Source organism: Chiloscyllium punctatum, chromosome 37 (assembly GCF_047496795.1).
Source record: "Chiloscyllium punctatum isolate Juve2018m chromosome 37, sChiPun1.3, whole genome shotgun sequence".
NCBI classification, from domain to species: domain Eukaryota; kingdom Metazoa; phylum Chordata; class Chondrichthyes; order Orectolobiformes; family Hemiscylliidae; genus Chiloscyllium; species Chiloscyllium punctatum.
In genome coordinates, this window is record NC_092775.1 from 11,957,550 (window position 1) to 12,027,254 (window position 69,705).

General features: G+C 43.1%; 1 protein-coding gene across 1 annotated transcript; it reads right to left on the minus strand.

Annotated features, from left to right (window-relative positions):
* Window positions 1-19,927: 19,927 nt before the first annotated feature.
* Window positions 19,928-53,856, minus strand: slc52a3-1 (solute carrier family 52 member 3-1). The gene is made up of 4 exons (XM_072557004.1): window positions 53,797-53,856; window positions 47,079-48,222; window positions 28,743-28,866; window positions 19,928-20,649 (listed from the first exon to the last, which is right to left on the minus strand). The coding sequence occupies exons 2-4, from the start codon at window positions 48,137-48,139 to the stop codon at window positions 20,437-20,439; spliced, it is 1,398 nt and encodes a 465-aa protein (XP_072413105.1). The 5' UTR covers window positions 48,140-48,222; window positions 53,797-53,856; the 3' UTR covers window positions 19,928-20,436.
* Between the last annotated feature and the right edge of the window lie 15,849 nt (window positions 53,857-69,705).

Genomic DNA, 69,705 nt, shown 5'->3' on the forward strand with positions numbered 1-69,705 from the left:
ATGGAATGGGGACAGGTAGGGAATGGCGTAAGAAAAGGAAGCATAGGAAGGGAAATGTAATGGAGTGACAGGTAAGAATTGGATTGTATGGGGATAATGAAATAAGTGATGAGCTGTTAATGGAAGAAGGGATGAGATGGGAAATAGGATGCAGATGTTATGAAGGAGAATGCCTTGAATTGGGGTTTTAAAGAAGTACTGATGCAATTATGATTACTGATGTCATAGAGTCATACATCATGGAAACGGGCCCTTTGGTCCAACTCGCCCATGCCAACCAAGTTTCCTAAACTAAACTAGTCCCATTTCCCTGTGTTTGGCCCATGTTCCACTAGTTTTTCCTATTTGTGTACCTGTCTAAATGTCTTTTCAATGGCACTGTACCTGCATCTATCACTTCCTCCGGCAGTTCATTCCACACACAAATCACTATCTTTGTGAAAAGGTTTCCCCTCAGATCCCTTTTAAATCTTTCTCCTCTCATCTTAAAACTTTACCCTGTAGTTTTGAACTCCCCTACTTTGGGGAAAAGACCTTTGCTATTCACCTTATCTATGGACCTCATGATTTTATAAACCTGTATAAAGTCACCCCTCAGCCACCTACGGTCCTGTGAAAAAAAGTCCCAGCTTGTCCTGCCTCTCCTTATAACTCAAATCCTCCAGCCCTAGCAACATCCTTGTAAATCTTTTCTAAGCCTTCTTCAATTAAGTAACACCCTTCCTATAACAGGGCAACCAAAACTGGACACAGTATGACAAAAGTGGCCTCACCAATGTCCTATATAACCTCAATATGACATCTCAACTCCTATACTCAACGGTCTGACCAATGAAGACAAGCATGCTAAACGCCTTCTTAACCACCCTGCATATCTACGATGCAACTTTCAAAGAACTATGTACCTCATTGCAAATATTTTGTACATGTCTAACCCCTATAAGATACTGTTCCTACATAACCTAAACCAACTATAATATGTAACACACTAATTTACACTTGTTAACATTTTTAATGGCATCGTAACTGTATTATTATGGATGAGCACATACAGATAAAGGACAATTCATGAAGTACAGGTACACAATCCTTTATCCGAAACCCTCGCGGCTAGCTGGTTTTTAGAATTCCAGAATAAGTGACAGTTTAACGGTGAAATTAAAAAATCTTACCGAACAGCAGACGAACCTGTGAGTACTACAACGCTGAGACAGAATTGACACCTGCCATCAGAGTGACATGGGTCAAGTGGGTGTGGAGTTGGGTTAATCGTTTGCATGCCAAACAACTTTGTTATGGAGAAACAAACTTCAAGAGAAAACCTTCGGATTTCGGAGCTTTTCGGATTTGGGGGTTTCGGATAAAGGATTGCATACCTGTCCCTTGAGCACAAATAACATGAGACCGCTGGAAAACTGGGATCATTTAGGGAGGAGGCTGCATTCTGTACATATATCTGATATTATATAAAAGATGGGTGCCTGGGTTCCTAGATCTGGCTTTGGAATGTGTTCACACCAGGTTCACCAGATCGCAATCTTGTCTTGGCTTATTATGGGGAGAAAGTGAGGACTGCAGATGCTGGAGATCAGAGCTGAAAATGTGTTGCTGGAAAAGCGCAGCAGGTCAGGCAGCATCCAAGGAACAGGAGAATCGACGTTTCGGGCATCAGCCCTGAAGAAGGGCTGATGCCCGAAACGTCGATTCTCCTGTTCCTTGGATGCTGCCTGACCTGCTGCGCTTTTCCAGCAACACATTTTCAGCTTGGTTTATTATGGAACAAGGATTGAGATCGAAACTTTTTACCTAATGTTAAAATGAGTTGTATAACAACTGAATGATTAAGTTATTGAGAGGGGAAAAATGTAATGGGGAGCATGTTTTTTAAGGACATTTTTCTACTGGTACCTAGAGGCTGAAGACTTTTTCAGCATTAACAAAACTGTTATCTTCAGCATTTTACAGGAAGGTGGATAGCAAAGATGTTGGTAGTGGTTGACAGAGATAGGGAAAGAGTGACCTTGGCAATGGGTCAAATATGCTTAGCTTATATATGATCAGAATGCCAAGTCTTCAAGCCTCTGGGCTACTTAGTTAATTGGTAGTTAATTATAAGACCATAAGACATAAGACCATAAGACATAGGAGTGGAAGTAAGGCCATTCGGCCCATCGAGTCCACTCCGCCATTCAATCATGGCTGATGCGCATTTCAGCTCCACTTACCAGCGTTCTCCCCGTAGCCCTTAATTCCTCTAGACAACAAGAATCTATCAATCCCGGCCTCCACTGCACTCCGTGGCAATGAATTCCACAGACCCACCACTCTCTGGCTGAAGAAATGTCTCCGCATTTCTGTTCTGAAATGACCCCCTCTAATTCTAAGGCTGTGTCCACGGGTCCTAGTCTCTTCGTCTAACGGAAACAATTTCCTAGCATCCACCTTTTCCAAGCCATGTATTATTTTGTACGTCTCTATTAAGTCTCCCCTTAATCTTCTAAACTACAACGAATACAATCCCAGTATCTTCAGCCGTTCCTCATATGCTAGACCTGTCATTCCAGGGATCATCCGTGTGAATCTCCGCTGGACACGTTCCAGTGCCAGTATGTCCTTCCTGAGGTGTGGGGACCAAAACTGGACACAGTACTCCAAATGGGGCCTAACCAGAGCTTTATAAAGCTTTATGATAACTGGGCAGCTTGATGAGAACCAACACTAATGAAGTTGAAGTCATGTCTAAGGTGAAGATGCACAGTTATAAGTTTGTATTAATCTGAAGAAGCATGTCCAATTTGATACTGCAACAAAAAGAAACACAAGATTTATAGTAGAGAAGGTTCATCAGGATGTTGCCTGGGCTGGAGACTTTTAGTTATGAAGCGAATTTGGATAGACTGGGGTTGTTTTCCTTGAAGAGGAGACTGAGGAGGAACATGATTGAGATATATAAAATTATGAGTGGCATAGACAGGGTAGACGGTGAAAAAACCATTTTCCCATAGTGGAGGGGGTGAGGAAAACATTTTTTATGCAGAGGGTGGTGGAAATCTGAAAGTCACTGTCTGGAAGGATGGTAGAGGCAGAAATGTGCACTTGTGATGCCCAGGTATACCAGGCTCTAGGCCAAGTGCTGGAAAATAGGATTAGAATAATTAGGTGGTTATTTTTGGCTAGCAAACACTTGATCAGCCAAAGGGCCTTTTTCAATGTTGTACATATCTATGGCTCTATGACTCTTACCAAATACGTTCACCTAAGCCTGAAGCATAGAATTTGTGTGTGGGCTCCTTATATAATGAGAGATATGAAAAGGGTTGAATTGATTCAAAGTTTCTCGATTCTACACTGATCAGTCTAGGCAATCCACCAATGTCACATCTTTGATCAAAGATTTGGAATTCAAATCACTGCAGCAGCCGAGGGAGAAAAACATACGGACCATGTCCTGTTAAAGACGAGGATTGTTTTCACTGGAAAGATGGCGGCAGAGAGGAGACCTGTTGGAGGCCTACAACATTATCAGAGGCATAGATAGGGTGCATGGTCTGAGGCTTTCTCGCAGGGTTGAAGCCTCAATGACGAGGGAACATAGGCTCAAGGTGAGAGGGGAAAAGTTTCACACAGAGAGTGGTAGGAGCCTAAAACGCATTGCCAGAAGAGGTGGTGGAAGCAGGCACATTGGTGACATTTAAGAGGCACCTGGATGGTTAAGTGAATTGGGAGGGAATAGAGGGATATGGACTGAATAAGGGCAGAAGGTTGCTTTTTTCAGTTTAGTTAAGGCATGATGATCGACACAAGCTTGGAGGGGCTGAAGGGCCTGTACCTGTGCTGTACTCCTCTTTTGTTGCTAAATTTGGAACGGACAGATGGGAATTGGTACAAACAGGTACCTGCTGCTCCCAGCAATGACAAAACACAAGACGGCCATCCACACACACTACAATGAGCATTTGTCTCCTGGACAAAGTATTCACAATCTTTCTTCCCAAGGACAATCTCCAGGGGAACAAACGGCCAAAGGAAATGAGCACAGGCCCCACGCGTGAAATCTTCAAGCCCTATCTTTGGATTACATTCAGTGGGATGTTTCCATGGTCACAATGGTCACCTCTGCATCAAATCTGGCTTAGCCAATGCTATCCATTTAAGATCTCTTGGGTCACAGGGAGCCTGAACCAGGAGGTCTGGGTTCAAATCCCACCTTCTCCAAGAGATGTGTCATAACATTTCAATTGAGTAAAATAAATATCCATATAAATCTTGGTAGAACATGGAAATTTGTCTGTGATGCTGATGCAGCTAAACTAGGAGCCAATGAAACTATCTCTGCAGCCTCCTCCAGCCCATAAAACATCCATGGAGCCTCACATCAGTCTGACTCGTGCTCTCTCAGTTCTGTCATTGGTAGGAGACAGTAAAGACTGCAGATGCTGGAAGCCAAAGTCAATAGATGTAGAGCTGGATAAGCACAACAGGTCAGACAGCATTCAAGGAGCAGGAAAATCAGAGATGCGGGCTGAAACCCTTCATCAGTCTGAAACAGTGACTTTCCTGCTCCTCAGATACTGTCTGACCTGCTGTGCTTTTCCAGCCCCACATCTATGGACTCCGTCATAGATAGTTGGCTCTGCCCCAAGATAATGGAATTCCCTCTTGAGGCACCCCTACCTCTCCACTCCCTTCGTCCCTCTCAGATTCTCGACAGAGTCCAAAATCACACAACACCAGGCTATAGTCCAACAGGTTTATTTAGAAGTATTAGCTTTTGGAGCGCTGCACCTTCATCACCCAATGAAAAAGCAGCGTTCTAAAAGCAAGTACTTCCAAAAAGATCTGTTGTTCTATAACCTGGTGTTGTGTGATTTTTAACTTTGTACACCCCAGTCCAACACCGGCACCTCCACATCAAAGATTCCCAATAGAACACTTATCATCATCTGTCCTAATAGTTCTTGCTTTCACTCAGTATTCAGTTTACTCCCTTCAGTCACTGAAGCACTTTATTTTGCTGTTTTACTGTGTTAAATTCTCAGTATAACTCTATGTTACTGTTATTGTTGAACCCATAAAATTAACATTTTAATTCAGAGGATGGAGTACCAACAACTGAATTCAGTTGACTCTGTCGAAAAACCATGTGAGAAGATAGTATGCTAAATTGAAAATATATTCCTGTCACTGTTCTCCTTTAGCCGATTCATAATATGAAGGATGTCAATGAATAAGGGAAAAAGTCATATTTACACCAAATAATCTCAATGATTTATTAGCCACATTCCACCACATTAATCTTTTTTTTCCTCTTGAATTCGATTTCCAATACCCAGGAGTTGCAGTTAAATGAGTCATCTGTTTGGAAAGTCTTAAAGGACTGGCATTTTCTTTTGGCTGTAACAGATTCCATGCTAATTTTACCCAGTGCCAAAAGTCCATTTCAGGAAGTAATTACCGTTCCATGCCTTGGTTTTGCACATTCTGTTGGTGTTGCAATGTATTTTTATCTTAATGCAATCACCTTGATGTGTAGGCTATTTGTCATTATGTTTCACAACCTCCACCTTCATCCTTAACCAGCTGAAGGACATAACAACCCCCTCCCCCTCCCCCACCCCAAACTGGTTACACATTTATCCAGGCATGTAGCTAACAATTCGGAGAAAGTTACGACTGCAGATGCTGGAGGTCAGAGTTGAGAGTGTGGTGCTGGAAAAGCACAGCCGGTCAGACAGAATCCGAGCAGCAGGAGAATCAACGTTTCGGGCATAAGCCCTTCATCAAGATCATATTCCTGATCAAGGGCTTATGCCCGAAACATTGATTCTCCTGCTCCTTGGATGCTGCCTGAGCTGCTGTGCTTTTCTAGTACCACATTCTCAACAACGTAGCTAACAATTAGCTTACTCTAGCTGCTGAGTAACATGGCCTCACTCAGCACTGCCAGTAGCTCAGTTAGCAACAAGTGTCATAAGGTTCTGAGTTCAAGACCCCCTCCCACACTTGGGCTGAAACAAAATGTCCATTGTCATTCCAGCTGCAGTGTTAGAGGTGGTGGTTTTCACGTTAGATCAGGGTTTGCCTACGTAAGGGGGTATGGTCCCCCAGTTGGGGTGGGCTCCTGACATTTTGGCTCCAATACTCCCCCAGGTTCTCGCAACCCCATAATCCCATTCCCTCTGAGGGATCATGGGAAATGGGGCTGCGGTGGGAGAAAGTTTGGGTAGCACTGGATTGGCCATCAAACTGAAGCCTCAAACAACTGTTCAGGAGGTTGTAAAAGATTCCATGGCTGCTATTTTGAAAAGGAGCCCTGGCCAATATTTATCCATTTCCCAACATCCTCTGAGCAGATTATGACATCTGGTTGTGGGATCTTGCTGTGCGCCATTTGGCAGCTACGGTTCCTCCATCACAGCAGTGTCCCCACTCCATTGGCTGTAAAGTACTCCCATAAACAGTCAAGAACAGAGCAAAAGTAAGTCTTTCTTTCTCCCATCTCCACTTCCTTACATTGAGGCACCTACCTTGCTCCCTATCCATGCCCCACCACTCAGTATCAGTCCCATCAACTCTCCTCCAGTGCAGAGGCAGACCCTAGCTGAGGTACGCAGAAAGTCAGCATTGCCTCTTTAAACTCCAAGGAGCAGCATTATTGACTTTCGAAACGTGAAGGAACTCTAGTCTGAGCAAATTAAAGCTGGACTCGGCAATAACTGCGTATTGATTTATCAAGCCGTTTACAATCCTCCCTGGACCAGAAGAGTATTCCTGGCCCCTCATCAATAACCATAACAAGGTTACTGTTTTCCAGTTTATTCACTGGATACTAGTCCATCTGTTGCATTCACAGTCCCTTCTCAAGATACCTGGATTGATGTCCTGTGAGAAGCTCACTAGAAAGAAAAACCTCAGCATCTTTCCTACAGTTTATCAAATTGAGGAGGATGAATGAAACACGATGGGCTTTTCTGCACTGTCAGCTCTACACTCCTCCCTTCAGCTATTGGGCAAGTCAAGTATAAAGGTGAGCACACTCTATTATTTCTTTACACAAGTTACTTCCAGGAGGTTACAACCACTGACCCTAATTACACAAAGTCACTCAAACCAAACAATCTGAAAATAATCAACAAAAAAAGAATAATTTCTGAATCATATCGTTTCTGTGCATTTTATTTCCGACTTTACACTAATGCATGGATCTAATCGGAATATTTACCAGCTCCATCACATTTTGATTTGTTTTTCATGCTTGAAATGAAGATTAAAGGATATGAGCTCTAAGGAGAGGCTGGACAGTTTAGGGTTGTTTTCTCTCGTGTGGCGGAAGCTGAGGGGAGACTTAACTGAAGTCTATAAAATTATGAGATGCATAGATAGGGCTAACGGTCAGAATCTATTTCTCAGAGTTGAAAAGTCTAAAACAAGAGGGTATACATTTAAGGTGAGGAGGAAAGTTCAAAGGAGATGAGAGATTAGATTCCCAACAGTATGGAAACAAATCCTTCAGCCCAACCATTCCACACTAACCCTCCGAAGAGTAACCCACCCAGGCCCATTCCCCTGCCCTATGTTTACCCCTGACTAATGCATCTAACACCATGAGTAATTTAGCATGGCCAATTCACCTCACCTGCACATCTTTGGACTGGGGGAGGAAACCAATGCAGACACTGGGAGAATGTGCAAACTCCACACAAACAGTTACCTAAGGCTGGAATCAAACCCAGGTCCCTGGCGCTATGAGGCAGCAGTGCTAACCACTGAGCCACTGTGCCACCCAGGGGCTGGCTTTGTACACAGAGTGGTAGGAGTCTGGAACATGCTTCTGGATTAGTGGTGCTGGAAGAGCACAGCAGTTCAGGCAGCATCCAACGAGCAGCGAAATCGACGTTTCGGGTAAAAGCCCTACATCAGGAATAAAGGCAGTGAGCCTGAAGCGTGGAGAGATAAGCTAGAGGAGGGTGGGGGTGGGGAGAGAGTAGCATAGAGTACAATGGGTGAGTGGGGGAGGGGATGAAGGTGATAAGTCAGGGAGGGGAGGGTGGAGTGGATAGGTGGAAAAGGAGCTAGGCAGGTCGGACAAGTCCGGACAAGTCAAGGGGACAGTGCTGAACTGGAAGTTTGAAACTAGGATGAGGTGGGGGAAGGGGAAATGAGGAAAATGTTGAAGTCCACATTGATGCCCTGGGGTTGAAGTGTTCCGAAGCAGAAGATGAGGCGTTCTTCCTCCAGGCGTCTGGTGGTGAGGGAGCGGCGGTGAAGGAGGCCCAGGACCTCCATGTCCTCAGCAGAGTGGGAGGGGGAGTTGAAATGTTGGGCCACGGGGCGGTTTGGTTGATTGGTGCGGGTATCTCGGAGATGTTCCCTAAAGCGCTCTGCTAGGAGGCGCCCAGTCTCCCCAATGTAGAGGAGACCACATCGGGAGCAACGGATACAATAAATGATATTAGTGGATGTGCAGGTAAAACTTTGCTGGATGTGGAAGGCTCCTTTAGGGCCTTGGATAGAGGTGAGGGAGGAGGTGTGGGCACAGGTTTTACAGTTCCTGCGGTGGCAGGGGAAAGTGCCAGAATGAGAGGGTGGGTCGTAAGGGGGTGTGGACCTGACCAGGTAGTCACGGAGGGAGCGGTCTTTGCAGAAGGCGGAAAGGGGTGGGGAGGGAAATATATCTCTGGTGGTGGGGTCTTTTTGGAGGTGGCGGAAATGTCGGCGGATGATTTGGTTTATGCGAAGGTTTGTAGGGTGGAAGGTGAGCACCAGGGGCGTTCTGTCCTTGTTACGGTTGGAGGGGTGGGGTCTGGGGGTGGAGGTGCGGGATGTGGACGAGATGTGTTGGAGGGCATCTTTAACCACGTGGGAAAGGAAATTGCGGTCTCTAAAGAAGGAGGCCATATGGTGTGTTCTATGGTGGAACTGTTCCTCCTGGGAGCAGATCCGGCAGAGGCGGAGAAATTGGGAATATGGGATGGCATTTTTGCAAGAGGTAGGATGGGAAGAGGTGTAGTCCAGGTAGCTGTGGGAGTCGGTGGGTTTGTAAAACATGTCAGTGTCAAGTCGGTTGTCACTAATGGTGATGGAGAGGTCCAGGAAGGGGAGGGAGGTGTCAGAGATGGTCCAGGTAAATTTAAGGTCAGGGTGGAATGTGTTGGTGAAGTTGATGAATTTCTCAACCTCCTCGCGGGAGCACGAGGTGGCGCCAATGCAGTCATCAATGTAGCGGAGGAAGAGGTGGGGAGTGGTGCCGGTGTAATTACGGAAGATCAACTGTTCTACGTAGCCAACAAAGAGACAGGCATAGCTGGGGCCCATACTTGTGCCCATGGCTACCCCTTTGGTCTGGAGGAAGTGGGAGGATTCAAAGGAGAAATTGTTAAGGGTGAGGACCAGTTCTGCCAAACGAATGAGAGTGTCAGTGGAAGGGTACTGTTGGGGACGTCTGGAGAGGAAAAAACGGAGGGCTTAGAAGCCCTGGTCATGGCGGATGGAGGTGTAGAGGAATTGGATATCCATGGTAAAGATGAGGCATTGGGGGCCGGGGAAACGGAAGTCTTGGAGGAGGTGGAGGGCGTGGGTGGTGTCTCGAACGTATGTGGGGAGTTCCTGGACTGGGGGGAAAGGACAGTGTCGAGGTAGGTAGAGATGAGTTCAGTGGGGCAGGAGCATGCTGAGACATTGGGTCAGCCAGGGTGGTCAGGCTTGTGGATCTTGGGAAGGAGGTAGAACTGGTCAGTGCGGGGTTCCCGGGCTATGAGGTTGGAAGCTGTGGGTGGGAGATCTCCTGAGGTGATGAAGTTCTGTATGGTCTGGGAGATGATGGTTTGGTGATGGGGGTGGGGTCATGGTCAAGGGGGCAGTAGGAAGAGGTGTCCTCAAGTTGGCGTTTGGCTTCAGCGGTGTAGAGGTCAGTGCGCCAGACTACCACTGCGCCCCCTTTATCCGCTGGCTTAATGGTGAGGTTGGGATTAGAGCAGAGGGATTGGAGGGTGAGAGGTTGGAGTGGGGGAGCCAAGGGTGGCGGTCGTGAAGATATGATTGCGGTATTTAAGGGACTTTTAGATAACCACTTGAATATGCAAGGAATGGAAGAATATGGACCAAGGGCAGGAAGAAGGGATTGATTTAATTTGGCATCATGTTTGGCACAACATTGTGGGCCAAAGGGCCCGTTCCTCTGCTGTACTGTTCAATGTTCTACGTTCCAGGAAACGGGATTTTAACAACCAGGACCTATCCTCAAAACAGCCCACTATCAGTTTACCAGCTGGTTGCTACAATACTGTTGCACCCGCCAAACAGAGGCAGCCATTTTGTAATTCTGAACAATGAGCTTCCAGAATTTTAGTTTGACCAAATTAAATACACTCCATAAGGAGGAATACTAGCTTTTACAGCTACCCTACTGACACGGCGTTGATGGGATGATGAAAGTGTTGGTGCTGGGAGGTGATACGTGTTAACAATGAGGTTTTAAGGCAGTCCTAAGGCTGGGCACTTCAGCTTCATAACAAAATTACTTGTCAGCTCGTCCCTCACTGGAGGAAGCCTCCCATTATGTGGACAGCACTGTCAATTTATTCTTTGACTTTAAGCTCTGGATGTCTGGTCCATGGAGTTATATTTGTGATGACTGATGAAGATTTTTCTCTAACCACTGTTCAGCATCTGAATAACTGGAACTGCTGCACTCGTATCTAATTTAAAGCATGTGTGTCCACTTAGATCGGAACTCTCCAATTAACTTGACCCAATCTTCTGATATTGCCCAGAAATGGCATCTATATGTCATTAACATTTTTTTTATTTCTTAGGGTCTTACATTTTGGGGGGCTTTATCTTTTTGCTTATGCAATATAGGCATATTCTTATCAATCTGTTTGGAGATATTTCTATACATCTGTGAAGCGGGGGAACCTGAGCTTGGGCCTCCTGGCTCAGAGGTAGGGACACCACAAGCTTCTTGCTGCAACATCTTACTTTAAAGTGACTCATCTTCACAAAAGAAAAGGCATTTGGTAGGACAATTTAGTAGAAAGTCAGAATGGTTGATCAACACGCTCTATGCCTCCTCTCTTCCTGCCACAACCAGGCTTTCATTCTTAGGTTTAAAAAATTGCTCAGTCAGCTTTTGTGTCTGCAATTGATTCTGCCTATCACCCCGAATGACTGAATTATTCTCTTCCTAACCTCAGCCTGCCTGCTCCAATGAACGGCTTTTGTTAATACCAAGTCATCCCTCACCTCTAAGACATTCAACAATATTTGATCTAAGACTTTGATTACAATTCGGTCCTTGATTAATTCTTCTTTTAAGCTGCTACATTCCAATTTTCCGACAGCATGCGTGGATTGTTGATAAATAAATGGGTGTTTTCTCCCAGTCACTTGGTGTACTTATTAAATTTCACCTGCTCGGCGATGGTATTTTTCTGGAGACTCAAGCAGGCATTCAACGCTTTTACCTGTTTGTCATATGCAGTCTTTTCCTGGTCAGCACACCCACTGGTTGTGAGCAGATGTGTCCTGTTCAGTTCAGTGAGACTCATTCCATTTCTGATTAGATCCTGCTCTCTGCACAACGTTTCAGATAACAGCAATGGTATTTCCATTCTGATCTGTTCCTTCAATATGTTGTTTGTTCACCCGTTTTCCTTTCACCTGCTGCCACTGTCAGGTTTTCCTTTTTTTTCAGTCACAGGATGTCGGCATCACTGGTTTGGCCCAGTTTTTATTGCCCATCCCTAGTTACCCTTGAGAAGGTGGTGGTGAGCTGCCTTCTTGAACCACTGCAGCCCATGTGCTGTAGGTAAACCCATAATACCCTTAGGGAGGAAATTCCAGGATTTTGACCCAGTGATATTGAAGGAACGGTGATATATTTCTAAGTCAGGATGGCGAGTGTCTTGGAGGGGGACCAGCAGCTATAGGACAATTCTTCGTCTTATTGTGTTGCCAAGGATTAACAACGGAGTCTGCTGAGATAGGCGTAAAAATAATGAACCAAAACAGAAATAGCTGGAGAAACTCAGCAGGTTTGGGAGCATCTATAGAGAGCAAGCAGAGTCAAAGTTTCAAGTTCAGTGACACTTCTTCGGAAGAAGGATCACTGCATCCGAAACGTTGATGTTGCTCTCTCTCCACAGGTGCTGCCAGACCTGCTGAGTTTCTCCAGCAATTTCTGTTTCTGTTTCAGATTTCCAGCAGTTCTTTGCACTTTATTTTTGAATCATGAATTTTTATTTACAAACATCACTAACTGAAACAACATCAAATGAGGAACTCAACTTGTCATAAAGCTGATGGACACTGTGAATATAATTGTGGTGATCATATTGAGGTCAGCTAGGTGGACCTCCTAGAATATGAGTCCCCTGCTTGGGGATGTTAGCTTGGTCCCATCAGGGAGTCCTAGCTGATAGATATTAGCAGGAGTGTCAGGGGTTCTGTTCACTCTGAGAGCTGGCACCATCCTCTTCACCTTCGCCCTCACTTCCATCCATCTATCACTTTCCCAGGTACCTACCCCCCCAACCCCACCCCCTTCCATTTATCTCTCAGCCCCGACCCACTAGCCTCATTCTTGGTGAAGGCCTTATGCCTGAAACATCGATTCTCCTGCTCATTGGATGCTGTCTGACCAGCTATGCTTTTACAGCACTGCACTCTCGACTCTGAGCTAGTTGGGTCAGTGTCATGTACAATACAGGTATAAATAAGGGGTGACTTGGTGACAGGACTCTGTTGAGTTGTCCCAATAATCGTGTCAGGTGTCTTGACACTTATACACTTAATGGTAAGGTCCTAGGGAGTGTTGCTGAACAAAGAGACCTTGGAGTGCAGGATCATAGTTCCTTGAAAGTGGATTCGCAGGTAGATAGGATAGTGAAGAAGGTGTTTGGTATGCTTTCCTTTATTGGTCAGAGTATTGAGTACACGGGTTGGGAGGCCATGTTGCGGCTGTACAGGACATTAGTTAGGCCACTGTTGGAATATTGAGTGCAATTCTGGTCTCCTTCCTATCAGAAAGATGTTGTGAAACTTGAAAGGGTTCAGAAAAGATTTACAAGGATGTTGCCAGGGTTGGAGGATCTGAGCTACAGGGAGAGGCTGAACAGTCTGGGACTGTTTTCTCTGGAGCGTCGGAGGCTGAGGGGTGACCTTATAGAGGTTTACAAAATTATGAGAGGCATGGATAGGATAAATAGACAAAGTCTTTTCCCTGGGGTTGGGGAGTCCAGAACTAAGGGCATAGGTTTAGGGTGAGAGGGGAAAGATATAAAAGAGACCAAAGGGGCAACTTTTTCATGCAGAGGGTGGTACGTGTATGGAATGAACTGCCAGAGGAAGTGGTGGAGGCTGGTGCAATTGCAACATTTAAGAGGCATTTGGATGCGTATATGAATAGGAAGAGTTTGGAGGGATATGGGCCGGGTGCTGGCAGTGGGACTAGATTGGGTTGGGATATCTGGTCGGCATAGACAGGTTGGACCGAAGGGTCTGTTCCCTTGCTGTACATCTCTATGACTCTATGACATACAAGTCTCATTGGGTATATCACACAGAAATTATTTGTACGATAGTATCGCAGAAGAATGAACCCGACTGTATTCATCTCTTCACTTTGACTTTTTCCTGCTACAATTAAACTGCTTCAACAATTACTGCCTGTGGCTCAACTTTAATTTCCACGAATTTCAGACCAACCCGAACAGACCATGTTCAAAGGGTGAAAGAATAAGGTCACACTGAGTTGGGGGCTCCGGAAAGAGAGGTGGGAACATGGGCTGTTGTGAAGACATGATATGGTAACCTTCCCGGGTTATTACATGGTGTTTGTGTGAGCCAGACTATTGGTGGCATTTCCTCATCCCCTCGAGATGGCAAGAGAGGTGGAGAGAAGGAGAATCACTGGATGAGTGTAGAGACAGAGAGTAAATTTTATTTGTCATTTCTGCCATCTACAGCTGACAGAGTAAAAAACAAGACAGCGTTCAACCAGGACCAAGGTCCTACACGGACAGCACAATTAACACAATCATACACAGGGCGACACAAGGGGCATAAGAAGTGCAAAATACACAAATTACTGCGTAACAAAGGAATAATAATTAAAAGACATTGTTCTAGCAGAATTCAAAGTTGTGCAAAGAACTTCAGAGGGGAAAGAGTCCAATCATACAGTGCTAAGGAGCCTGATGTCTTGGGGAAAGAACTGTTGCATAGTCTGGTCATGAGAGACTGAATGCCTTGGCATCTTCCACCGGATGGCAGGTGGGCGAAGAGTTTGAGTGAGGGGTGTGTGGGGTCTTCCACAATGCACTTAGCCTTTCAGATGCTGCATGTGGTGTAAATATCTGTAATGGAGGGAGGAGAGACCCCAATGACCTTCTCAGCTGTCCTCACTATCCATTATAGGATCTTACGATCCGAGACAGTGCAATTCCCAAACCAGGCAGTGATGCAGGATACTCTCAATGAATCCTCTTTAGAATGCAGTGAGGATGAGGAGGTGGGGAGGTGGGCTTTCTTCAGTCTGCCTAGAAGGTAGAGACGCTGCTGGGCTTTTTTGGTTATGGAGCTGGTGTTGAGGGACCAAATGGATGCCAAGAAACCTCCAATTACAGCCCCAAAGTGTCCAGTAGTGGCCCATTAAAAGCCAAGTAACTGCATGCCATTGGCTAATTTCCTGACTGGGAAGCCAATGTGATCTTCCTGCCAGGGTGAAGTTAGGGCATCCAATTGGTCCCAGTCCGGATGCATTTGGAATTATATATAAGGGAGCAAGGAGTGGCCTCTGACCTAGCCCCTGACACACTCTCCCTGCGACCTCTACCCTTCAGATGTACATTCTCGCTGCTGGATTCTCCAAGGAATAGGCCTCAACCTGATGTCTATAGGGTGACCCAGGACGTCAGTGTCAAGTCCTGTCATATTCTTGATTTTCTATGTTTACTACACACCTCAGGTCATTTTATTTCACGAACACCCAATCACCATGTTCCTAATTAAATGAACGATTGTCAAGCATTGCCCACCAGGAGCACTATAACTGTAGTAAATACAAGGACGAGTAGGGATAGAGGGAGAGGGTTAGATCGAAATGGTGAGGGAAATAATGTACCCAGACTCTGAGGCACCTACATCTCTCTAAAGGCTTCAAGGGTGTTGTACGCCCCCATGTGCTCCCTCTAAGGACTCCCAGATGTGAACATAACCTGGAAGAGAGGCTCCTAGTCCTGTAATAAGCTGAGAAACTCACTCACATGCACATGCCAGCTCTTAATAAGCTGATTGGTTTGCGATAGGTGTTATGACCCCAGCAGTTTATGATAATACTGGAAACGTCAGATCTCAAGGTCTCCACTTTAAATTTCCTTGTTCTGTTGACAAGACTATAATTGATTTCTGGAACTTTCTTCTTACTAACTTGTAAACAGTTTCAGAGCAAATACGTTGGGTTTTCATACCTTCAGATTCAAGTAGCATCTGCTTCTATAGTTCTCTTCTCAGGACAACTTACCCAGCTCTGACTTTTTGTAGACTGATATTTCACATCACCTTTTCACTCTGACTGAACCTGAACACTTTGTCTGACCTTCAGATGGCTCTTGCCTTTCTATAATAGTTTCTGGGATCTCTTTGGGAGAACTGCCAATATAGGTAACAGCAGTTTTTCTCCTCTTTTACTCATTTCTTTTCCTAATGCACTGAACTGTTCACCTCAAGTTCTACTCCAAGGCTGTTAACTCTCAGTAAAAATGCACATATCCAAACACTGGAGGCACCCCAGTACCACTCACGGAATAAATCTAAAATGAATCTAGAACTGTGGCTCTCCTTCTTAACACATACAATGTAGAAATACAAGCCAAGCTTTGAACTATACAAGAAGAAAAAATAAAAAAAAACCTAATCTCTTCCTGGTATGCCCACCTTAAAGAAATATTGCTCATCTCTCCCATAATTTCATTCTCTGGGTTATAACTGTGGGGTATCTGGACCTGGAAGGGTTAAAACTGAGTAATTCCTAAAGTCCAATCAACAACAATGAAATCACAGTGGGCAGAAAAGGTTAGAAGCCCTGAGGAAAAAGATCTAACATCCAGGTACTCCTGACACTCTCTATAATGATATCCATTACGTGTATCATAGGAAAATAGGAACAGGAGTATACTATTCAGCTTCTTGGACACTTGTAACTGATTACTGACAGGCAATAAACTACTTCTAGTTCAATACAAGAACCTCTCCTAGTTAGACGATATGATATGGGATCAGGAGTAGGCCATTCAGCCCATCTTGTTCAATGAGATCATGGCTGATCTGATAATCCTCAATTCTACTTTCCTGCCTTTTCCCCAAAACCCTTGATCTCCTTATTGATTAAAATTCAGCCTTGAGTATACTTAATGATCAAGAGTCAACAGCCCTCTGCAATAAATCATTTATTTACCTCAACAAACCTGCCTCCACCCTTTATCCAGACAGCACATTCCATACCTTAAATACTCGCTGTGTGAAAAAGATTTTCCTCTCATTATACTTGCTCCTTTTTCAAATCACTTTAAAGCTGTGTCCTCTGGTTCTTAATTTATTTATGCAAAGGCATAGTTCCCTTCTTAGCCACAGTCTTTCCAAAAGGAACAGTTGTAACGTCTTCACACTATCCTCAGCGCTGAAGTTTCTCATCTCTGGAACTATTCCTGCAAATGCTTCTGAACTCTCTCCAATGTCTTCACATCCTTCCTAAAATGTGGCGCCCAGAACTGTACACAGGTCTGATCATGAGCTTAATGAATGGCAAAGCAGTCTCAAAGAGCTACATGTTCCTTTTCCATCTGTTCACTGTCCAGGCTTACTCATGAATAGTGGTTCTTGGGCAAAGTTCCAGTGGAAGAGGTGGGAGAGGAGAGAAACATTGGGAAGAAAAGAGAAACAGGCACTGAAATTGGTTCTTCACCAGGTTTTGAGTTGGTTTTAATAAGCAACACTGGCCCACGTTGAAATCTATCTTCCAGCAGCGTGTGGGCGCCCTCTTTTGGTTATCCATTCAACTGCAATGCCAGGTCACTGAGTGCAATTTTAGGCCAAGCCAGAGAGGAACAGTATAGTGGGGTGAGAGTAAGTGGTCTTGAATCAGTGCTTAAATCCTCACTCCCTCCACGCCATTGACATATACAATCTACAAGATGCACTTCAGCAAAACTACCTCAGTAGTGCCTTCCAACCTGCAGCCCCTACCACACCAGAACAAAAGGGAACATCACCACTTCCAACCATTTAGTTCTTTAGGTGGAGTTTCATAGAATCATATAATCATACAGTACAGAGAGGCCCTTTGACCCATCAAGTCTGCACTGTTAAAGCTACATGAGATCTATAGTAAGCCCAACTTCCATCACTAGGCCCATAGACTTGAATGTTGCGACATTTCAAGTGTATATCCAAGTATTATTTTAAATGTTGTGAAGTCTCTGGCCTCAACAACCCTCTCCAGCAGTGCATTCCAGACTCCCAGCATTCTCTTGGTGATAAAACCTTTCCTCAAATCTCCTTTAACTCTTTTGCCTTTCCCCTTAAAATTATGCCACCTTGTTATTGGCCATTTAACTAAGAGGAACAGCTCCTGTCCATGCCCCTCATAATCATACACACCTCTATCAGGTCCTTTCCTCAACCTTTTCTGTTCCAAAGAAAACAACCTGAGCTTATCCAGCCTCTCTTCGTCACTAAAGTGCTCCATCCAACAGTTTCTTCCCAATGTACTTTCCAGCTGTATATTTCAATAATTTCTACATTTGTTCTCACCTTTAATTTGAAGAAGTGCATTGATTGGATTCTAAAATATTTCCCCCATAAAAGCCTGAATATTTTGTATCTGGAAGTTTACTCCCCACTGCTGTAAGCCACCAACCCTCCAGGATTGCCTTGGACTCTCCAGTAAGTCAAGCGTCCTGCCCAGAGCACGTGGTGTAAGATCAATGTTGGCCAGAAATGTGTTGCACAAGTGAAGACTGAAGGGATTCAAAAACAGACAGCCTTTGGCAGACATGGAGATTTATGATGTTATGAGGGACAGAGTACTCAGTCATGTTGTGGAGAGAGTCATAGAGCCATTCCACATGGAAACAGACTCTTTGGTCCAGGTCATCCACGTGGACCATGTTTTCAAAACTAAACTAGTCTCGCTTGACTGTGTTTGGCCCATATCCCTCTAAACCTTTCCTATTCACACACATCTGTTCTATAGAAATTCATAGAATCCTTACAGTGTTGAAGCAGCCTATCATGTCCACACTGATCCTCCAAAGAGCATCCCACCCAATCCCTGTAACCCACATTCCCCATGGTTAATCCACATAGCCCGCACATCCATGGACTCTATGGACAATTTAGCATGGCCCGTCCATCTAACCTGCACATCTTTAGACTGTGTTTGAATTTTGATTTAGGAAATGGAATATGAGAGATTTATTCATAATAAATTAACAAAAACATTTTATTCATAGATTTCAAGATAAAAGATTTAATAATATGCACGATTGGTAATTTTTCTACCTTACCTACTTAGAAAAGAAAAACAAATAAAACTTCAACACAAGTATTGAAGGCCTGACTGCGTCACCAAATAAAGGAATTAGTGAGAATGAAAAATAAGCCCTGAAAACCAAAAAGTAGCCACCAAAGTTAAAAGTCAAAAATAAAAGCCCTTCGAAAAGAAATCTCAGAATAAACCCTGTAAAAAACAACTTTATCTTGAATAAAAACCAAAATGAAAATTAGAAACAGAGACAGAAATTGCTGGAAAAGCTCAGCAAGTCTGGCGGCATCTGTTGAGGGAAATCGGAGTTTACATTTCAGGTCCAGTGACCCTTCCTCACAACCTCATTCTGAATCTTGATCAAGTGTCAGAATAGTCAGCTGACATATCCCAAATGATGAAAAGCAAGTGTGTCTGAAGAAGTTATACCAGACCCAAAATCTGTTTCTCTGATGGGGACCATGACACTATTATTATTTTTCATAAAAACCCATCTGCTTCATGAATGTCCTTCAGGGAAGGAAATCCTCTGTCCTTACCTGGTCTAGCCTACATGTGACTCCACAGTAACATGGTTGATGATAAATTGCTCTCTGAGATGGCTGAGTTATGCCAATCAGTTCAAGGGCAATTAGGAATGGGGTGAAAATCATAGAATCCCCACAGAGTGAAAAAAGGACATTTGGTCCAGTAAGTGCACACTAACTCTCCCAAAGAGTATCCCACCTAGATCCACCTAACTCCCCAAACCTACATAACTCTGGACAAGCCACCTAACCTGCATAGCTTTGGATAGGAAGCAAAAACACCAACTCTCCCAAAGAGCATCCCACCGCTAACCTACATATCTCTGGACTGTGGGAGGAAACCAGAGCACCTCCACACAGATAGTCACCCAAGGATGGGATTGAACCCAGGTCCCTGGTAGTGTGAATCAGCAGTGCTAACCAATGAGCCACTATACCACCCTATACTAGCTTTGCCACTAATTCTCAAATCCCATGAAAAAAGTTTTAAAAAGTGGAAGAAAAATAATCATTCTCACTATTTAATGGTCAAGTAAATGTTAATGCTTGTTCCGTTTAATTGTCATTTTACTGTTTGTGTCAAAGTAACTGACAGATGTGTTATCCTGGGCTCACTCCCTCATTCACAGGAAATTTGTTCACAACAGATATTCCCAGAACCAAAGACACAGACAAAATATCCAAATAAATTCTTAAGTTCTTAACAGAATTGTAGGGCTGAATAAGTGAAAGATCTTGCAGGCTTTTCTAATATTAAACAGTCAGTTCTATGGTTGAGTTATAATTGTTTTTAATGTGTTACATTACATTATGTTATAAATGTTATCTTTGTGTGCAAATATCTAACCAACCCCGTAGCACTTCCTAATTTCAATCAATCACCTCTTTCATCTATTTCTTTTTTCTCTTAAATGTCAACATGATCTCAATGTCTATCAGTATCTTTGGGAGTGCAGTAACACCGTCACAACTGTCTGTAGGAAAATATATCTGCTGGTCTCAAGCCTAAATCGCTTGCATTTAATCTTATCTTTATTTACATATACCAGATCAGTGTCAAGTCATAGAGTCATTGAGAGGTATACTGGAAACAGCCTATTTCTAGGCAGAACTCAGCAAATTGTATGCATTAAACAGGGAAATACACTTAAAAGGGGGAAACCCTCAAGACTTAATCCAAAATGTTAAAAAGTTACAGATTTAAATCTACGTTTTTGTGATCAGAATTAACATGTGAATTGATGCTTGGAAACTGTGCAATGATACAGTAAGGATGAGATTGGTCATTCAGTATAAAGTGTGGTATTACTTTGCTTCCTTGTTGCCTTTTTTTAAATTCCCATCTTAATTTCTTTTGGGGAGGGTTTAGAGGGGGCAATTCATGTTACAGCTGTCCCCTGCAGTGAAAATGTCATACACGTTTACAAGTGGGAACATACTCAATGCTCCAATCATTGATCCTAGTTGCACTGCTGCTCCACACCACACCAAGGCGCTGTGACTCTCATCACGAAAAATGACTCCAATCATCACCTTGACATATGACAAGGTGCCAGAAAACAAAATCCACGAAAGAACCTGCATGATTAGGAAAGAAACAAGTTGTCAAATAAAGGCACAATAGTTCAAACAGCTTAATAAGATGATGGCCATATTTATTCATTCAACAACATGACGTTGACTTGGTACCCAAAACAGGAATTGTATTTATGTAGCACCTTTCACAACGATGGAATTTCCCAAAGTGCTTTGCAACCACTGAAACAGAGGTGGAGGTGCCACAATCACAGTCTCTCAGGGAGACAGCCATAGGATCATTAGACGTAGGAGCAGAATTAGACCATTTAGAGTCATAGAGTCATAGAGATGTACAGCACGGAAACAGATCCTTTGGTCCAACTTGTCTATGCCAACCAAGTATCCTAAACTAATCTAGTCCCATTTGCCAGCACTTGGCCCATGTCCCTCTAAACCATTCCTCATCATACACCCATCCAAATGCCTTTTAAATATTGTAATTGTACCAGCCTCCACCACTTCCTCTGGCTGCTCATTCCGTACACGTACCACTCTCTGCATGAAAGAGTTGCTCCCTAGGTCCCTTTTAAATTTTTCCCCTCTCACACTGAACCTATGGCCTCTAGTTCTGGACAACCCCACCCCAGGGAAAAGACCTTGTCTATTTATCCTATCCATGCCCCCCATGATTTTATAAACCTCTATAAGGTCACCCTTCAGCCTCCGACACTCCAGGGAAAACAGTCCCAGCCTATTCAGCCTCTCCCTGTAGATCAAACTCTCCAACTCTGGCAACATCCTTGTAAATCTTTTCTGAACCCTTTCAAGTTTCACAACATCCTTCCTATAACAGGGAGACCAGAATTGCACACAGTATTTCAAAAGTGTCCTAACCATAGAGTCTGCTCCAACATTCAATCTTGGCTGATATATTTCTCAATCCCATTCTCCTGCTTTCTTCCCATAACCCTTGATCTGCTTACCAATCAAGAACTGCAATATTCACTTTCTCCAAGACCCTATCTATAGCTGTCTTAAAATACCTCAATGAGTTGGCCTCCCCAGCCCTCTGCAGTAATGAGTTCCCCAAATTTCTCACTCTCTGGCTGAAGAAATTCCTCCTCATCTCAGTTTGAAAGGGTTGTCCCTTCACTCTGAGGCTGAGTTCACATGGGTTCTCATCTCTCCTAATAATGGAGACATCTTCTCCATGTCCAGGCCTCTCAGTATTCTATAAGTTTCAATCAGATTCCCCCAAATCTTTCTAAACTCCATTGAGTACAGACCCAGAGTCTTCAACTACTCCTCATAGGACAAGCCTTTTATTCCCGGGATCATTCTTGTAAACTTCCTTTGGACCCCCTTCAATGCCAGCACTTCTTTCTGTAGATGTGGGTCCCAAAGCTGCTCACAATCCTCTATCCATGCCATTATCTTGCCCCTAACGCCATGGGCTCTTATGCCTTTCTTAGAGCTTTGTTTTATGATTTTTTTTAATTGTCATGTTTGACAGAGCATAGCCATAAATTCTGATGGTGCAGCAGCACTCCCTCACTGTTATATTGGAGTGTCAGCCTGGATTTGGCACTCAGATCTCTGGAATGGGACATGAACCTGTGACGTTCTGCCTCTAACAGCTCATTGTGTTGGGGCATTTCCCACTTTGATCTTTACAGCAGTTGTTGGAGTGAGCAAGGTATAAATGATGATTCAGGAGCTGATTTCGGTGGGTGGGTTGAGCCTGCGGCAAGGGGCAAAGTTGAGAACCTTCATGGTGACCTTAGCAAGTGCCGGAACCGAGGCTGTACTCTTGGTGTCACAGGGCATTGCAAACCAGCTATCCAGCCAACTGAGCTAACTGACCTCCAGTTCCTTGAGTACCGTTGAAGTTAGGGATTGCTGAAAAACAGGAAATGCAGTGGGCAATTTCCACATAGCAGGCTCCCAAAGACAGTAACATGATAGCGATCAGGTGATCTGTTATGAGTAATGTTAGCATAACCAAAGTTGTATTTCACTGATATCAATGAAATTTTCTGAAATTGCTCAACTCTCATCTGGGTGGCACAGTGGCACAGTGCACTGCTGCCTCGCAGCGCCAGAGACCCGGGTTCAAGTCCCGCCTCAGGCGACTGACTGTGTGGAGTTTGCACATTCTCCCTGTGTCTGCGTGGGTTTCCTCCCACAGTCCAAAAATGTGCAGGTCGGGCGAATTGGCCATGCTAAATTGCCCATAGTGTTAGGAGAAGCGATAAATGTAGGGGAATGGGTCTGGGTGGGTTGCGCTTCGGAGGGTCAGTGTGGACTTGTTGGGCCGAAGGGCCTGTTTCCACACTGTAAGTAATCTAATCTGGTCACCTCGTCTCTTCCATATATAGATCCCCTCCAAAGGGGCCAAATCCAATATGTTGGCAGCCAGAGTTGGAGGCCCATACGTTGCTCCATTCCACCAGTTTATGTGATGCCCTTTGACATGCATCATTATTATACTTTGCTCACTCCATCAACAGCTCCAAGTATCAAGGTGAGAAGTGCCCCAACCCAGTGCGCTGTTTATTGTAGGTTCATCTCCCATTCAAGATCCAGGCTGACACTCCAGTATATCAGTGAGGGAGTGCTGCACTGTCAGAACTGATGGCTAGGAGGCCAGCTGCCCTGTCAATCATTGCAATGAAACAAAAAATTCATAAAACAAAGCTCTAAGAAAGCCATAAGAGAATTTTTGCATCAAATGGGAAAATTAGAAGACAGTGGCTGGCTTGAAGAAATTTAACTCATATTAAAAAATGAATATTAAAAAATTAACCTGTACACAACATAGACTCATGAAAATTATGATTATATAATTAGTATTTTATGGCCAGAAGTAATAACTCTTCAAACCACAAAAGTGCTGATGTATAAATGCATTAAGTGAAGACTAATTGGAATAACGTTTTTAAATTGAACAATTGTGGCCACAGGGGACCAGGCTAGTTCTCAACTTCAGAGTGTGTTGATTTAAAAGCTTATTAATCTTGGAAGGCTTGTAACATGGCATCAGGCAATTTTTTTTTATATATAAAAAGGGAGTGAGAATAGTATTCTCCCAGCACCTCCACTTAAAGAAGCATTAACTGATTAAGCACAAAAGCATTTCAACTCACTGTATCTATGTTGGCCATTTGCAAGATCCACCAGCTAGTTCCATTTGTTTCACCTCTCCCATCAGGCCTACAATTTTCCTGTTTTTAAATATTTATCAAATTCCCTTTTGAAAGTTAAGATTGAATCTGCTGCTCGGATCCTTTTAGGCGGCTCATTCCAGATCGTCACAACTTGCTGTGTCTAAACTTTCTCCCATTCCACCCTCCCCCCAAACCCACAACTCTATTCTTTAGGAAGTAACCTTAAACCTCTCTCACCTTCCACATCTTTTCAGATATTCGACCAAAGCTTCATGATTGTGAACGACTTTGTTAAATCTTACGTTCATCTTCTCTGCTCTAGGAAGATTTGTGCACATCAAAGTCTCCTTCCACCTTCAGGAACACAGGACCAGGAGTATCTAAGTACGAAAGTGAAGACTCCAGATGCTGGAGATCAGATTCAAGATTAGAGTGGTGCTGGAAAGGCACAGCAGGTCAGGCAGCATCCGAGGAGCAGGAGAATCAACATTTCAGGCAGGAGCTCTTCATCAGGAATCATCCTGATGAAGGACACCTGCTCAAAACATTGATTTTCCTGCTCCTTGGATGCTGCCTGACCTGCTGTACTTTTCCAGCACCACTCTAATCTTGACCCAGGAGTATCTAAGTCAGCTCCCAAGTCTGTTCTGCCATTTAATAAGAAATTAGATGATGTGCAACTTGCCTAACCTTCTCCATCCCATTAATATCCTTGACACTCAAAATTTTTCTTAACAGTGCTTCTCCTGCTTCTTACAGGACAACATGCCAATCGTCAATCTTTGCTTGAAGAAGTGGTTCCTCACTGACTCCTCCATGGCCTGGCTCTACATTAAGGTTATGTCTCCTTGTCCTTGTCATCTCCACTAGACAGAAACATTTCTTTCTGTCTGTCCTGTCAATTCCTTCCATAAAAAACACAAAAGAAATTTCAGAGAACCTTGCCTGAAACATTAGTGAACCAGACGGATTTTTGTGATAACAACTGGTGGTTATATAGCCATCACGAGACCAACTTTTTAATAAAAGTCAAGTATGCCTCAGTGGGATTTGAACCCAAGTCCTCAAAACATCCATGTTGGGTTTACTGGATTGCGAGATACCACTTTTGCTACAGCATCCCCAGTTCCACTTAATCACTCCTCTAAACTCTAGAGTCTATAGACTCAGTCCCCTCAATCTACCTCATACATCAATCCTGTCATCCCAAGGATCAGTCCACTGTGCCTTCATTGCACTCCATCGCTAGCAAATATTTTCTTCCTTCAGTAAGGAGATCAAAACTGTACCCAGTACTCCAGATGCTGTCTAACCAAGGTGTCTTATAATTGCAGCAAGATGTCCTTATGCCTGTTTTCAAATCGTCTTTTGGTAAAAGCCAACATGTTGTTTGCCATAACTGTACACAATGCTCCAGGTGCTTTTAAGCAAGACATCTTTTACTCCATTTGAGATAAAGGCCAATGTACCACTTGCCTCCCAAATGACTTGCCACACCTGATGTTAGCCTTTAGTGACTCATAAACAAGAACACTCAGATCCTTTTGGAGAGCATCAGTTCCTCACATCTCATCATTTAGAGTATGTCCTGCATTTCTGTACTTCTGACCAATTGACATTTCCATGAGCTTTAATTTTCACCGACAGTCATTTATCTGGAACCATATCTGAAAGTCCACATAAACTGCATCCATAAACAATCCTTGGTCCACCACTTTAGTTACATGGTCAAAAGAATCAAGCCTTGAATCTATTTGCCTGGATTGTCAGGGATATTCTGCCTCGACGTCAAGTATTTGTTCAATGCTGCCATTTCTTTACTTCCATATGAGCCAGATCTATCTCAAAGGTCCCTTTAAATTCTATTTATTAACACTGTAATGGTAGAACTTTGTGTACGTCTTGACACCCCACAAACATTTCTTTCCATCTTCCCTTTTATAAAATCTATGCCTCCAAGGGATGTGGACATTGCTGGCTGGGTCAATAACTGTTACCAATCCCGAACCCTAAATAGATTCAAAGCTTGATTCTTTTGAGAGTGTAACTAAAGTTTATGGATGCAGTTTATGTGGACTTTCAGATATGGTTCCAGATAAATGACTACCAGCGAAAAACCACCTCAACCTTGAACATATACAATTATCCGGCCTGCACTACTCTCTGTGGGAGAGAATTCAAAATGGAGAGAAGAAATTCCTCCTCATTTCTGTCTTAAATGGGAGATTCCTTATTTTGGCCCTGCATCCATAGTGTTAGATTCCCCCACAAGAGGTGACATCCTCTGCCCTGTCCAAAAACCCTCAGAATCTTATATGCTTCATTACAATCTCCTATTATTCTAAATACTTAACCTACTTAACCCACTTTTCTCATAAGATGAGCCCCTTCATCCTCGGGTTCATGTTGGTGAATCTTTTCTGAACTGCTTCCAATGCACTTAAGTCCCTCATCTTCATGTGGCCAATATTAATACTTCACCTTTTGCAAAAAAAGGCTGCCTCATTTCCTGTATTGAAACAATAACACATCAAGGAATCCTTCATTGATTGTATAGTACTTTGGACTGTCCTGAGATCTTGGGGGAGGCTTTATGAATGCAAATTAGTTACTTTTGTTCTTCTGCAGCTGGACCTACATTTGACCACAGTCCTGAAAGAAATGAATGCATTACAGTATTTGAACAGTAAATAAATAGTTAGCTGTGCTGACTAGGCTCATTATGCTGATGCACATATTTGCCAGTAATGCTCAGAGAGATTCCAAAACAATTAATTCACAATGTAAATACAGGTCAAATCTCTCAACCTACAGCCCACAGGAATTTAGCAAACAGTGGGAGCTTTTAGGTTTCTCGTAGTCACCTGACAATGCACAGGAATTATGAGTGAGTAGGAGAGAACAGAAACAGAGCAGGGATTTAATGGGAAGGAAGGACTCTGAAAAATTGTTAGCATGCGGCAGCAATTAAAAATATTTGTTAGATTTGGATCCCCCACAGGGATTAATTCATACACGTATTGGGTTGAAGCTCCACCCAGTGATTAGGAAACCAGTGAGAAGCCCATATCATTTCCATTGGATCAAATAGTCTTTATTAATCCCCCAAAAACATAACAAATGTAACATTTTGGAAAGTTAAACCAAGGTAGGAGTTTCATGGTGAATGGTAGGGCCATAAGGAGTGTAGTGGAACAGAGGGACCTTGGAGTTCAGGTGCACGGTTCTCTGAAAGTGGAGTCCCACGTAGACAGGGCAGTGACGAAGGCTTTTGGCACACTGGCCTTCATCAGTCAGGGCACTGAGTGTAGAAGTTGGAAAGATATGTTGCAAAGATATATCTTTGGGGCGGCACGGTGGCACAGTGGTTAGCACTTCTGCCTCACAGCGCCAGAGACCGGGGTTCAATTCCCACCTCAGGTGACTGACTGTGTGGAGTTTGCACATTCTCCCTGTGTCTGCGTGGGTTTCCTCCGGGTGCTCCGGTTTCCTCCCACAGTCCAAAGATGTGCCGGTCAGGTGAATTGGCCATGCTAAATTGCCCATAGTGTTAGGTAAGGGGTAAATGTAGAGGTATGGGTGGGTTGCACCTCGGCAGGGCGGTGTGGACTTGTTGGGCCGAAGGGCCTGTTTCCACACTGTAAGTAATCTAATCTAGTAGTATAGGACATTGGTGAGGCCGCACATGGAGTATTGTGTTTAGATTTGGTCATCTTGTTGCAGGAGGATGCTATTAAACTGGAAAGAGTGCATGAGAAATTTACAAGAATGTTGCCAGGACTTAACAGTCTGACTTATAGGGAGAGGTTGGACAAGCTAGGACTTTTTTCTTTAGAGTGTAGGAGACTGAGGGGAGTTCTTGTGGAAGTGTATCAGATCATGAGAAGCATGGAGAGGGTGAATGTGCTCAGTCCTTTTCCCAGGGTTGGGGAATCAAGGAATAGAGGGCATCAATATAAGGTTAGAGGGGAAAGAATAAACAGGAACCTGAGGGGCAACATTTTTACACAGATGGTGGTACGCATATGGAATGAGCTGCCAGCGGAAGTGGTTGAGGCGAGTACATTAACAACATTTAAAAGGCATTTGGACAAATACATGAATAGGAAACATTTAGAAGGATATGGGCGAAGTGCAGGGAAGTGGGGTTAATGTTGATGGATATTTTGGTTGGCATGGACCAGTTTGGGCCAAAGGGCCTGTCTCTGTGCTTTAACACTCTGACTCTATGCAGCTAAAACATTCGACACTCAGTCACAAAATTCCACTGTAAACGTTTTTACGTAGTCAGCAGGAAAGCGGCTCTACAAAGAGAGGGTTAAATGAAATAGTTGCCTTAGCTCCGTATTTTAAAACTGAATGAGGACAAGACCATTGTACAAGTTAAAGGAAATGGAACTAGGAGGAAAATGCTAAGGTGAGTGATTAAGTTGGGGTTAGTTTAGATGGCTGGGTTGTAATGCAAAGTGACACCAATGGAACAGATTCAATTCCTAACCTGGCTGAGGTCACCATGAAGATCCTGCCTTCTCAGCGTTGTCCCTCACTAGAGGCACAGTGACCCTGAGGTTCAACTCATCACCAGTCATCGCTCTCTCATGAGCAAGCCATTTTCTGGGGCTATGACATCCCTACCTCAGAACTCTTTCTTGCCTTGACTAGTATTATTTTGAAATAAGATTATAGGCTCCTTTGAGAAAACCCTTAAGTTCACAACGTTATTTCCAAATGCCTCCAAGTTGCCTGAGGGGGAATACAGAAATCCAATTGAGATATTCCTGAGAGTCAACACTTGGAAGTTTTCCATTTGCCAACAATGACATCTTTTGCTCTGATAAAGAAAAATTTGCTAAACAATCTATTGAATTAAGGAGACATGCATGGTAACATAGTTATGCTGCCATTGGGAATTGTGAAGGTAACTCTAACGATGAGAATCACATGACCTAATATTCCATTTTCTGACAGCACGTATTCTGTACTCACAATCAAGATGGCTCCAACCTCAGAGTGTTGTAACAGAGGACATGGGCTCAGAGCAGCCATTGCCATGTTATAGGCACCAAACACTGTGCCGACCAGAGACAGGAATCCCAGCAGCAGCAAGGATCTGAAACATTATTGGGAGGAAAAAAATTTAATCAGCTTGAAGTTTATCCACTTTTCATTCCCCAACCAAATGCTGCTTCAAATCTAATAATTGCACACGGCAGACTACTTTGGAAAATTATTGCTCAAGGTGTCACTGGCAAAGCCAGAACATTTTACTCATCATTAATTGCCCTGAGATGAAGAGAAATCCTTTTGAGGTACTGCAGTCTATCTGCTGGGGATGCACATGTTGCCGTTGAGTTGAAAATTCCAGAATTTTGACCCATCCATAAGTCATGTTCTGACTTATAGTTCTGATTGGATATGAATCTCGAACTTTCTTAGGTATCTGGACCACATGGACTGCAGCAGTTCACAAAGGCATCTCACCACCATCCCTTGCTATGCCAGGAACACCCACATCCCATGAATGAACTTTTTTAAAGAATGACTCAACCTTTGGATGTACAAGTTACATTTGATGAATGAAACATGTTTATTTTGTATGTATGTTACAGAGTTGTAGAGTCATATAGCATGGAAACAGACCATTCAGTCCAACTCATCCATGCCGATCAGGTATCTTAAAGTGAACTGGTCCCATTCGCCTGCATTTGGCTCATATCCCTCCAAACCTTTCCTATTCATATACCTGTCCAAATGTCTTTTAAATGTTGTAATTGTGCCTGCCTCCTCTGGCAGCTCATTCCGCACCCACACCACCCTCTTTATTTTGTCATTTCAATATTATCTGACCATGGAATTTAATGGTCATCCCCAGGGTCAAGCTGGGCGATGATGTGCATATGCCAACATTGGGGCATGGGGGCAGCCTGCCCAACTTTGAGCCACTTAAGACATGGTGGACAATTAGTGGCTGCGTGATAAATTCAGCAGATGAAACCTGTGGATGGGATTCCTTCTTGTCTGGGCATCCAATAGAGATCCTCCCCATGGTTCACTATTCCCTTCCCCAAGTTCCTCTGTATCTTTTCCCAATCAGGGTCATGATCACTCCTGTTGTAATTTACAACAAAAAGATTGAATATACAACTAGGAATGTCTTGCTACAGTCGTATACAGCATTAGTGAGATGGCATCTAGATGCTGGGTACAGTTTTGGGCAGTTTATTTGAGAACAGATATTATTTTAGAAAAGTTCAGTGAAGGTTCATTCAGCTGAAATCTGAGTGGACAGAGCATTGTCTTAAGAGGAAATATTGGGCAGGTTGAACCTGTGTCAAATGGAGGTTAGAAGAATGAGAGGTGACCTTATTGAAACTGATAAGACCCTGAGGGGACTTGACAGAGTGGATGCTTAAAGGATGTTTCCTCTTGGAGAAGATACAAGAACTAGAGGACATAAATTTAAGGTGAAGGGTGGAAGGTATAGGGGAGATGTCAGGGGTGGGTTCTTTACCCAGAGAGTGGTGGGGGCATGGAATGCGCTGCCCATGGGAGTGGTAGAGTCAGAATCATTGGCGACCTTTAAGCGGCATTTGGATAGGTACATGGATGGGTGCTTAATCTAGGTTAGAAGTTCGGCACAACATCATGGGCCGAAGGGCCTGTTCTGTGCTGTATTGTTCTATGTTCTATGTTCTATGTTCTAGAGGACACAGTTTAAAAACAACGGGTGTCTCTTTGAAGATGGAGATGAGGAACGCTCTCAGGGTGGAACTCCCTTCCCACAACAGCAATGGAGTCAGTGTTATTGAATATTTCTAATACAGACGTAGACAGGTTCATGACTAACAAGGGAATTAAAGGGCATCGGGTCTCGAGAAAAGTGGAGTTGAGGTCACAATCAGATCAGCAACGATCCTGTCAAATAGAGCAACAGGCTTGAGCAACCAATTGGCTCACTCTTGTTCCTACTTCATGTTTGCACATTCAAAAGTAAACCATTGCCCAATGATCTGGATGTCCAATATTTTGTCAAACATTAGCGTGAGGCATTAATCATACCCAAGATGAAGAACTGAAAAACAACTCGTAAGACAAGTTGTAAACCTCCCAGCAATTTTTCACATAGAATATTTGAATCAATACAATATTGTTTCATTGTAAGGTCTATTTTTTTTTTCCTTGCCTTTCTCATACAATGAGAATGAGAGATAACTTTTCCAGCTAGAACCCATATAAAAACCAACTGTCCCTGGTCTATTTTGACTGATTATTACATTTTGTTAAATAAATTCAGCTTCACTCCCCTAGTCTCAGAGTTCCCTAGGAGAAAGGGAGACGGAGATCAAAAAGAAAGGAAGAGAGAAAGAATAAAAAGGCAGATGGGGAAAGAGAGACAGAGAAAGAGAGAAAAAATGAAGGTTCTGATGCTCCCTTCTCTCTATGTACTGAGATTTGGTCGACTGAGCTTTGAATCAAAGTTAATATCCTGAATGTAAAAAAAAAGTCCCTTGGCATGAAAGCCTAAGGCACCTATTTCTGCTTCTGTGTGCATAGAAGGCTTGGGGTATGATGACCTTCCATAATAAACACTCCTTCTGCCAAGCTCAACATGTTGTTTATCACACATTTCTCATTAGGATTGTTTGTTGGCACACCAGCCAAGAAAGTTCTATAGAGAGTATCGATTGCAAATTCTTTTGGTACAGTAGCCATTGTAGATAGACATGTATATGCCCAGCAGACAATCTATTCACTAAACTTGATTCAGCTCCCTTAGTAGTATCACCAATTGGCTCAGTCTCTGGCTTGATCACTTGAGAGGTTCAGAGAGAAATTTTGCAGAGTTCCAGTTTCCCTTCTAGCCTCTAGTTTTTCTTTTCTCTCTTTTTTTCTTTTGCTCTTCCGCAAAGCAGTGCATTGGGTGGAGGGAGCATGAAGTAATTAAGAATTTAGATGTAACACAGAAGGGTGGCCTATTAAGGTATTTACAAATGTGAAAAGATATAATAGGACAGATGCAAAGAAGATATTTCCACTCGTCTATCTAGTGGCATGTAATTTTGTGGTTGCGTAACAGTGAGGTCACTGGCCAAGAAGCCCAGAACCTCAGGTTAATGTTAGAGACATGGTTTCACCGCAGCAAATGGTGAAATTACAATTAAGCAAAACATTGAAATTACAAACCAGTCTAAAGGCATCCATGTAACTACTATCCGTTCTTGTCTAAACTCATCTGGTTAACTAATGCTCTTAAGGGAAGTAAATCTGCCATCCTTACCCAGTCCGGCCTACATGTGATTTTTTTTAATATAAATTGGTTCAGAGAGTGTAGGCAGCACTGGCCAGCATTTATTACCCATTCCTAAATTCCCAAAAGGCAACCACATTGTCATGGGTGTGGAGACCTAACCAGGTAAGGATGGCAGATTCCTTCCCTAAAGGACATTAGTGAACCAAATGAGTTTTTGCAACAATCAATAATGATTACATGGTCTTCAGTATTCAAATTCACCACCTGCTATATTGGGATTCAGAAACACATCCACAGAATATTAACCTGGAATTACTTGCCCAGTGATATTAGCACTAACATCCACTGAAGTCAGACTCTCTGGGCAATTAGAAATGGAAAGTTAAAAAAAGGGCCTAACCAGCAATGCCTACATCCCATAAATATATAGAGGAAAAAAAACTACCAGGCTTGCTGCCCATCAGTGTCATTTGTACCTAAGATGACTGGGACATTCCAGATCCTTCTATGAAAGCATTCCTGCCATTGACCAGCCTAATAGTTAACAAGCTAGAGGAGGGTGGGGGTGGGGATTCTCCCCACCCCCACCCTCCTCTAGCTTATCTCTCCTCACTTCAGGCTCACTGCCTTTTGCCCGAAACGTCGATTTCGCTGCTCGTTGGATGCTGCCTGAACTACTGTGCTCTTCCAGCACCACTAATCCAGTATTTGGTTTCCAGCATCTGCAGTCATTGTTTTTACCTAATAGTTAACAACCCTGCTCATTCAGAGTGGACAATTTACTTTTACAACTTTTATCTGCTGCATTCATGCAGCCACCTTTCTGACTTTATTTGACTCCTCCACACAACCTGCAACCACCACAAGAGGTAAGCCACTATGCTGGTAGAGAGCACCATGAATGGGTGTCAGCAGATGCATCCCTTATTCAGATGTTTGTACGGACAGGGTGAAGATAATTGAATTAGGGATGCCGAACTAAGAAGAAGCAGTATATCATTTGCCCCTTCAAAGCTGCTCCACCATTCAATAAGTTCATAACTGATCAGGTTGTGGTCTCAGCTCAATTTTAACTGGGAAATAGTTTTAAGGGAGCATGGGAAACGTGAGGCTTCTGACATAGAAACACCCCCATGTCCAGTAATCAGTCAAAGCAGTAGTTCATCGAGGTGGACTCCATCTTAATGTAATTCAACCAGGAACTGCCTCAAGATCTTTTAATATGTTAAATGTGCTACATAAATACAAGTTGTTGTTGCTTGTTCTGAAGAAAGGTCACTGGACCTGAAACATTAATTCTGCTTTCTCTCCATAGATACTGCCAGACCTGCTGAGTTTCTCAAGCAATTTTTGTTGGGGTTTTTTTCTCTCTCATTGCTAGTGGTTGTTAATTGAACTTTTTAAACCTCTTTCACCCTGTGATAACGGATTTTCCCACCAGGGTTAGGGCCTGGCTCTAGGATGTATGTATTCAAAAGAGTAAAAGCAAATGAAAAGTGGAATTGACACCGAGAAGGCAATGGAAAAGCAAGCAAGAGAGATTAAACTAATAGACCGAAGGTGACACAAGGAAATTCTTTCAACAAACTTGTATTAACTGTTTGCATGATTCCTGATTTCATGCAGACTTGGACACTGAATGTTCTGGGGACATGGTTGTGAATCCTGATGTAGCAGATAGTGAAAGTTGAATTCAATAAAAAGCTAACCTAATGGTGAACATGAAATCATTATATCACACTATGTACCAGTCAATCGCCACAATCTTCCACAAGTTCTGAACTGCTGGTTATGCATTGCTATTTTCAAATAATATCAATAAGCAGAAATGTATTTAGTTCTCTGCTTGATTTTAATTTGAGTTTTCATTCTTAAATTTAAACTGGCATTTGTGTTGGAAAAATGAAACTCTGGTCTCAGAGTTGCTACACTGTCCATGCTGCTGACTTGACACTAGTTTCTGATTCCCAACAGGATAAGGGAAGCAGATGGCCATTACCCAGTAATGTTCAGTAATAGAAGGGTTGTATCTTTCAAAAGTTCTTGCTATGCTTCATTTTCTTTGTGCCTTTTCCAATCTAGGAATGCACAGATGTAATGTGCAGCAGGTGTACAAGCTTATGCCAACACAGTAAAAAGTATGCAAACTGTGCCATGATTTCAGAAGATATTTCTGCCTCTCTGTTAAACACTATGACATCCACATTGACATTGATAAGAGCTTCACAAGTAGCAATTCTCATCCATTACTCATAAGTGCACAGTTCTCTCAGTCATAAATCAAAGAATAAGATGAATATATCATTGGCAGGATTCCACAAGCCTAATGTCCTTTGTTGCTACCAAGGTTACCATGATATAGATTTGGCAACTTGTGTAAATTATATCAGGCGGAATAATCTCGTTTTTAAAATCCATTTCTAGAATGTGAGTGTCACTGGCAAGACCAAGGTTTGTAGCCCAACCCTAATTATTTTTGAGAAGATGTGGAGGTGCAGGTGTTGGACTGGGGTGAACAAAGTTAAAAATCACACAACACCAGGTGAATAGTGACCTGATGAAGGAGCAGCACTCTGAAAGCTGGTCCTTCCAAAAAACCCTGTTGGACTATAACCTGGTGTTGTGTGATTTTTAACTTTGAGATGAGCCACCTTTTCGAACGGCTGCAATCAGTGGGGTGGCCTATCTCCCATCTTCACTTTCACCTCAACTCATTGCTAATGAAGGCCTTACCCGTGGTTTTGTTACCTCTAGCCTCAGCTATTCCACTGCACTGTTGGTTAACCTCCCAGTTTCCATGGTGAATAAGCGGCAACTCTAGGGCACTCTACCAAAACTCTGACCCACAAACCTGAACTCGTGCCAAGTGCTGTTCATCTATTGACCATACCTTTACTGACCTACATTTGTACTTGGTCTAAACATGCATCCATTTTAAAATTCTCAAGTCATTCTGTGGTCTCACCCAACCTTCTCCAGGCCTGCAGGACTCCAGGATTTCAGCATTCCTCCAATTCTGTTAACACTGTGACCTAACATTTGCAGACTACCTTCAGTAATCCAAACCCTCAGTTGCCCCAAAATCTATTGTTATGATCTTTTACCTCTTCTTTACACTGTTCTTAAAGCTTTCTCTTCCATGCAACTCCAATTACTTGTTCCAGTATCACTGTACTTGGCTTGATTTCAGTTCTTGCCTGATCTTGCCTCTTTGAAATGCATTGGAATATTCTTCCATTTTAAAAGTTCTATCAATTGCAAGTTTTTGGAGAAACAGTCCATTTGACCACAATTTAAATTAGATTTCAGTTTCTACACAATGCATTATGTCTTATCTCTTCTCTGCACTTTTAACATTTCAATGCTGAAGAGGAAACAAAATTCTTTTGTTGCTTATTTTGAAAATCAATAAACAAATAAAGAGCAAACTTGTGACCTTTATTTGTCTCGAAGCCAAAGCATAAATTCCAACTATTTTGAGTCTGGCTCAATTTATAGAACATAGAACATTACAGCACAGTACAGGCCCTTTGGCCCTCGATGTTGCGCCGCCCTGTCATACTAATCTGAAGCCCATCCCACCTACACTATTCCATGTACGTCCATATGCCTGTCCAACTTAAACTTGGCGAATCTACTACCATTGCAGGCATTACCCTTACTACTCTCTGAGTAAAGAAACTACCTCTGACATCTGTCTTATACTTATCTCCCCTCCTTTAAAGTTGTGTCCCCTTGTGTTTGCCGTTCCCGTACTTGGAAAAGGGCTGTCCCTTTCCACCCTATCTAACCCTCTGATTATCTTGTATGTCTCTATTAAGTCACCTCTCAACCTTCTTCTCTCTAACGAGAACAGCCTCAAGGCCCTCAGCCTTTTCTCATAAGACATTCTTTTCATACCAGGCAACATCCTAGTAAGTCTCCCCTGCACCCTTTCCAAAGCTTCCACATCCTTCTTATAATGCGGTGACCAGAACTGTACACAATACTCCAAGTGTGGCCGTACCAGAGCTTTGTACAGCTGCAGCATAACCTCCTGGTTCCGGAACTCAATCCCTCTATTAATAAAGGCCAAAACACTGTATGCCTTCTTAACAATCCTGTCAATCTGGGTGGCAATTTTCAGGGATCTGTGTACATGGACACCGAGATCTCTCTGCTCATCTGCACTCCCAAGAATCTTACCATTAGCCCAGTACTTTGCATTCCGATTACTCCGTCCGAAGTGTATCACCTCACACTTGTCCACATTAAACTCCATTTGCCACATCTCAGCCCAGCTCTGCATCCTATCTATGTCTCTCTGCAACCTACTACATCCTTCGTCACTACCCACAACTCCACAACTCCACCGACCTTAGTGTTATCCGCAAATTTACTAACCCACCCTTCTAAGCCATTATCCAGGTCATTTATAAAAATGACGAACAGCAGTGGATCCAGCACCGACCCTTGTGGTACGCCGCTAGTAACTGGACACCAAGATGAACATGATCCATCAACTACAACCCTCTGTTTTCTTTCAGCAAGCCACTTACTGATCCAAACTGCTATGTCTCCCACAATCCTATTCCTCCACATTTTGTATAATAGCCTACTGTGGGGAACCTTATTGAACACCTTGCTGAAATCCATATACACCACATCAACTGGTTTACTCTCATCTACCTGTTTGGTCACTTTGTCAAAAAACTCAGTAAAATTCGTTAGGCACAACCTACCCTTCACAAAACCGTGCTGACTGTCCGTGATCAGATTATTCTTTTCTAGATGGTTATAAACCCCATTTCTTATAACCTTTTCCAACACTTTTCCAACAACTGAAGTGAGACTCACTGGTCTGTAATTACCAGGGTTGTCTCTACTACCCTTTTTGAACAAGGGAACCACATTTGCCATCCTCCAGTCCTCAGGCACTATTCCTGTAGACAATGATGATTTGAAGATCAATGCCAAAGGCTCGGCAATCTCTTCCCTTGCTTCCCAGAGGATCCTAGGATAGATCCCATCTGGCCCAGGGGACTTGTCTATTTTCACACTCTGCAGTATTTCTTCCTTGTGAACCTCAATCTCTTCCAGTCTTGGTGCAAGTATCTCAGTATCTTCCTTGCCAACATTTTAATTTTCTATAGTGAACACTGTTGAAAAATATTTATTTAGTGCTTCCCTTATCTCCTCTGACTCCACACACAACCTCCCACTATTATCCTTGATTGACCCTAATTTAACTCTCGTCATTCTTTCATTCCTGACATACCTATGGAAAGCCTTAGGGTTAACCCTGATCCTATCCGCCAACAACTTCTCATGTCTCCTCCTGGCTCTCCTGAGCTCTCTTTTTAGGTCTTTCCTGACTTCCTTGTAACCCTCAAGCGCCCTAACTGAGTTTTCACATTTTGTCCTAACATAAGCCTTCTTCTTCTTCTTGACCAGGGATTCCACTCCCTTAGTAAACCACAGCTCATGCGTTGTATATCTTCCTCCCTGCCTGACAGGTACATACTTATCTAGGACACACAGGAGCTTTCCCAGGGAAAGCCACAAATGTAATATTTGAGTGAAACCAGGAGTGTGATGGAATATTATCCACTAGCTTGTTACTCTAGATTCTTGTGTATAGTTTGGTGCTGGCTCAGTGATGGAGAGAGAGCAAATGTTTAACATGCTTGGATGGGTGCAGTTCCATCAACAATGAGAAGCTTGACACTATCTTGGACAAAGCAGCACATTTGATCAGTGTCCTAACCATCACCTTCAGCATTCACTCCCTCCACCATAATCACACAATCGCAGCAGTATGCACTATTCACAGCATGCACTATCCAACTGAGGGGTACCCTCCAAGCCATACAACATGCTGATTTGAAACTATGTTACCATCCATTCATCATTGTTGGGTCATAGTCCATGGAGTCTCTTCCTAATCACACTGAGTGCACCCTTGCACCAATACAACTAGCAGGAACACATCTCGCACACAGAGAAGCACCCAGCTCACAAATTGGGCCAAACCGATCATGAGGGCTTAAGATTAGAGTGGTGCTGGAAATGCACAGCAGGTCAGGCAGCATCCGACGAGCAGGAAAATCGACGTTTTGGGCAGGAGCCCTTCATCAGGATTCCTTCACCATTCCTGATGAAGTGCTCCTGCCCGAAACATCGATTTTCCTGCTCCTCAGATGCTGCCTGACCTGCTGTGCATTTCCAGCACCACTCTAATCTTGACTCTAATCTCCAGCATCTGCAGTCCTCACTTTCACCTGATCATGAGGTGTCGGCAGATGTCAGATGTCAGAATGTCCATGGACATGGTGTCCGTGAATCATGCACTGGGCTTGAGTTTGGTCGCACACAACATGGATGTCTTTCAGAAGAAGTGGCGAACAGAATCAGCCAGTACCCACTCTGGGCATGCCTACACCAGAAGGACTGCAGAGGGTCAAGATGGCTACTCACCAGTATCTTCTCAAGGGCAATTAGGGACAAGCAACAAATGCTGGCCCACCCAGTGATGGCCTTATCTCAAGAACAAATTATAAAAACAGTTGGATCTGACATTTCAAATGGTTCAGCAGTACGAACCCATCAAATTATATGGAATATTTGATTAGATTTGTCTATTATTACTAATAAAGCCTCCAATTATATTCCCAAGCAGATATGCATTGATCCATAAACTACACTGCATGGTACCCTAAGGATTCAACAAAGGCAAGTCAGCACTTCTCTTTCAGAATAACGGGTCAATTATTAAACTTCCTGCAAAGCAGAACAATTTATTCTGATTAAAAATGTGCATTTTGCTAGCAGGCAAATTCCATTGCTTGATATTTCTGGCTGACCTAATAGATTATCAAATAAAATTTAAATGTCTGTGTTCAGTGGATATGTTCCACCACATTGTGTTCAACTGTTCAGAATAGAAATGAAGAATGTAGGAACAGGTGGAGGCCATTCAGCCCTTCGAAACTGCTCTGATCAGTTAGGCCATGAGTTAGTTCTATATTCCTTGATACACATATCTGACAAAACTCTGTCTTGAAAACTACAAACATCCCACTAACCATTCATTGATCTTTGACAAAAGAATTACACCTTCTATGGAAAAGGTGCTTCCTGTGTCATGGGCGGCACGGTGGCACAGTGGTTAGCACTGCTGCCTCACAGCGCCAGAGACCCGGGTTCAATTCCCGCCTCAGGCGACTGACTGCATGGAGTTTGCACGTTCGCCCCGTGTCTGCGTGGGTTTCCTCCGGGTGCTCTGGTTTCCTCCCACAGTCCAAAGATGTGCAGGTCAGGTGAATTGGCCATGCTAAATTGCCCGTAGTGTTAGGTAAGGGGTAAATGTCGGGGTATGGGTGGGTTGCGCTTCGGCGGGGTGGTGTGGACTTGTTGGGCTGAAGGGCCTGTTTCCACACTGTAAGTAATCTAATCCCAACAGTATGGAAGCAGGTCATTCAGCCCATCGAATCCACATGAACCCTCTGAAGAGCATCCCACCCAGACTCACCCTCTATTTCCCATGGCTAATCCACCTATCCTGCATATCCCTGGACACTATGGGCAATTTAGCATGGCCAATTCAGCTAACCAGCATATCTTTGGAAACCTGGGCAGACATGGAGTGAATGTGCAAACTCCACACAGACAATCACCCAAGGGTGGAATCGAGTCTGGGTCCCTGCCGCTGTGAGGCAGCAGTGCTAACCACTGAGTCACCTGCTGCCCAAGCTGTATGGTTCAGCTCTACTTTTACGGTAGTGTCTCCTCACTAATTCTTCCACTGATTCTCTGAGTTCTTGCAAGGCAAAACTGTCCTCAACCAAAAGAGTGAATGCTGCAAGGCATTATCAGGAGCCACATGATCATCTGATGAAGGTTGAATTTCCTGCGTTGATTGGCAAAGCATTTCCAAGATGTTTTTTCCCAACTCATTCTAGAATGTTGTCATTTTCTTGTCTTTTCGGCAGATCACATCCTTGGGGAAAGGCTGAGGATCATGCACATTGTAAGCCTCCAGGCTGTCCCATTGTGTGGGACATGCTCATTCGAGTAGAGAGTTTTTATTTGTCTGTCATTGTTTGTAGGATTGTATGGAACTTGTCCATGTAACGTAAACCTTTAAACCTCTATAGCCAGGGTGAGAAGACAGAAAATAAACATGGAGAAATAGATAATACTAAAGTCAGAGAGTCATAGAGATGTACAGCACAGAAACAGACCCTTTGATCTGACTCGTCCATGCTGACCAGATATCCTAAATAAATCTAGTCTCACTTGCCAACATTTGGCCCGTATCCCTTGAAACCGTTCCTATTCATATACCCATCCCAATACCTGTTAAATGTTGTAATTTGCACTGGCCTCCAACACTTCATCAGGCAGTTCATTCCATAGAGGCACCACCATCTGCATGAAAACATTGCCCCTTAGATCCCTTTTAAATCTTTCCCCTCTCACCCTTAACCTATGCTCTCTAGCTTTAGATTCCCCACCCTGAGGAAAAGACCTTGTCTATTTACCCTATCCATGCTCCTCATAATTTTATAAACCACTATAACGTCACCCTTCAGTCTCCGACGCCCCAGGGAGAACAGCCCCGGCCTGTTCAACCTCTCCTTATAGCGCAAACCCTCCAACCCTGGCAACATCTCTGTAAATCTTTTCTGAACCCTTTCCTGTTTCACAACATCCTTCCTATAGGAGGGGGACCAGAATTGTACGCAGTATTCCAAGTCAGATCTGTTCCATGAACTCCACACACATTCTGTACTCAGGGGTGAAATATTGTTTTGGTTTTGTTGCAAGTGAGTAAGACATGCATTTTTTACTGCCATGGAATTACTTGCACTAATTCTAATGCACAGAAAACAGACCTGGTTCATATCCTCATTGTGCTCCTCTCAAGCCTTCTCCTCACTTCACCATGTGATCTTAACAGCACATCTCTCAAAGGGAAGGCTGGTAGGTATTGGGAATGCTGGATGACTAAAGTAATTGAGGTAAAAACAATAACTGCAGATGCTGAAAACCAAATACTGGATTAGTGGTGCTGGAAGAGCACAGCAGCTCAGGCAGCATCCAAGGAGCAGCGAAATCGACGTTTCGGGCGGGCTTTTGCCCGAAACGTTGATTTCGCTGCTCGTTGGATGCAGCCTGAACTGCTGTGCTCTTCCAGCACCACTAATCCAGTATTTGATTTTCAGCATCTGCAGTCATTGTTTTTACCCTAAAGTAATTGAGGGTTTGGTTGAGAAAAAGAAGGAAGCATATGTCAGGTATAGACAGGATAGATCGAGTGAATCCTTAGAAGAGTATAAAGGAAGTAGGAATATACTTAAGAGGGAAATCAGGGGGGCAAAAAGGGGACATGAAATAGCTTTGGCAAATAGAATTAAGGAGAATTAACATGCAAATATATTAAGGACAAAAGGGTAACTAGGGAGAGAATAGGGCCCCTCAAAGATCAGCAAGGTGGCCTGTGTGTGGAGCCACAGAAAATGGGGGAGATACTAAATGAATATTTTGCTTCAGTATTTACTGTGGAAAAGCTTATGGAGGATATAGACTGTAGGGAAATAGATGGTGACATCTTGCAAAGTGTCCAGATTACAGAGGAGGAAGTGCTGGATGTCTTGGAATGGGTAAAGGTGGATAAATCCCCAGGACCTGATCAGGTGTACCCAAGAACTCTGTGGGAAGCTAGAGAAGTGATTGCTGGGCCTCTTACTGAGATATTTGTATCATCAACAGTCACAGGTGAGGTGCCGGAAGACTGGAGGTTGCAAACGTGGTGCCACTGTTTAAGAAGGGGGTAAAGACAAGCCAGGGAACTATAGACCAGTGAGCTTGACCTCGGTGGTGGGCAAGTTGTTGGAGGGAATCCTGAGGAACAGGATGTACATGTATTTGGAAAGACAAGGACTGATTAGGGATAGTCAACATGGCTTTGTGCGTGGGAAATCATGTCTCATAAACTTGATTGAGTTTTTTGAAGAAGCAACAAAGAAGATTGATGAGGGCAGAATGGTAGATGTGATCTATATGGACTTCAATAAGGCGTTTGACAAGGTTCCCTTGGGAGACTGATGAGCAAGGTTAGATCTCATGCAATACAGGGAGAACTAGCCATTTAGATACAGAACTGGCTCAAAGGTAGAAGACAGAGGGTGGTGGTGGAGGGCTGTTTTTCAGACTGGAGGCCCGTGACCAGTGGAGTGCCACAAGGATCGGTGCTGGGCCCTCTACTTTTTGTCATTTACATAAATGATTTGGATGCGAGCATAAGAGGTACAGTTAGTAAGTTTGCAGATGACACCAAAATTGGAGGTGTAGTGGACAGCAAAGAGGGTTACCTCAGATTACAACAGGATCTGGATCAGTTGGGCCAATGGGCTGAGAAGTGGCAGATGGAGTTTAATTCAGATAAATGCAAGGTGCTGCATTTTGGGAAAGCAAATCTTAGCAGGATTTATACACTTAATGGTAAGTTCCTAGGGATTGTTGCTGAACAAAGAGACCTTGGAGTGCAGATTCATAGCTCCTTGAAAGTGGAGTCACAGGTAGATAGGACAGTGAAGAAGGCGTTTTGTATGTTTTCATTTATTGGTCAGAGTATTGAGTACAGGAGTTGGGAGGTCATGTTGCGGCTTGTACAGGACATTGGTTAGGCCACTGTTGGAATATTGCATGCAATTCTGGAGTCCTTCCTATCGGAAAGATGTTGTGAAACTTGAAAGGGTTCAGAAAAGATTTACAAGGATGTTGCCAGGGTTGGAGGATTTGAGCTATAGGGAGAGGCTGAATAGGCTGGAGTTGTTTTCCCTGGAGTGCCAGAGACTGAGGACCATATAGAGATTTACAAAATTATGATGTGCATGGATAGGATAAATAGACAAAGTCTTTTCCCTGGGTTCGGGGAGTCCAGAACTAGAGGGCATAGGTTTAGGGTGAGAGGGGAAAGATATAAAAGAGACCAAAGGGGCAACTTTTTCACGCAGAGGGTGGTACGTGTATGGAATGAGCTGCCAGAGGAAGTGGTGGAGGCTGGTACAATTGCAACATTTAAGAGGCATTTGGATGGGTATATGAATAGGAAGGGTTTGGAGGGATACGGGCCGGGTGCTGGCAGGTGGCACTAGATTAGGTTGGGATATCTGGTCAGCATGGATGGGTTGGACCGAAGGGTCTGTTTCCATGCTGTACATCTCTATGACTCTATGACTCTCTATCCTTTTGTCCCTAACTAGCTGCTCCATAAGTATATCTTCCATACTCACCTCAATGATTCCTTATGGTCACGAGGTTCATTGCGTTACACCTCACAGCAGATGGTTGGTATACCATTAAGGAACACGCTCATGATGGCATGTGATCAGTAAGCTGTGCACAGTCAGGAAGGAGAGATCCCATCCATTGTGAGACATAGCCCAAGTGAATCTGTAGTTTACGGACTTTGGGGGCAGTGTGGGAGTTCAGTGCTGAGGGGCAGAAGAGCTTTGTGCTTACTTTTGTTTTTCTCATAGTTTGTAAGGTCTTTTTTTTTTAACAGGGTAAATTAAAGCCCAGAACGCAGCGTCCAGCACAAAACACTGACACCACAGGTAAACCATAAGATCACTGGTTGGTAATAGCTACTAATTGTAGGTTACTTTCAGATTGAACGTTAATGGGGAAATATTTACAGGCAACAAACTAAAAGTCCAGTATGAAATTTGTAAAAATCAAATTAACAAATAGGTAATTAAAATAGAGATGCCAGCCCAAATGATGTGTCATAATGACATCGTGGGAGCTGGTGGACCCCATTGTGGTTCATAGTGTTTCATATCTGTAGCAAGTGTTGGTTGCTTGAGGAACTCTGGTTCTGAGTTGAGAAGGAATAGAGGCAGAAGACAGGAAATAATAGGCCAATTAGCTTAACCTTGGTCATTGGTAAGATTTTAGCATCTGAATAGGCTGGGGCTATTTCCCTGGAGCATTGGAAGGGTGACCTTATAGAGGTTTATAAAATCATGAGGGGCATGGATAGGATAAATAGTCAAAGTCTTTTTCCTGGGTTGGGGGAGTCCAGAACGAGAGAACATAAATTTAGGGTGAGAGGCGAAGATTTAAAAAGGACCTAAGGGGCAACTTTTTCACGCAAAGGATAATGTGTGTATGGAATGAGCTGTCAGAGGAAGTGGTGGAGGCTGGTACAATGACAACATTTAAAAGATATCTGGATGAATACATGAATAGGAAGAGCTTTGAGGGATATGGGCCAAGTGCTGGCAAATGGCATAAGATTAATTTAGGATATCTGGTCAGCATGGAAAAGTTGGACCGAAGGGTCTGTTTCCATGCTGTACATCTCTATGACTGTATTATTAAGGATGAGATTGTGGAGTACTTGAAAGTGCATGGTAAAATAGGGCTGAGTCAGCATCGTCAACAAGGGCATCGTGCCTGACAAATCTGTTAGATTCCTTTGAGGAAGTAACAATCAAGTTAGAAAAAGGAGAGCCAGGCATGATTAATTTGGATTTCCAGACAGCCTTTGACAAGGTGCCACACAGGAGGCACAAAATTAGATAAGAGCCCATGGTGTCAGGGGCAGGGTAGTTGAATGGATAAAGGATTGACTGACTGGCAGAAGGCAGAGAGCAGGAATAAAGGGATCTTTCTCAGGAAGGCAATGGTGAGTAGTAGAGTTCTGCAGGGGCCACTGTTGGAACCACAACAACTTATGTAATACATTAATGCTCTGGATGAAGAAACTGAGGGCAGACTATTTTCTACATGGGGAAAGGCTTCAGAAATCTGAAGCATAAAGAGATTTGGGAGCCCTAGTTCAGGATTCTCTTCAGGCTAACATGCAGGTTCACTTAGAAGTCAGGAAGGCAAATGCAATGTTGGCAGTCATTTCAAGAGGGCTTGAATACAAGCATAGGGATGTACTGGCAAGGCTGCATAAGGCCCTAAGCAGACTGTATTTGGAACATGGTGAGCAGTTTTGGGCCCTAAGGAAGGATGTGCTATCAATGGAGGAACTAGACAAGAATTACCCCAGGAATGATGGGCTTGTCATATATGGAACAGTTGAGGACTCTGGGTCTGTTCTCAATGGAGTTTAAAAAGCTGAAGGGATTATCTGTGAACCTTACAGAATACTGATGGGCCTGCATTGAGCAGACATTTCCATTAGTATGGAGAGACTAGGACCTGAGGGCACAGCCTCAGAGTGAAGGGATGACCTTTTAGGAATGAGGTGAGGGAGTTTCTTCAGACAGAGGGTGGTGGATACGTGGAACTCATTACCACAGAAGGCTGTGAAGGCCAAGTCATTAAGTGTATTTGAGACAGAGGTAGATAGGTTCATAATTGGTTAGATTGGATTAGATTCTCTACAGTATGGAAACAGGCCATTTGGCCCAACACATCCACACTGACCCTCTGAAGAGTAGCCCATCCAGACCCATTCCCCTACCCTATATTTCCCTCTGACTAATGCACCTAAACACTTTGGGCAATTTAGCATGACCAATTCACCTGACCTGCATATTTCTGGACTGTGGGAGGAAACCAGAGCACTTGGAGGAAACCCACACAGTCACAGGGAGAATGTGTGAACTCCACACAGAGAGTGGCTCGAGGCTGGAATCAAACTCGGGTCCCTGGCACTGTAAGGCAGCAGTGCTAACCACTGAGCCTCTGTGCTGCATCATGCTGATTGGTAGGTGGATCAAGGGTTACAGGGAGAATGCAGGAGAATGAGGTTGAGAAATATATCAGCCATGATCAAATAGAGGAGAAGAAATGATGGACTGAATGGCCTAAGTTTGCTCCTATCTTCTTATGTTATAAAGCACCTGTCTCCATCTTACTGAGTTTTGTCCCCTTGGAGCATGGCATGCCACAGGAAGCTTGCTGCAATATATCCAAGCTGCTCAGCTTCATCTGAGACTCACAAGTACCATTGATTGTGGAGTAACGTGGAGGTACCAAGAGCTGGAATAAGATTCATTGAATTCTTGTGTATTAGGTACCTATGTCTCATCCGCATGTTACAGTTGCTAACAGAAGTATTCACAGCATGATGGTGGTTGGTCATTAGCATATGCCACCTCACATCACCATGGTTTTTATATCAAGATCTACACCCACAATGATGCAGCACTCTATAGAGGTTTGTCATGTTTTTATTTTTAAAAATGTACTTTTTCAATGACAGCTTGTCAGGACCTTGGTGACAACTCCAGGTAACAATTTAAGGTACACTTACAATTGCTTCTCAGTCATTGCTGACCCAACTGACCACGTGGAACTCAATCTCCTGTTTTCCTGGTTCACTACTTGATTCCTGATGCAGTGCTTGCTTCTTCTAACTGGGCTTGAATGCAGGTTCACCATCTCAATTAACGATGCTCTGCCTGCCTACACCTGACTGCATACCCACCCAATTACCAAACCCCCTTCTGTGAAAATCAATATGCGTTGCATCCATTTGTCAGGCAAGAAATGGACACAAATCCCATCAATTTAGTACTGGGACAGTCTGAGCTAATCTTTATAGATGTCAGAAGAATCTGAATCTGTGGGGAACATTAACAATGCTGCAAACAAGAACAGTGATAATGGCTTTGGTTTAACATAGCAACCAGCAATGACCAATATAACGGGCTGAATGCTTCCCTTACATGCTACAAAGTTTTCTAGTTCTATAGCTGCCATTGAGTTGCTTTTTGTGATGATACTGTGACTTTAAGTGGTTATTTTGCCCTGTTTTGTTTCTAAAAGAGATGTTGAACAAAAAGGATAGAGCTGTCTGTAAGAAACTGCTCATATCTTTGATTTGTTAAAGCACCAAAATTTACACTTATGTGGAGTTTTTTACTTCCCCAGGAATGCTAGGTATTGGCTCCTACACAAAGTCATTTCCCAGCAAGTTTTTGCCAATTACACCAAGTGGGCATCACATCACAATTCATGGTTTGATCAAGCTCATTCTGTTATATTTAAGAAGACATTAGAATGGACCCACTAGGACAGTCTGACCACATCCAAATTCCACAACGTTTGGCATTGCCTACCTTTTGGGTACAAACAGAGCAATAATGCAGGCACCAGGATTGGCCATGGAACCCAGAGCAGCAGACAAGTGGTAAGCAAGGTTTCCATAGGGTAGGCATGAATACGTCTGCACTGATGGTAGGAAACCGTTTGTCAATGAATTCACCCAGACAACAAGAAGATAAATGAAGAGAAGCTGCTGCTTGGAATACTTAGAGAATGTACTGACCAACACACTTTGTGTTTCGGCCGCAAGCTTAGCTTTGTCCATTGCCTTCCTCGGATCGTGAAGACTGAAGCTCTGTGTATCTGTTGGTTGCTCAGGGATGTATTTATTCAGTTCTAGTTCAGTGGTTGAGACATGCAGCACTTCATTAGACACTTGCACTTCATGAAGCATCTTGTGAGGAACCCGTGTGAGGAAAATGAAGGCCAGCAAGCAGAAAATCATCATAACTGTGAGGAAAGCCAGGAATGTCTCTGTGGAGAAGTTGGCAGACAAGTAATGAGTTTCAATCTGGTGAACAATTGCCCCCTCTGTGAAGTTACCAGTGGTCACGTTGACTGGCTTTGAAGCGTTCACACACTTGATCATCCCAGAACCTTGACCCAGTGCCACAAGGCCAGGAATGAAGCCACTCAGACCCTCTCCAATGAAGTAGGTGGTCATGTACTTGGTTGGGAGTCTCATCATGAAGGGAAGGAAGGTCACGGAGGATGTGCAGTCCACTAGTGACAAGAAGAAGGTGAGTGTCAGAAAGGCTGTACTGTGAGGTGTGCCCACCAGCAACGTAGTTCCCTTCCAGAAGAACACCATCAGCAAGCTGGCCAAGATCCCGATGCTGATAATAACATAGATAGCAACAATCTCCTTCATCTTCCCTGGAGCAAACTTGTGCATGAGAGTGACAAACAGGGGTCCTACGTTAGCTAGTTGAATGATGACAGTGAGATAAGAGGGCAAGTCCCATCCTTCAGGCAAAACATTCACAATAAGCGGAAGCTCCACCCAAAGACCATTGATGGCAACCCATGAGCCTGTGCCGAATACACAAGCCAGTATGTGGATGGCAAGGGACATGGTGCTATGGTACAGGCCCGTCTATGTTACGTTGCTCATTTGTTCATAGGCAGTAGAACACTGGTAGGCATTAGCGTCGAGTCCTGAAATACAAAGCAACAATCAAATAATCTTGTGTTTAATCAAATACCATGCTCCCAAATCAGTGTGTATCCGGTACAATTTGGGTAAAAGCATATCCTATTCCCAGAATGCAGAATTTAGGTTTACAAAAGAAATCAATCGTTCAGTTGATCTGTGTTTGATTATGCGACACTATTTATTATTGGTGTTCGCTTGGGTTGATTGGTTAGGCCTGACTAAAGATTCAAAGGAAAGTCATTGGGCTCACATCTTTAATAATTGAACAATACACTCTCGCCTGATGAAAATAGGACAGTGGTATTTAAATCAATTCCTGAACTGGTTCTCGTCATGATCTGACTGAGTTTGTGGCTCAGTGTTTAGCCCTCTGCCTCACAGCCTCGGGCGACAATCTATGTGGAGTTTGTACATTCTCCCCATGACTGCGTGGGTTTCCTCCAAGTGCTCTGGTTTCCTCCCACAGTCCAAAGGTGTGCAGGTCAGGTGAATTGTCCATAGTGTTAGATGCATTAGTCAGAGGGAAATGGGTCTGGGCGGATTACTCTTTGGAGGGTTGGTGTGGACTTGTTGGGCCAAAGGGCCTGTTTCCACTCTGTAGGGGAATCTAATCTGAACAAACTGCAGGTGGTACTCACAGCCCCTGCAATTGGACAAGGTACAAATTACAAATTGAAGGCCTCATTTAATTCAGGAGGGATCCTGAGAGGTCCCTGTGAACCTCACAAAGAGACTCCACTGCCTCTGGCTTCTCTCCTTCTCTCAGCCACAGTCACAGTCACTGCTGGACTTCCATCCCACTTTAGTCCATTCAACAGGGTCCATTCTATCCACCCAAAATGCAACTCCCATTGGTCAGCCACAAATTGGGTCCAAGCAGGAGTATGAGCCTTCTCAATATGATGATGCCAAGGAGGTAGAGTTCTGCTAAAATATATGCAACATTGCCACTCTTTGTTAATGTGTTTCACCTTCCCTCCTCCACACATTAATCCAGCTTTTTCTTAAAATCCACCCCTTATTCCAATCAGCTCTTTCTTCTCCTCCCACCTTCTGCTTTGTAACCCATCCCTTTCTGACAATGTGCTACACTAAAGGATCCATATTATCCAAGTTGTTCATACATTTTACTGGCTCCAACTTTCACTCATAGAAACATTCTAACTTCAATGCCAAATGAGAGTAGCTTTTCCATTATTACGCTGAGTTGATGAATGATTTACAAGGGCTCTCTCGGAGTGTGTTAAGTGTGTTTGTTTTTATACTGTTTGAGAAAGAGGAGAAATCACAAAGGATTTGCCCCAAGATCCAAACTTAACATTTACAGGAACTATCTGCAAAGTTTCTTTCTCCTATAATGACTCATTTCTAGGAAAAAAAATCCTTTCTGATTACTTTTACTGAAGCAATGAAGTTCTTTACAAGAATAGGTCATTAACCTGTTCCACTATTCCATGAGATTTATACTTGACAGATTGTGCTGTGTCTCCATGGCAACAGAGCCTTGCCAAGGGGCCAGTAGTCACGTCAGTGGAATATTTGATGGAGGGGGCAGGACCATTACAGTTAAATCCAATCCTGTTTTTGTGCATCATCCATACACTTACACTTTCTAACAGGTCATTGTATAGGGGTGGCTCAGTGGTTAGCACTGCTTCGTCACAGTGCCAAGGAGCCAGGTTTGATTCCAGCCTCAGGTGACTGTGTTTGCATGTCTGTGCGGGTTTCCTCCAGGTGCTCTGATTTCTTCCACAGTCCAAAGATGTGCAGGTTAGGTGAATTGGCCATGCTAAATTGCTCATACTGTTCAGGGATATGTAGGTTAGGTGCACTAGTCAGGGGTGGTGTAGGGGAATGGGTCTGAGTGGGATACTCTTTGGAGGGGTTGGTGTGGACCTGTTGGGCCAAATGGCCTGTTTCCACACTGTGTAGGGATTCTATAGCAATTGAAAACAAGGAACCTGGTTGGCATTTTGCCCTTTGTTTTTCTGGGGTTGCGGCGTGGAGTGCAACAAAGTCCTGTAGAGGTACTGCCATCCTGACTGGGCCCTCAACATGAGGAGCTGAATGAAGACAGGCTTCTGCTTTTAGATATAACAGGGACCAGGACTTCAATGGAGCCGCCGGGGTTGGGGGTGGGGGGTGCGGTGGGGGGTGGGGGGAGTTAAACATGGGTGGGAAGATGGTGGCAGTGATTCCTCCCAGCAGAAGAGAAGATGATGGGGTGTGGGGGAAGAGTTGGTGAGGAGCTCACCACCCCCCTCAGCCCATTAAGTCCCGTAACTGACCAATTAGAACCGTAAAATCTCAGCCCAGTGGTGAGACCTTCATTGAACATAGGAAGAGGAGGAGGCCATTCAGCCCCAGAAGCCTGTTCCATTCCACCATTTCATTCCTTCATAACTGACCTGCATCTCTGCTCCTTCTATTCACTTTGATTCCACATCAGAGTTTTGAACATTTTAGTTGACCCCATATGCAGCTTTTTGAGGGACAGCATTCCAGAATTCCACATCCCTTTGTGTGAAGTGAGGGAGGAATGGCCTAACTCTAATTTTAATGTTATCACAACATCATAGAATTGCAGGAAGAGGCCATTCAGCCCATCATGCCTGCCCTGGCTCTCTGAATGAGCATTATGAGCATTCGATTGTCTTCTCCCCCTAACCCAGCAGAATGTCTCCATTCAAATAAACATCCAATGTCTTGACTGAACGTGGCTCCACCACATTTCCAGCCAACATATTCCAGACCCTAACTACTTACTGAGTGACAAAGGTTTCTTTTTAAACATCGTATTCACTTCTTTTGTAAGTTACTTTAAATATATGCCTTTTCATTCTTGATCTTTTTACACATGGGAGCAGCTTCTCCTTACCTAATCTGTCCTGTCCCTTCATGATTTCTACCAAATCTCTTTCTCCTTTATAAGGGAAACAGCTCAATATTCTCCAATGTATCTTCACAATTGAAGTATATCATCCCAGAACCATTCTCATAGAGTGGCATGGTGGCTCAGTGGTTAGCACTGCTGCCTCACAGCACCAGGGATCTGGGTTCAATTCTCAGCCTTGGGCAGAACTCTGTTTGCACATTCTCCCTGTGGGTTTCCTCCCACAGTCCAAAGTTGTGCAGGTGAGGTGAATTGGCTGTGCTAAATTGTCCGCAGTGTTCGGTGATGAATAGGTTAGGTGCATCAGTCTGGGGAAATGTAGGGTAATGAGTTTGGGTGGGATACTCTTTGGAGAGGTGGTGTGAGCTTGTTGGGCTGAAGGGCCTGTTTCCACATTTGGAATTCTAATTCAAAAACGCTTTCTCTAATGCAGTTGCATCTTTTCTAATGTATTGTTGAAAATATGCCAGACACTATTAGACTAACTAATGTCTTATACAAGTTCAGTATAACCTCCTTTCTCCTGTAATCCATGTCTTTATGAATTAAGCTGAGGATACTGAATACTTTATTGACTGCTCTCTCTACCTATCCTATCACCTTTAATAACATATGCGCTGTGCATCCAGGTCTCCTAGCTCTTGCACTCCTGTTAGAGTGTCAGTATCCTTGACGTTATCGGCTCAAAATTTCTACCAAAATGTATCACCTCATACTTCTCCACATTGAATTTAATCTGCTGCCTGTCTTGCCTGCTCCACCAGCTTGTCACTGTCCTTTTTATAGTCCTCACTGTTTGCAATATTTCCAAGTTTTATACCATTTGAAACTGTCTCCTGCACACCAAATCAAGATCATTACTATACATCAGGAAATGCACCTCTTAACTGCCCTCTGGGCAAGTAACGATGGGTAAAAAATGTGGGCCTAGCCAGAAATACCCACATTTCATGAGCTAATAAAATAAAACTCCCTCATCAGAGCAAATATCTTTCTCTCTCTGTACCTAACTCCATCCACTGAATAATTTCAAACCACCTCATTGGTTAAACTAGCTGCTGTGGAACCAACCACTCTGTACCCATTTTCCTCTAGTTTTCATGTGCATATTTATCCCATTTCCTTGCCGTGTTTCCCAATTTACTCTCAAATATTTAGATTTTTTTTCCCTAATTCACTGAAGGGAGGTGAGGGTTGCTGCCTGGCCAGCATTTATTGCCCTTCCCTAGCTGCCCTGCAGATGAGCTAGGCTTTTTCAGAGGGCAGTTGAGAGACTGGAGAGTTGGGTCTGGAGTCACATGTAGACCAGACCAGGTAAGGATGGCAGATTTCCTTCCCTAATGAACAGGTGGACTTTTCCAACAATTGACAATGGGTTCGCAATCATCATTCGATTTTTAATTCTAGATTTTTTAAAAGTCAAATTCAAATTCTGCCATCTTTCATGGCAAGATTCAAACCCTGGTCTCCTGAACATTAGCTGAGTTTCTGGATTAATAGTCTAGCAATAATACTATTAGGCTGTCACCTTCCCCCTAAATATCTCTTTACTGAGGTACAGTGCCCTGAACTGATCCATTTTCAGAAAAAGGTTAGTCTTTAAATAAAGAGACAGTGAATGACATTGTTCTGATAGGACAATCCTGTAATTGCACCTCCCTTTTTCAAGGAGTTAAATACCCTTCGAGCACCTTTTCACTCATGACCTGATTTCCTAAGTGCAAACATAGGTTGTGATTTTAAACCCTCCATTATTGCTAACTTTACTTTCAGGTTCTTAGATCTCTGGAATGTGCTTCTAGAACATTTCTATCTCCCTAACCCTCTGTCCACTTCAAACACATTCCTTAAAGCCATCTTTTTGGCCAGGTTAAAAACTGAAAGAACTGCAGATGCTGTAAATCAGAAACAAAAATAGAAGTTGCCAGAAAAGCCCGGCAGGTCTGGCAGCATCTGTGAAGAGAAATCAGAGTTAACAGTGACCCGTCTGGTGACCCTTCCTCAGAAATGTTAATAGAATCCATGCGGTGTGAAAACAGGCCTTGCAGACATGCGAGGCTTCAACCCAACAAGTCCACACTGACCCTCCGAAGAGTAATTCACCCAGACCTAGTTGTCTACTTTTACCCCTGACTAATGCGCCTAACCTACTCATCCCTGAACACTGCGGGCAAATTAGCAAGGCCAGTTCACCTAACCTGCTCATCTTTGGATCAGGGGTGGAAACCCACACAGACACGAGGAGAATGTGCAAACTCCACATAGACAGTCACCCATGGCAGGGGTCAAACCCAGGTCCCTGGCACTGTGAGGCAGCAGTGCTAATCACTGAGCCACCATGTTCCCCAAACTCTTGATTTCTCTTTACAGATGCTGTCAGACCTTCTGAGCTTTTCCAGCAACTTGTTTTCATTTTTGGTCATTTGCTGTAACACCTCCTTATGTGGTTCTATGAGCAATTTGTTTTACAGCACTCTTGCAAGATTCTTTGGGATGTTTAACCACATTAAAGGTGCCATAGAAATGAAAGTTCTTTTGCCACTGAAAGGCTTTGCTACTCGTCATGCAGTTGCAACGGTTTAACCAATGTGAAGCAGTATCCCGAAAATATAAAAGTAGAGAGAGAACCCAAACATTCAGAGCTCTTTTCCTAAGAAAGAAAAATTCTGAGAGAGCTTCTTACCTGCAGAAAGAATAGGGCAAGTTCCTGTAATCTTAGTTTGAAGGATAACGCCAATGGGACTGTACACTGTTTAGAAATCAGCTCGCAAGGGCACAGTTCCAAAATACAGCTCCCACAATTGCTTTGGCCAATAGCACTACCCTCCAACATTACTTTGTACCTTGGCTACATTCCAACAGATATCTGTATCTGGTATGATTAAGGTGTGTTTTATGAGTTGGACACAATAGAATGAATCATTTTAATCTCCGTGTCTCATTTGCCTAGGTTAAAAAACTTCCATAAAGTTAACATTTTTTTCTTTTTTTTGTGAAAGCAGTTGTGACAAAATGTAGACCAGCCTAATCCACAGACAAATCAATCCACATAAACTACTGCTTTGGAGATGCTGGTATTGGACTGGGGTGTACAAAGTTAAAAATCACACAACACCAGGTTATAGTCCAATAGGTTTAATTGGAAGCACTAGCTTTTGAACCACCGAATGAAGGAACAGCGCTCCGAAAGCTAGTGCTTCCAATTAAACCTGTTGGACTATAACCTGGTGTTGTGTGATTTTTAACTTTGCATAAACTAAAATGCTTCTTAGTTCAAAATTCCTGTTCGAAAGGAATGGGGGAGGGGATCATCTAATAACTTGAATGAGATAGTGCAAAAAATAGCTGTAATTTAAGTTCAACGCATTTGCATTATGAGATCATTGGAAATAAGTAGCTTTAAGTGAGAGTTTGAATGGATTCTGCAGATTTTTCTTCAGTTTCAATTGAAAGCAGCACTGCCCTCCTGTGATCATAGACAGTCACTACAATATAATTCACAAGGTCAGGTCAATCAGGAGTTTATTCGCAAATGAAAGATGTACTTTTATGATATTTCACGACCTTACAATGCCTCACAACCGAATGAGTTGCAGGCATTGTTGTAATGCAACAAATACGGCTGCCAACTTGCACATTGCGCGTTCCCAGAAGCAGCAATATTATATGTTTTTTCTTTGTGATGATTAACAGTCAATTTTGGCCAAGGCATGGAGATTAACTTGTCTGCTTTCATTCAAAACAGCACCATGGCAGATTTTATGCCCCCCCCCCCCCCCCCCACCTCAGAGGGCCTCAAGTAAATGGCTCACCTGAAAGGTGCATCATTAACAATAAAGCAGTCACACAGACCCCCAATGGATGGATGGCCCAGATTTTGAGATAAAAATTTGAGGCAGGAGATGAACCCACACACTTTGACCTGAAAACTTACGGTGCTGCAAACTGAACTACGGCTGTGCTATTTGTAACATATTACCAATGTATTGCATATCATTACATTTTGTTCATTAAAGGTTGCCTACGGGAGACTGGTTAGCAAAGGTTAGATCTCACGGAATAAAGGTAGAACTAGCCATTTGGATACAGAACTGGCTCAAAGGTAGAAGACAGAGGGTGGTGGTGGAGGGCTGTTTTTCAGACTGGAGGCCTGTGACCAGTGGAGTGCCACAAGGATCAGTGCTGGGTCCTCGACTGTTTGTCATTTACATAAATGATTTGGATGCGAGCATAAAAGGTACACTTAGTAAGTTTGCAGATGACACCAAATTTGGAGGTGTAGTAGACAGCGAAGAAGGTTACCTTAGATTACAACAGGATCTTGACCAGATGGGCCAATAGGCCAAGAGGTGGCAGATGGAGTTTAATTCAGATAAATGCGAGGTGCTGCATTTTGGGAAAGCAAATCTTAGCAGGACTTATACACTTAATGGTAAGGTCCTCGGGAGTGTTGCTGAACAAAGAGACCTTGGAGTGCAGGTTCATAGCTCCTTGAAAGTGGAGTCGCAGATAGATAGGATAGTGAAGAAGGCATTTGGTATGTTTTCCTTTATTGTTCAGAGTATTGAGTACAGGAGTTGGGAGGTCATGTTGTGGTTGTACAGGACATTGGTTAGGCCACTGTTGGAATATTGCGTACAATTCTGGTCTCCTTCCTATCAGAAAGATGTTGTGAAACTTGAGAGGGTTCACAAAAGATTTACAAGGATGTTGCCAGGGTTGGAGGACTTGAGCTATAGGGAGAAGCTGAACAGGCTGGGGCTGTTTTCCCTGGAGCGTCAGAGGCTGAGGAGTAACCTTATTGAGGTTTATAAAATCATGAGGTGCATGATTAGGATAAATAGACAAAGTCTTTTCCCTGCGGTGGGGGAGGCCAGAACTAGAGGGCATAGGTTTAGGGTGAGAGGGGAAGATATAAAAGGAACCTAAGGGGCAATGTTTTCACGCCCAGGGTGGTACGTGTATGAAATGAGCTGTCAGAGGATGTGGTGGACGCTGATACCATTGCAACATTTAAAAGTCATCTGGATGGTAAATGAATAGGAAGGGTTTGGAGGGACATAGGCCTGGTGCTGGCAGGTGGGACTAGATCAGGTTGGGATATCTGGTTGGCATGGACGGTTTGGAAGTCTGTTTCCATGCTGTACATCTCTATGACTCTATAATTTTTACGCAAGTTCAGATAAATTTCATTATTTGAATGAATTAATGAATGAGCTGAATTAGCTTTATTGTACACAAGTACTCAAATGATAACAGTGAAAGGTTTACAGTTGCTGCATTGTAATGCCACCTTAGTTACAAAGGTACAGATACTTCAGATCAAATTCTTAGGAAACAAAAAAATGTTAGAAAAATAGAGAAATAAGTAGTCCTGCATTACAGGTCATCGGAATATATAATAAAAATAAAGAAGTAAAAAGTTCAGAATATCACTCCGACCCAGTGCATGCCAGCACTTATCCTCAAAGGAGACGTCCAGGTCCTCACCCTCACCTATACCAGACCCACCAACATAGGAGTCACCCCACTTTAGGCACCATCTTTTCACCGCTGGGCCCCTTGCACTGATGCCGCTGAACCCCTATTCACCCCACAACTAAGAGTCCCTGGTTCTTCTGCCCAGCCACCACTGAGTCACGAGTCATGCTTAACCTGCAGATGTCGCCTTACCAGTGCCGCCATCTTGAAGAGTTCACTGCTGCCGGCGCAGCTATCCCCGATTGTCGGAGTTGCTTTGCGGCTGCTGCCACCAGCCCCAATGCTGGGAGAACACACTCACTGCTAAAGGCCCAGTGTAGAGGGAGAACGACCTTGCTGGCGCTGGTCTCTGATCACCCGGAGAAGCCGTGTCCCTTGTGGCCCACTCTCGCTTCTGCATTGGTGCTGATGACCAACCCACTACAAAAAAGAAGGAAAAAAGACAACAAGGAAGGAAAATAAAGCAAAAGAAAAGAGCAGAAGCAAGAGGCAAACAAACGAGGAAAACAAATAGGAGCAAATACAGCCTGGGCAACAGCCTGCATACAGCCTTGTACTCTGCCACCATCTTGCACTGGATGCTCAGCCTCATCATTAACTCACCCTCACTTTAATTATGCTCAAACTGGGTGGGGGAACAGGGTCAGTTAGCTCAATTGGCTGGACAGCTGGTTTGTAATGTGCAGTGATGCCAACAGTATGGGATCATATCCTATACCTATTGAGGTTACCATAAATGTCCCACTTCCTCAACCTTGCCCCTGCCTGAGGCATGACGAAACCACCACCAGTTATTTCTCTCTAGTGAGAGAGCATCCAATGGTCTGCTAAGACTCAATTTACCTTCATGTGCAAACTCTGGTGCTATCAAAATGATCTTTCAAGCAATTAGAGATGCAATGTTGCCTGATAAAGCACTTCTCCCAAGATCAGATATGAATCAAGGGAGTATGGAAGAAGTCAAACCAAACCAAGATGGTTCTTTGTAATGACATAGGAAAAAGGAACAAAAGTAAGTTATTCAAGTCTACCCTGCCATTCAACTAGATTATGACTGATCTTCTATCTCAATGTCATTTTCCAGCACTATCCCCACATCCCTTGCTTTAAATATCTAGAAATCCATTAATCTCCATGTACAACATGCTCTCTTGTTAAATTTTAAATTGAATTTACTGGATTAAAATGCTTGCTACAGCTCAGGTGATGTGCAAGTTTGCTCTGGAGCCATGTAGCTATGAAAAGAGATTGGATATGCTCATGCTGTTTTCTTTGGAGCAGAGAGTTCTAAGAGGGAGTGGATAGGTTCCCCGTATTCACAGTTACAATCGAGAATAATCTGTCTGAGTATTGATGGTAGAGGACACATTTTGTGGAAGCATTTCATTTTGCATTCATCAGGACAATTTGCAAGAATAACAATGCAAAGGGGGGAGAAATGGCAATGCCTGTTCCAAACAGAGTCTACTTACCAACCAATCAGCACTCTTCTTATACAGCTTTAATTGCTTTCCCCCAATGTTGGTCATTCTTGCAAAGTGTTCTGTTGAGTGCAAGAATGAAAAGCCACACAAAATTTGTCTCTTTCCAGCAAATTGTTGTGTGGTGGCAGTGTTACAGGACTAGTGATCCAAAGAATATTCACTGCCACAAGGTAGTCTCATAACTTGAACCCAACCTCCATGAAACATAAAAATTGGTATCACCAAAAGTAAACATGAAACTGTCAGATTTTCACAAAGTTCAAACTATTCACTCCTTTCCTTGACTGTCACTCTTAATCAGTCTGGAACGAGGGGTGACTCCAATCCAATATTTACTTTTAACTGAAGTTCCAGAGCAATAGTTGTGTCAAAGCTGTCAGTACAGCAACTCAAGTTGCTTCTCATGGGAGTTGGTGATTGGCAATACAATGTTCGTCTGGCCAGCAATGGACACTCCCCAGAAATGTAAAAAGAAAGTTAAAGGGAATCAGAGATGAATTAGAGAGTGCGCAATGTGGAAGAAAGGAGTGAAGAGAGGATATGAAATGAGAATGAGGGGTGTTACCTTTACACCACACAGAATACGTTGTCAATCATTCCCTTGGCCAGCTGCTACCTGTAACTCACTGTGGAAATTAACATGACAATGATGAATAAGGACATTTTTGTCTTTATTTCATACAGTTTTTAAAAATGGCTTAGGCATCAATATTCAAATGGAGGAATTCAAATAATAACCTTAACTTAGTGTCAAAATTGCTGATCTGGCAATTAGCTCATTAAATTGTACTAGTTTAAGTGATTATCCCCCAATACCTTCTGAAGTGGAGGGAGGTTTTTTATTTAATTCATTTGGCCCGTCAACAGTGATGGAATGACAATATAGCTCTAATTCAGGATGGAACAAAGGACAACTAAGAACAAAGAAAACTCCAGTACAGTAACAGGCCTTCGGCCCATCAAGCCTATTCTGATTCCAAATCTTTCTTGAAAGCCACTACTCATTGCCCATATGCTGTTTCTAGCTTTATGTTCACCTTCCATTCATGCATCTATGAAGATATACTTTAACCGTTGTCAACATGCCTGCTTCTACCACCTCCACTGGCAAAATGTTCCAGGCACCTACCACCCTGAAACCGTTTTTCCTATACTCCGCCCTAAGCATTCCCCTTTTCACCTTGAACCTGTGCCCTCTTGCAGATGACCTTTCCACCTTGTGAAAAAAGCAACTGACTTTCCAACTTATCTATGAAGACCTCTATCAGGTCACCCATCAGCTTCCAGCCTTCCAGTGAAAACAATCTGAGTTTATCCAACCTCTCCTCATATCTAAAACCTCCAGATCAGGCAACATCCTGGTAAACCTTCTCTGCACCCTCTCCAAAGCAACCACATCCTTCTAGTAGTGTGGTGACCAGAACTGCATGCAATATTCCAAATTTGGCCAAACTAATGTTTTAACAGCTGTAACTGCCAACTTTGATATTTGTTACCCAAGCCAATGTAGGCAAGCATGCTGTACGCCTTCTTGACCACATTATCTACCCGTGTTGGCATTTTCAGGGATCTGTGGACCTAAATACCCAGCTCCCTCTAAGGGGTTCTGACATTTATTATATAGTTCACCCCTGAATTCAATATTCCAAAATGCATCTTAGTGCATTCACCTGGAGTAAATTCCATTTCTAAACTAATCTCCATGCTCCGAGATCTAGGTCTTGGCTCCACACTGTGCAAATCAGCTTCCTGTCTCACAATTAGTGAAGATAGACAACAGCTTCTCCACAATAATCCTCAACAACAGCGCCCCACAAGGATGTGCACTCAGCCCTCAACTGTACTCCCTGTCCACTCATGACTGTGTGGCCAAATGTTGTCCAAACATCATCTACAAGTTTGCTGATGACACCACCCTGTAGGCCGGATATTGAACAATGATGAGTCAGAATACAGGAAGGAGATAGAATGCTTGGTGTCATGGTGCAAAGATAACAATTTCTTCCTTAATGTCCTTAAAGAGCTGATCATCAACTTCAGGAGGAAAGGAGGGGGACATGCCTCTATCTACATCAACGGAGCTGAGGTGGACAGAGTTGAGAATTTCAAATTCCTAGGAGTGGCAATATCCAACAACCTGTCCTGACTCTCCCACGTAGATGTGATGATCAAGAAGGCACAACAATGCCTCTTCTTCCTCAGAAAGCTAAGGAAATTCAGCATGTCCATAAGGACTCTCACCAACTTCTACAGATGTGCCATAGAAAGCATTCTATTTGGGTGCATTACGGCCTGCTAAGGCAACTGATCTGTCCAGGGCCGTGAGAAACTACAGAGTTATGAACACAGCCCAGACCATTACACAAACCAACCTCCCATCCATGGACTCCATCTACACTTCCCGTTGCTGCAGAAAGGCAGCCAACATCATCAAAGATCCCTTCCACCCTGGTATTACTTTCTTCCAACCTCTTCTGTAAGATAGAAGACACAAAAACATAAACACATGTGCCAACAGGTTCAAGAACAGCTTCTTCCCTGCTGCTACCAGACTGCTGAATGCACCTCTCTAATTTCAAATCTAATCTTGCTTTTGTGCACCTTCTCTGTAGCTGTAACCTTATATGCCTCACTGTTTGAATACCCTATGGTCTGTATGTCCTTGTATGTTATGAGCTGCCTGTACTGTTTGCAAAACAAAACTTTTCACTGTGGTACATGTGGTAACAATAAATTAAATCAAATCAACTCTGTCATTTCACTGCCCAAACCTATAATTATCAATATACCGTTGTATCCTTTGACAGTCCACCACACTATCTGAAACTCCACCAATGTTGGTGTCATCCACAAACTTACTAATCACACCACCAATATTTTCCTCCATATTATTTATATATACACACAAACAACAAAGGTCCCTGTGGAATACCACTAGTTAGTGATCTCCAATCTGAAAAACATCTTTCAAATGCTATGCGGTGAGAGGAACTTGCAGGAGTGGTGTACCTGAGCAGTAGCTGTCTTTTCTCATCTAGGTGGGTTTGGAAGCTGCTGCTGACAGAGGCTTAGTGAGTTTCTGAAATGTATTTTGTGGTACATATCATATGAGCATTCAATGCCAAACACTGCCAGTTTATGGTTGGATAGACAGCTTCCTGCCACCAGCTTCATTTTCAGGGTGGGTCTACTTGGTTTAAAGTGGCAGTGAAAAACTACTAGGTAGTCAAATGAGAAGAGGCTATTGCCCTGAATAAGATGTGGTTTATTGCATGATGCAATCAGATACAAGTTATATTCGTAAAGATAGCCATAGTAACAATGTCAATTTGGAGATGTAGGAAAGTAATTTTGAGATCTCAAAGTGGTCTGTCTTTGCCCCACCCAAGTTCTTATAGCATGATCAGATTAGGAAGACCTTATTTTACACATTAACATTTCAGAGGGCCCTATGTGGTGCAGTAGTAGTGTCCCTACCACTGACTTCACAGATCATAGGTTTTTGGATTGAGATCTGCTGACCTGGATTCTATTCTTGACCACAGGTGATCTGTAAATTATTGTCCACATCATCCTCATTGGGGTCATCCAAGTAATTATTGGTGGATGGTTGATTGGTAAGGAGACAAGGTTCCTGTGGTTCCTTTGTTCAATTCCCTCAGCTATGAACAACATAAAATTGCTGATGATCTATCACTTCTTGAACTATCATACCTTTCTTCTTAAGGTCGCAAATCCATACCTGTCCAAATGTTTTAACCACTGTTCATAATATATCTACTCTCTTTCATTTTATGTATCAATTGACATTTTTTTATTTCTTGCCAATTTAGTTTCATAAGCAATTTCTTTCTCATAAGCTTTTTAGTCATCTGCTCCTGGTTCCCCCAAAATTCAGAGTCTTCTTGCCTATAACTAGTTTTCACCACATCGTATGGCTTAGTGTTTGATTGGAAAGTCCCCTTGACTGTGTTTGTTAACTGTGAGTTTTTGATTGGATACTCTTCTTGATTGTGTTTGTTAGCAGTGAATGGCTCGATCTTCCTATTGAATTCTTCTTTTTGACTGGAATAAGGTTTTGCTGAATGTCATGAAGTATCTTCTCCATTGTCTGCCACTGCTTATCTACTGACTTCCCAGGCTACTCTGGACAACTCTTTCTCCATACTTCTGTAATTGCCCTTACGTTTGAGGACACTGGTTTGAGACCTAAGCTGCTCCCCCTCAAGTTGAATTTGAAAATCTACCCTAATATGATGCTAACTGCTAAAGGATCCTTAAATATGAGATCTCTCAGTAAGAAAGTGGTATTACACAGTACTGGATCAAAAGAGGAGACAATGGCCAAGTAGTATTATTGATAATCTAGAGACTGAGGTAATGTCCGACCATGTATAGCATCGAGGAGCTCTTGTAAAACAGGAATCAAATGGGGGACAAACTCTGAAACAGTTGCTGAAAAGTTTTTCAAATATTTATTCATGGGATATGGATGTCACTGGGTAGACCATCACTTATTGCCTATCCCAAACTCCAACAAAATAATAATGAGATAGGCAGAAAATGCCTCAATAATTTTGAGAGAGGGGTATGGATGTGCATTGCCACAATAAAAGTCAATGAAAATGGTCAAGTGACATTCCTTTGAACTTTCCCTCTTTCTGTCTTAACTGTCGAAAACAGAAGGCCAAGCAATAAGCACAGGTGAAGATCATTTAGTTTACTGTATCACATCCATTTATAATGAACCATAAGATTCATCATTACATTATTCAACAATTTTTAAATGATAATTTGCTGTTCCTCCCTACAATGCCTTACCCTGGAACTTGAGTCAGTCTCAACTTAAAGGCTAAGGAATTGCAGGTTACAGAAGATGAAGACATGCATACATTTTCCACAGTCCCAATTTTGATAAGCTGCCCTGAAACATTATCACATCACTCGCTGCACAATATTTCTTCCCTAAAGGCTGTGGATGCAATTACAAAGATTAATAAAAGCTGGATGTAGGTTTGCTCACTGAGCTGGAAGGTTCATTTCCAGACATTTTGTCACCCTACTAGATAACATCTTCAGTGGGCCTCCGGGCGAAGCACTGTTAATAATTCCTGCTTTACATTTATATGTTTTGGTTTCTTTGGTTTGGTGATGTCATTTCCTGTGGTGGTGTAACTTCCTGTTCTTTTACTCAGGGTGTGGTAGGTTACTTAGACCCCTTGACATCATGATGGCCCACAAACCCATCAACACACTAAAACAGCAGCTAATGAACTTGAAAGACTCTATACAGACCACAAACAAAACTAATTTTATTTACAAAATACCATGCAAGGACTGTAACAAACTCTACATTGGACAAACAGGCAGAAAACTAGCCACCAGGGTACATGAACATCAACTAGCCACGAAACGACATGACCCTCTCTCACTAGTATCCTTACATATGGATAAGGAAGGACACCACTTTGACTGGGACAACACATCCATCGTAGGACAAGCCAAACAGAGACACGCACAAGGATTCCTAGAAGCATGTCATTCCAACCGGAACTCCATCAACAAATACATCGAGTTAGACCCCATCTACCACACCCTGAGAAAAACAACATGGACAACAGCACGTGGACAACAGCAATTCAAGAAGGTACCTTACCACCACCTTCTCATGGGAAACTAGGAACAGGCAATAAATGTTGGCCCAGCCAACGCTGCCCACGTCCCACAAGTGAAAGAAATAAAATAATAGATCCAACATTATCAATAACAGAATCAGAGTCAACATTCAACAACGACCTACCAGCAATGTTTTGGGCAGCCATTGGGCAGGTCTGCACACGTTAATCACTAGCTGGAGGTCCACATAGCTGTGAAAATAAATACAGTGATAGGAGCCAAACAGTCAAAGGGTTCAATTACAGGAGCAGGAATGTCTTGTTGCAATTATACAGGGCCTTACTGAGACTATACCTGGAATATTTGTGTGCAATTTTGGTCTCCTTATCTAAGGAAGTTAAAAATCACACAATACCAGGTTATAGTCCAACAGGTTCATCTGGAAGAACTAGCTTTCGGAATGTTGCTCCATCGTCAGCGCTTTGGAAGCTAGTGCATCCAAATAAACCTGTTGGACTATAACCTGGTGTTGTGTGATTTTTACGTTTGTACACTCCAGTCCAACACTAGCACCTCCAAATCATATCGAAGGAAGGATGTTCTCACAATAGAGGGCTTTGTAGTGAAGGTTTTCTAAACTGATTCCTGAAATGGTGAGACTGACAGATGAGAAGAGATTGAATCCATTAGGATTATATTCACTAGAGTTCCAAAGAATGAGGGGAATCTCATTGAAACTTCTAAACTTCTAACAGGACTAAACAGGGTGGATGCTGCAAAGGTATTCCTGATGGTGGGATTGTTCAGAACCCGGGATAACAGTCTATTGGTATGGGGTAAACTATTTAGGGCTAAGATGAGGAGAAATTTCTTCACACAGTGACTACTGAGATTGTGGAATTTACTATCACAAAAAGCAATCAAGGCCGAAACATTATATGATTTCAAGGAGGAGTTGGATTTAGCACTTGGTGCTGAATGAATCAAAGCGTATGTAGAAAAGCAAGAATCGGCTATTGAATTAGATAATCAGCCATGATCCTATTGAATGGTGGAGCAGGGTCAAAGGGCTGAATGGCCTACTCCTGCTCCTGTTTTCTATGATTCTGTGGTTCCATGTCTTCCAAGTCTGAAAGGAAAGTCTGGGAGAGTCATTAATACCCTCGATCTCCTAAATTTGTGAAAGCAGACTCTTGGGGAGATGGGGTCCTGATAAATGTAAATCTATACACTAATGTATACTATTATTCACAGTAAGAAATAGCTTCTTGAGAGATGTTCCACAAGGGTTTGAATGGGTTAATGCTGAGGGGTGTATTAAGAAGTATCCAACAGAACGACATCGCCTGAACTGGGAGTAAGACTCAGGGAACAGTTTTAAATCTCAACGATGTAAGACCTGTCTTCAAGCTCTCTCAATCGCCTCAGAAACGATGTCTATTTTGATCATGCAATAACCCAATAAAGCTTATCTTATTGAGACAACAGCTTTTTGGTTATTCTCACCACTCAATGTGATAAGCCCAGAGTATACAACATGCTGAGCAACAGTAGTAGCTGAAGGTTTAGCTTATCTACAGCTTACAACAGTTATCATTTTCTTTTCTTTCATTTCTTGAAATTCTCTTTTAAGGCTTCCATTTAGTTAATTGGTACTATTTTCATTTGGTTTCACTAGTGATCGAGAGGTTGTTCCTTTTGCATTTTGCTTTTCAATTTATTCCCAAGCTGCTCATACATGTTTTCCTCAGTTGTTCATTTCTTTAAGCATGTAAGTTTTACTATTCAGAATTAAAGTTAGGGGTTGGCAACAAATTCTGGTCTTCGTTATAACTCCCAGATGTCAGGAAAATTTTAAAGAAAAGGATCTTTGAAGTGACAGATGAGGATGGGTCACTGATGATGTAGTGGAATTAAGTGAACAGGATTTATGGTGAATTTTGTGATGTGCATTGAGAAAGAAAACAGCATTGACAGTTTCAGTTACAGTTTGACATCCTGAAAATTAGCAATTTATCTTGGCTTTCTATTTTCTGTTAGTCAGTCAGTCCTCTATCGTTGCTAATACATCATTCCTAACATCTTATCTTGTAGTAGTATTATGAAGTTGAAGACGTGTACTGTACCTTGAAGAGAGAGGGAATGCTGTTCTGAACTGATATCTTGAAAGCACCTGCGCATTTGACTAGATGGCAGTCCCAGAGTGTACTGGAAATTTGAAAATATGTGACATTTAGCTGTGAAATGGATACCTGAGGTTTAGTTGCTGTTTTAACAACAATTCAAATTTAACCAATCATCTTAAATTATACCCCAGGATGGTAAAACCTAATCAAGTTTGAATTTAATGTTTTGGCAACATCAAACCAATGAGACAATCCAATGTTGAGGTGGGTATAAAATGGAGACCTTTTGAAAATGGTCAGAGAGAGCAAGTACCATCAAGATAGAAATACCTAGAGATATAATATCTTGCTTGCCCAGAAATTAGGAAACAGTCTATCAAAGGTTCATTTTTAATGTGAAACATATTCACAGTAAAAAGAAAAAAGATAACCCAGGGAGATCTTCAGCCAGAAGAGGACAGACATGGAAGACGACAGCAGCTGTGTGGTTTTGAAATTAAATTGGTATAATTTTAATAAGTGTCTTGCTGGAACAGTATATTGTTATAGAGTTGGAGGCAGATAATGAGCAGTTAAGAGAAAGGAGAGCTTAGAGCTGTGAATAATTGTTTAATGTTCACTTTTAGAGTTAAAAAATAAATTGATGTTATTTTCTTTAAATGTGAGATTTGTGAGTTCGCTGTCACCCATATGTTAATACATTACAAGGCGTGGTGAGCTTTTCTGGGTGTTTGGTTTAATTAGCAGAGGGGTTCCCCTCTGTGACATAACAGTAGTAATCTTTTATTTAATATTTGATTCAATAACTCTTGAAAATCCAATGAATTAAATCTACTGGTTGCCCTTTATCTACTCTGTGTGCTGAATCCTCAAGAACTCTAATAAATTTGTAAAATATAACAATTACCTTTCCTAAAACCACATTAACTCTTTACAGTGCCTGACTGTATTATGATTTTCTAATGCCCTAAAATTATCCCTTTAATAACAAATTCTAGCATTTTCCCAAAAATGGATCTTAGCTAAGTAGCATATAGTTTCTTGTTTTCTGCCTTCCTCCTTTCTTAAATAGTGGAGTTAAGTTTGCAATTTTGCAATTCAGGAGAAAGTGAGGACTGCAGATGCTGGAGATCAGAGCTGAAAAATGTGTTGCTGGAAAAGCGCAGCAGGTCAGGCAGCATCAAAGGTACAGGAGAATCGACGTTTCGAGAATTAAACACACTGATCAGAACTTTGGATCCAGTCCTTCAGAGCTCCCTACGCGCCCTCATCCCATGTACTTCTCATGTAGGTGACTTCTACTGCCTTCCAAAGGTACACAACGCCAACACACCGGGACATCCCACCGTGTGGGGCAATGGGACCCTATGTGAGAATCTCTCTGGCTATGTGGAAGGCATCTTGAAACCTATTGTACAGGGGATCTCCAGCTTCTGTCGCGACACTACAGATTTCTTACAGAAACTCAGCACCCATGGACCAGTCGAACCGGCAACATTCCTCATCACAATGGACGTTTCCGCACTCTACACCAGCATCCCCCACAAGGATGGCCTCGCGGCAACAGCCTCAGTACTCAACACCAACAGCTGCCAGTCTCCAAACACCATCCTACAACTCATCCGCTTTATCCTCGATCATAACGTCTCCACCTTTGACAACCAGTTCTTCATCCAGACACACGGAACAGCCATGGGGACCAAATTTTCACCCCAATATGCCAACATTTTTATGTACAGGTTCAAACAAGACTTCTTCTCTATGCAGGATCTCCAACCAACATTGTACACCAGGTACATTGATGACATTTTCTTCCTCTGGACCCATGGCGAGGAGTCACTGATAAAACTACACAGTGACATCAACAAATTTCATCCCACCATCAAACTCACCATGGACTACTCTCGACTGTCTGTCTCATTCTTGGACATGTGCGTCTCCATCAAGGATGGACACCTCAGCACCACACTCTACCGCAAACCCACAGACAACCTCACAATGCTACACTTCTCCAGTTTCCACCCAAAACATATTAAAATAGCCATTCCCTATGGTCAAGCCCTTCGCATACACCGGATCTGCTCAGATGAGGAGGAACGTGACGGACACCTGGAAGGATGCCCTCACAAGAATGAGGTACGATGCTCAACTCATCGACCGCCAGTTCCGACGTGTCACAGCAAAGAACCGTAATGACCTCCTCAGGAGACAGGCACATGCTGCAACTGACAGGGTACCCTTCGTTATCCAGTACTTCCCAGGAGCTGAAAGACTACATTATGTTCTTCATGACCTGCAACACATTATCAATGAGGATGAGCACCTCACCAAAACCTTCCCCACACCTCCACCTTTAAACAACCACCAAACCTCAAACAGATCATTGTTTGTAGCAAACTGCCTGGCTCTCAGGACAACTCCATACAATCCTGTCACGGTGGACGCTGCAAGACGTGTCAGATTGTGGACATAGATACCACTATTACGCGTGGGAACACCTCCCACCTTGTACATGACAGGTACTCATGTGACTCAGCCAACGTTGTCTATCTAATACGTTGCAGGCAAGGATGCCCAGAGGCATGGTACATTGGGGAAACCGAGCAAAGGCTACGACAACGGATGAATGGGTACCACACAACAATCAACAGACAGGAGGGTTCCCTCCCATTTGGGGAACACTTCAGTGGTCCAGGACATTCAGCCTCGGACCTTCGGGTGACCATCCTCCAAGGTGGACTTCGGGACAGACAGCAGAGGAAAGTGGCCGAGCAGAGGCTGATAGCTAAGTTCGGTTCCCATAGGGAGGGCCTCAACCGGGACCTTGGGTTCATGTCACATTACAGGTGATCACCATTGCACTACACATACACAGACATTCCTACACATATACACTCTCACATACACATGGACACAGGTACACACATACGCGCACACAGACACCCACACACACCCTTATAGACACACACATTCCCACACTCACAGATGCACCCCCTCACAGACTTAAGACACTCTGCACTCACTACACACACACACACACACACACACACACACATACACACACACACATTTTCTCCTACTTACAACCCCCACCCCAGACAGACACACACACACACAGACAAAGACCCACATACACACATATATTTTGTGGGGTGAATTTGTACTTGCAGAGTTACATTGTACTTTGCTCAAAAACTGCATACATTCATGTAGAACTCTGAGCTCAAAAACTGCATGAATTTATGTAAAACTCTGTTATCTCACATTTTAGATTAGAATCAATCTAAACATCATGGCATAGACAGAGAACACAGGGGGCTAACACCTTCAACATATTGTCTAGCTATCACCATTGTTAACAGCTAACCCGAGAATGAAACTTTTAAAAAAAGGTTTTGTGATTTACACATGAAAGAAGTGAAACTATCACTGTATTCTAACAGACGAAAGGTTTAACAGACAATCAATTTTTCAATGTATAATTTCAGTTACATCACACTGTAAATTTTTGCTATAAATTCTGTGTTACGATTGAGCCCTCCACTATCACCTGATGAAGGAGCGTTTCTCCGAAAGCTAGTGTGCTTCCAATTAAACCTGTTGGACTATAACCTGGTGTTGTGTGATTTTTACCTTGAAGAAGTTCGCCTCCTCTTTCCATAAGACCTTTTGCTACCTTCTCCCCAGCCCCATTTATCTCTCCACCCTGGAGGCTTCCTGCCTCTATTCCTGATCCCGAAACTTCGATTTTCCTGTTCCTCGGATGCTGCCTGATCTGCTATATTTTTCCAGCACCACTCTGATCTAAAGTCTGGGAAAAAGACCTTGGCTATTCACCTTATCCATGCCCCTCATAATTTTATAAACCACTATAAGGTTATCCCT

Bases quoted from the DNA above. Each gene is read 5' to 3' on its own strand.
- slc52a3-1 (XM_072557004.1), bottom strand. From the start codon at position 48,139: ATGTCCCTTGCCATCCACATACTGGCTTGTGTATTCGGCACAGGCTCA. The intron at 28,867-47,078 runs GTAGGCAATGCC...ATAATGTTTCAG, and splicing joins GCTCTGTTTGTACCCAAAAG to ATCCTTGCTGCTGCTGGGAT. The intron at 20,650-28,742 runs GTGAGTACAGAA...CTAATCATGCAG, and splicing joins AGGTTGGAGCCATCTTGATT to GTTCTTTCGTGGATTTTGTT.